This window comes from Saccopteryx bilineata, chromosome 4 (genome assembly GCF_036850765.1).
Source record: "Saccopteryx bilineata isolate mSacBil1 chromosome 4, mSacBil1_pri_phased_curated, whole genome shotgun sequence".
NCBI classification, from domain to species: domain Eukaryota; kingdom Metazoa; phylum Chordata; class Mammalia; order Chiroptera; family Emballonuridae; genus Saccopteryx; species Saccopteryx bilineata.
The window spans coordinates 183,070,144-183,120,782 of NC_089493.1; the positions used below are offsets into that span (position 1 = coordinate 183,070,144).

The 50,639-nt window shown below is 46.0% G+C and overlaps 1 protein-coding gene across 3 annotated transcripts; it reads left to right on the plus strand.

The window, feature by feature from the left end:
* Positions 1–631: 631 nt before the first annotated feature.
* On the plus strand, positions 632–45,262 carry TTC1 (tetratricopeptide repeat domain 1). Of its 3 annotated transcripts, none has more exons than XM_066273181.1 (8): positions 632–724; positions 1,771–2,130; positions 24,152–24,212; positions 26,011–26,123; positions 31,097–31,133; positions 34,596–34,744; positions 36,890–36,944; positions 44,692–45,262. In XM_066273181.1, exons 2-8 carry the CDS (start codon positions 1,801–1,803, stop codon positions 44,823–44,825), a joined length of 879 nt encoding a protein of 292 aa, XP_066129278.1. In that variant the 5' UTR covers positions 632–724; positions 1,771–1,800; the 3' UTR covers positions 44,826–45,262. The 3 variants fall into 3 exon arrangements, with proteins under 3 accessions (XP_066129278.1, XP_066129279.1, XP_066129280.1); XM_066273182.1 differs by having other exon boundaries at positions 633–694; XM_066273183.1 differs by having other exon boundaries at positions 634–720.
* The last annotated feature ends 5,377 nt before the right edge of the window (positions 45,263–50,639 follow it).

Sequence of the window (50,639 nt, forward strand, 5' to 3'; positions counted from 1 at the left end):
ATATACTTATATATATATTAGAATTAATAGAGATTAGAACTTAATTGAGTTAATACTAAAATTTAAGTTAACACTACACTTATTGTATGCTAACATCTTTTATGTTATAAATACATTTTTCAAAACAAAATACTATATGCAGTGAAGAGTGGCACCATTTTCCTTTTTTTTTTTTTTTTTTTTGCTAATCTCTGGCTTAATGGAAGACAGCTGGATTCCCCTAGCTCCGTCTGCATTCGGTGCATTGTTCTTTCACAGGACACGTAGCCCCTGGAAAACTCCACTATCAATGATGAGCTAGCTGAGTATAGAAAAGGCAAATAACCTGCACTATGATGAAAGCTGTTAGGAGCCTTTGAAAGGCTCATCAGAGGAAAGAGTTTATTTTTGGACAAGGTTTACACTTCAGGATTCCTCTATACATTGCCAGCACGAGAAAAGGCACAGTGAAGGAATTAAAGGAACACCGGAGACATACCCTTTCTCTCTCCCTTTTTTTTCTACGCGCTAACGCGGACTGTTGCCGTAACCCAATATGGCAGCCGTCATCTATATTTCTGTCCGCACGTGACGTCACACAGCGACGTTCCATTACATTTCCCAGAATGCTCTGTCAACAGTGACGCTATTGGTCGGCGCCGAAGAAAATGCACTTTCACTGAGCGGAAGGAGAGGATCTCAGAAGCTCGGAAAGGTGAAGAAGAGAGGGTCCGCGAAACTGTGGGTAGGCACCTGGGTCTTTCTAGGTGGTGGTGAGGGAGGCAGGTAGGGGACGAACTGTTGGGAAACGCGGGGTGGTCTCTTTTTAATCCGGGAGCCTTCACTCCTGCGTTCTCCCAGTTCTCCCAGGGGCGCGGGGAGGAACAAAACATTGTGTAAGCGAAGTCTTGCTGTGAAGACCTTGCTGTTTTAAGTTTGCTTGGGACCAGCTGGGGCGAATTCGGGCTCTTGGTGCAATACTGGGGTCGTTGTCGTGGTGTTACTGCGACCAGAGGTGTGAGGCTGTGACGGTCTGACTCAGCTTCTCCGCAGTGGTTCTCAGTTGGCTGCTCATTAGCGTCACCTGGGACGCCTTTTTAAAAACACAGTAGCCCTGCCTAACCCAACGCCAAACTAATACATCAAACTCTGGAGAAGATCTGGGCTTAAGCGTCCCAGGTGTCACGTTGTGCAGGTGGGGTTGAGAACCACTCTTACTTAGTGCCTGGTTTGGATCACCTGCGCCAGGGCTCCCCTTCCGCTGTAACCTGTATGGGCTCCGTCTCACGGATCTGGGTGAAGGTGATGATTACTGGACGCGGATTGCATTTTGAGCTCCACAAGAAACTTATTCTTGACTTTTGTTTGGTGGTGCTGAAAAGTAGGGTGTATTTTCTAATTTGGGACCTGGCTATTCGTTATAAACCCATTCGAATAAAGGTTAGAGTCACTTCTTTTATCTTGCTATTGTTTTTAGCTTCTGCCTATTTTTTTTTCCTATCCCGACAATATGCAAGCAGTGGAAAGTTAAATGCGAGCAGTCACGTTAAAATTGGTCTCTTTTGTCACTTATCGGAAGTTCTGAGGGCTAAAAGGAAGTTCTTTAATGGATATCAGTTAAAATGACATTTGGCATTAATTATGGGCTTATGATGACCTATTTTTCTATAATGAATTCTAATGAAAGGAAGTTAGGGAGTGTTTTGAGCTTTGGTGCAGAAGGTTGTTTAAATGTCATAGGATTGTTTCTAATCTAAGCACCATTACTTAGCATGTTTTCTCTTTTCCCAGAGCCAGCTTCTCCTCCCTCGCTGATTCAGCATGGGGGAGAAGTCAGAAGACTGTAGGGTCCCAGAGGATCTGTTCAATGGCTTGAAAGTCACAGATCCCCAGGAAGCAGAGTGTGCTAGCCCTCCGGTTTCTAATCCCAAAGATCACCAGCCCCCGAGCAAGCTGCCCAGGGATGTTGAATCCCATCCCCAGGAGGACCAGGGAGAAGAGGAGCATTTTCATGACTGTAGTGCCTCCTTTGAGGAGGAACCAGGAGTGGGCAAGGTTGAGAACAAACCTGATGAGGATGTGAATTCCTCTGAACTCGATGAAGAATACCTAATAGAACTAGAAAAAAACATGCCAGATGAAGAGAAACAGGTAAATATTTTATTGTGCATAATCCACTGCATAAACTGCTTTTTAAGGTGGATGAATGTGGCTGACACTATCATAGATTGCTTTGTCTGTGGTTAAGAATAGCTTGCTCTTTGTGTCTTTATTGTTTTAGAAGTGCAGCATAGAGTGTGTCTCCTTAGCAAAAAGATTTCCTTTTTTTTTCTGTGAACTTTGATTTCTTATGTTGATTCTATAACTATTTTCTAACTTGTATATAGACCTTCTAGCTTTTTTGTGACCTTATCTATGCTTGGCTGCTGATATTCATGTAATAAATGGACATTGTCTTGTCAGATATGGAATGCTGCCTGTTATGTTAGTCCCTTGTTGGCAAAAACAATGACTGCTTGATGGTGGTTTGGTTACAGAGGGTAGTGACTGAGGCTTGTGTCATTTACACAGCATTCTCAAGGAACAGAATTGTGTATGATGGTAGCTAGAATCTAAGCACTATAGTGCCAGCCACTAACCTTAAAATATTACTTGTATTTTCACTTAATCTTTACAACACACCTTATGAAGCAAACTTAGCATTCCTTGTAAAAGAACAGAGTATAGAGCAGTCAAATAACTTGCCCAAGATCACACATCTAATAAATGTCAGAACTGATTATCAAACCCAGATCTGTTTGATTACAAAGCCAAAAGAAATATAATGTAGAATTTAATAGCAAAATTAGCTGTTTTCCTACAGAGCCGATAAATTAATAATTAATAAAACGTACGCCTTTCTGCTGCTTGGCCTCGGGGCCCCATTAACTGGGCAAGCTTTCACTTTTGGAGACACAGGTCTTGGTGTCTGTCCTCCACATACTTCTGATCTCATAATCAGGGGTTTGAAGAGTTACTGTAGTACCTGACTTTGTCTGGAAAGAACTTGAGCAAGATTTGTAGTTTAGCCTCTGAGGAGCTCACTCGTTGAACAGGTTGATAGATTGGTGATGGGCTGAGATGATCAATGTGCAGTGACAGTGGGAGCCGGGCAGTAGCCAGAGATGGGAGGAGCATCTTCTCTTGGTCACTTGTCACTGTTAAATCACGTGTCGGCTTTTGTGCTGGTGTGTGCCACCAGAGGAGGAAGGTAGAGGGCCAGAACAAGCCAGGTCGACAAACCACGTCAGTAGAAATGGCTCAGAAAATTAAATCAAGTGCTGTTTGATAACATTAGGGAAATGGTTTTCCAGACTGTGAGTGATTGAGCTTTCATATCACTGGTGCAGGCTTTTTAGAAAAACCTGTGTTAAATGGTAGCAACGCTTTTCTGATGCCTTAATGTATTTTGTCTTGATATTATAGTGAATTTTCTACAGTGTCATCGGTTTGATAGTTCAGTGGTTTGGCTCAAGTATTATACATACCCTGCACTCAGTTGCCAATTTAACAAAAAATTTTTTGTCTCAACCAGAAAATCACATTGTAAGTTCTAGAAATATTTAAAAATATTTGTATTGCCTATTTAAAGTGAATATTCTAAAGAGAATAATATTGTTGAACTTTTAAAAATTGAGATAATTTACATATGGTAAAACTTTATGTTCTAATGTGTACAATTCATTGAGTTTTGACAGCTGTATACACCTATGTAACTCACACCTCTATCAAGAAAACATTTCTGGCCCTGGCCGGTTGGCTCAGCGGTAGAGCGTCAGCCTGGCGTGCGGGGGACCCGGGTTCGATTCCCGGCCAGGGCACATAGGAGAAGCGCCCATTTGCTTCTCCACCCCTCCGCCGCGCTTTCCTCTCTGTCTCTCTCTTCCCCTCCCGCAGCCAAGACTCCATTGGAGCAAAGATGGCCCGGGTGCTGGGGATAGCTCCTTGGCCTCTGCCCCAGGCGCTAGAGTGGCTCTGGTTGTGGCAGAGCGATGCCCCGGAGGGGCAGAGCATCGCCCCTGGTGGGCGTGCCGGGTGGATCCCGGTTGGGCGCATGCGGGAGTCTGTCTGACTGTCTCTCCGTTTCCAGCTTCAGAAAAGAAAAAAAGAAAGAAAGAAAACATTTCTACCTGACCAGGTGGTAGCACAGTGGATAGAGTGTCAGACTGGGAAGCTGAGGACACAGGTTCAAGACCCTGAGGTCTCCAGTTTGAGCTCAGGCTCATCTGGTTTGAGCAAAAGCTCACCAGCTTGGACCCAAGGTCGCTGGCTCGAGCAAGGCATTACTCGGTGTGCTGAAGACCCGCGGTCAAGGCACATATGAGAAAGCAATCAATGAACAACTAAGGTGTCGCAACGAAAAACTGATGATTGATGCTTCTCATCTCTCTCTGTTCCTGTTTGTCCCTGTCTATCCCTCTCTCTCACTCTCTGTCCCTGTAAAAAAAGAAAAAAAAGAAAACATTTCCATCATGCCAGAAGCTCCCTCTGTGTGTCGGACCATTCATTCCTTTTCCCGACCCCACCAGCCCAGGGAACCACTGCTCTGGTTCCTATCCCACGGGTTGGTTTTTCTTGTTCCGGGCTTCCGTATAGACACAGTCACTTTTACAATATGAACGTTTTATATTTTATATATGAAGCCATGTTTTTATAGCTTAGTTTGAAAGTTTGTAACAATATCTCCTGGAAATACTGTGCTGCGCTGATAGCCATTGTTATTTTATAGAAATGTAAATCTAACTCTGCTGTAAGAAAACAACCTATGAGAGTTCAGGCTCCCTTTAGCTAACTGTGGTACCACTCAGTTATTTTTATGCTGTTTTGATAAATATCTTTGTGAAATTATTATTAGTAAACCAGCAAAAACAGTTGAAATGTCTCTTGCAGCACATATGGTTATGCTACAGGGGTGAGACGGGACCTCCATTATTGTCATCTGGAGAGAAAAAATTCAAGAGACAAAATGCAGCAAGTAAAGGACGAATTTATTGGCTGTGCAGGAATAAAGAAAAGGGGACAGGGTCAGGGGTCAGCCCAGGACGAGCGGGCCCCTGGTTCCCTGGTCACAAGTCTCTTGGGGTGCCTTAGAGCATAGGAGAAAGAGGGCGGGGATCTGAGGGAGGTCCCAGGGGAGGGTCTCAATAGAATATTCATCAGCTTTGCCGGTGTGTTCTTTCAGGGCTCTTCGCTGATTGGGCGGTGCCGTGCCAAGGCAAGGGGTCATAAGTCAGTGCAGCTAGTCCTGAGGTCAGCCGTGGCTTTTCTTTGTCTGGTTTTGCTGCTTTTCTGGGCCTGGAGCTGAAACACAACTTGAAGCCTAGATGCTATCTCTGGGGGTTAATACTTAAGTGCTTTCTTTAGCTTTCCTGTTTGTTCCTTCTCTAAGAGGGTCTAAAGCCACACAGCCAGCAATATGCCAGGAGAGGAAGGGTCAGGGGAGAGTCTCAATTCCGTGACCAGGAGTGTGAAATCAGGGTCCAAACCCCGTGAGCAGCTAAGGGAGGAAAGGCCACGCGGGGGGCGAGGTCCTTGTTTTCCCAGGTTTGCCCGTTGCTAGGCACCTGGGGCTTTCCGCCCTCGTGGCCTTCTGTGCCTGGCCTGTGGTCCTCTGCTCATGTCTGTCGAAACCACAGTTAGGTTTTATAGGTTATTGGGAACGGTATCTTTAAACTGGACTCTTAAAATAGAGTTCAGATAATTCAACAACAACAAAAATAAGCTCAACAACAACAAAAATAAGCATAAATGGCCAAAACATGAAAAGACTTAGCCTTCCTAATAATGTAAATGTAAATTAAACATGTCTCATCTATCAGATCAAAACATTGATCTGATGTTGAAAAAGGAGGATGTAGGAAGTCCTATTGGGAATTTACATTGCTGTGTCATTTATGTGGGACACAGGTATTGGATTCTCTATGTACTTTTCTTTAAATCGCAGCTGTCGCCCTGGCCGGTTGGCTCAGTGGTAGAGCGTCGGCCTAGCGTGCGGAGGACCCGGGTTCGATTCCCGGCCAGGGCACACAGGAGAAGCGCCCATTTGCTTCTCCACCCCTCCGCCGCGCTTTCCTCTCTGTCTCTCTCTTCCCCTCCCGCAGCCAAGGCTCCATTGGAGCAAAGATGGCCCGGGCGCTGGGCATGGCTCTGTGGCCTCTGCCTCAGGCGCTAGAGTGGCTCTGGTCGCAATATGGCGACGCCCAGGATGGGTAGAGCATCGCCCCCTGGGGGGCAGAGCACCGCCCCTGGTGGGCGTGCCGGGTGGATCCCGGTCGGGCGCATGCGGGAGTCTGTCTGACTGTCTCTCCCTGTTTCCAGCTTCAGAAAAATGAAGAAAAAAAAATAAAAATAAAAAAAATAAATAAAAATAAATCGCAGCTGTCAGTAGACCCTTCTGCAGTGATGCACGTGTTCTGCATTTACTGCCCAGTCTGGCAGCCGCTGGCCATCCCGTACGACGTTTCAACAGTTACCTGGCTGTCGAGCTCTTGAAATGTGGCAAGTACAGCTGAGAAACGGAATTTTTAAACTTTTTATTTTAGTTAATTTAAGTAGTTACATGTGGCTAGTGAGCACTGCATTGCAGTGTTTTTCAACTGCCAGTCTGTGGACCAGTCCACCAGAAATTTCGTTCCGGTCCACTAAAGAGTTACCCACCCTGGTGTCGTATGAAGATTATAGACCCAGTGATTTTAATTGAATTTGTTTATGCTCGGGGTGATTTCTACCTTGGTGGTCCCTGAAATAATTCTCCAGTTTTCACCGATCCCCAAGTGTAAAAAGGTTGAAAACCACTACTGTATTAGATATTATTGAGTTTATTGGGGTGACATGGACAGCACAGCTTCAAACCTCTGGTTCTTTTAGTCATTTATTTTAAGGAAGTCATTGAAGACATGCACAGATGTGTATAGAAAGGGGTGTTACAGCATCATAATTTTGGAAAACTAGAAATGATGTTAAATGGAAGGCATTACTTTAAATATTTCTGGCATATTTATGCAGTAGTGTAGAGTTGAAGTCATTAAAAAGGAGCTAAGTCTTAGCAATGATGTGGGAAAATTCCTGTAATGTAGTGTTAAGTGAATTAAGCAGGTGTGATAGGATGATTTGTGATAAGAAATATATATTTGGGCCTGACCTGTGGTGGCACGGTGGATAAAGCGTCAACCTGGAATGCTGAGGTTGCCGGTTCGAAACCCTGGGCTTGCCTGCTTCCTGCTTCTCCCCCTTCTCTCTCTCTCTCTTTCCCCCTGCCTCTCTCTTTCTCTTCTCTCTAAAAATGGAATAAATAAAGTCCTTTAAAAAAAAAAAAAGAAACATATATTTGGTGTTTGTCCCGTTCCTGGTACAGAATACCTAAAATCCTTGGAATTTTCTAAGTGATGAGAGAGAAAGGTGTGTTTTATTCATAACAAGCGCCTAAGTTAACAAGGTGACTTCAGGAAAGCCCCTAAGGAGGTCTGGCTGAGAGGTTGGAGCTTTCAGCCCCACCCACACCACCCCCACTTCTAGAGAAGGAAGAGAGACTTAGAGTTGAAGTGGGGGTGGAGTAGGGCCCATCTTGGATGGAGCCCCATATCCTGTGGGATCTGGTGCTATTTCCACGGAGGTGCTGTCAGAATTGAGTTAAAGTGTAGTAGTACACCCCCTGGTGTTCCTCATAGAGTTGGAGCTCCTTGGTCACAGGAAGGGTTTGGTGTGAGGACCAAGAGCAGAGAGACACACAAGAGGGTGTTAGGTTATGGAACAGTCAGTGGTGATTCATTTCCAGTAAAGAACTCTGTGAAAAGAAGTTTATACATAAAAGCTTAGAAGGAGCGACACTAAATTATGAAAAATAGGTAGCGTTGAGGAATCTGATCTTGATGGGATTTTTTTTAATGTAATTTTATAATATTTTTTTACTGTAAGCATGTGTTGCATTAAAATCAACAGCAAGAAAGGCCCTGGCCAAGTGACTCAGCGGTAGAGCGTCAACCCGGCGTGTGGAAGTCCTGGGTTCGACTCCAGGCCAGGGCAAACAGGAGAAGCGCCTATCTGCCTCTCCACCCTCCCCCACTCCTCTGTCTTTCTCTTCCCCTCCCGCAGCCAAGGCTCCATTGGAGCAAAGTTGGCCCAGGCACTGAGGATGGCTCTATGGCCTCTGCCTCAGGCACTAGAATGGCTCCAGTTGCCAGAGCAATGGCCCAGATGGGCAGAGCGCCACCTCCTAGTGGGTGTGCCAGGTGGATCCCAGTCACGCGCATGTGGGAATCTGTCTCTTTGCCTCCCCACTTCTCACTTCAGAAAAATACAAAAAAAATAGTTAAAAATCAACAGCAAGAGTTATTCCATGTTGAGAATATTAATAAAAGTTGATTCTTGACAACCAAGATGGAGTTTTTACCAAAAGCACATAAAGCTGACCTTAGATCAGTGGTCCCCAACCTTTTTTGGGCCACGGACTGGTTTAATGTCAGAAAATATTTTCACGGACCAGCCTTTCGGGTGGGATGGATAAATGTATCACGTGACTGAGACAAGCGTCAAGAGTGAGTCTTAGACGGATGTAACAGAGGGAATCTGGTCATTTTTTAAAAATAAAACATCGTTCAGACTTAAATATAAATAAAACGGAAATAATGTAAGTTAGTTATTCTTTCACTGGTCCGCAGCCCGGGGGTTGGGGACCACTGCCTAGAGGATGTGGGAGAGAAATGCCTTGAGATCGGTGTATTGCTGAATGTCTCTCTCTGGGCAGAATCAAGTATCAGTAGCCAAAGTCTAAGGCAGCGGTTAGCTCAGTGGGTGGACCGTGAGACTCTTAGTAGCCACAGTCTGTTATTCCGGCTCACTTGACTTGCCCTGAAGCTGAGAGGATAATCCAAGCTCAGAGCAGTTCTCAGCAGAACTCATAAACCAAGAGTAATTAAGGAAGAGGAAAGCGTAAGATTTGGTAAAAACAGGCAAAATCTCTTAAGCACTGTGTGTTTGTTTCAGCAACAAATCTTAACTATTTGAAAACCTAAATGTAGATATGACAGCCCAAGAGAATGGGATTTCCACTAACATTTGAGATGTACTATATCTAGAAAACAAGTGATTCTGAAATGCTTGGCTGAGGCGAAGGACAGATCTGGTAGATGAGAATTGTTCCTATAATATTATGACACAAAAATGCTTGTAGTGTTGGGACCTATGGAATGTACTGTATTGTGGTGGTATTGATCCTGCAAGAGAATCACCTTTTATGGGCAACTTGTCACAGTGGAGTTCTTAGGCTTCAGTGGAGTTCCCTGGGCAATTATATGCACACTAAAAGTTTGAGAACCACAGTCATATCCTTGCACATAGCCTTTCTTCATTAAATGTGTAGCTGGTGAGTGAACGGTATAGTTATCATTCCCACGACTGCCAGTAATTGGCGTTACAAGTCAAGAGATTTTATCTCATTCAGTCAAGATAGATACTGCTCACAAAAATTAGGGGATATTTCAAAATGAATATGAAGGCCTGATGCAATAGCTTGGGTAAAATAATAGTATCTTTTTAAATTAAACATTTTCCTTAGATTCTGAAAAAGTAAAGGATTGTTGTTCCTTTAAGGATGTTTTATTTTTAACCAGGAACCATTACTGAAGTGTTGGTTTAAAACAGAGAGGTTTTATATCCATGCTTTACCTCTCTCTCATTTTTCTTAAATCCTTTGTTATTTAATGCTTTTGATTTCCATGTTTCTGCTCCCTCACTATGTTATTTTTATGTTATCCATGTTGTAAGATTGGGCATGCTTGCAGAGAACATTCTCTTGGTTGTTTCAGTAACTTTTCTCCAGTGGCCTTCATATTCTGTTAACCTCATAAGAAAATCTGTCTGATTTATTGTTTCCCTTTTCACTTCTAATGGGCTTCCTTTTGAACTAAGGTTGCCATATTTATTAAGTTCTTAGAGTTTACCAGTATTGGGTTTATAAATGCTGTTGACAAGGGATTAAATGAAATCCTAGAATTTAAAAACTGGAAGAGACCTTAGATTTCTGATCCTGAATTTAAACCAGGGGACATTTGGAAGTTAGTGATATATCTTCAGATCATCTGCTGATGGAAGGATTAGTGTCATTTGGTGTTTTCTGTGTTTATTAAGGAGGATCCCTTTGTGTATCTAAGTCAGGGGTCGGGAACCTTTTTGGCTGAGAGAGCCACATATTTTAAAATTAATTCCGTCAGAGCCGTACAACGACCCATGTACGTTACTACACATTATCCAATAAAAATTTGGTGTTATCCCAGCGGACAGCTGTGATTGGCTCCAGCCACCCGCAACCATGAACATGAGCGGTAGGAAATGAATGGATTGTAATACATGAGAATATTTTATATTTTTAACATTATTATTATTTTTTTAATTTATTGATTTTACCTTTTTTTTTTTTTTTTACAGAAACAGAGAGAGAGTCAGAGAGGGATAGACAAGGACGGAGAGATGAGAGGCATCAATCATTAGTTTTTCGTTGCGCATTGCGACACCTTAATTGTTCATTGATTACTCTCCCATACGTGTCTTGACCTGCGGGCCTTCAGTAGACCGAGTAACCCCTTGCTGGAGCCAGCGACCTTGGGCTCAAGCTGGCGACTTCAGGGTCTCAAACTTGGGTCCTCTGCATCCCAGTCCGATGCTCTATCCACTGCGCCATCACCCGATCAGGCACGTTATTATTTTTTTATTAAAGATTTGTCTGTGAGGCCCTGGCCGGTTGGCTCAGCGGTAGAGCGTCGGCCTGGCGTGTGGGGGACCCGGGTTCGATTCCCAGCCAGGGCACACAGGAGAAGCGCCCATTTGCTTCTCCACCCCCCCCTCCTCTCTGTCTCTCTCTTCCCCTTCCGCAGCCAAGGCTCCATTGGAGCAAAGATGGCCTGGGCGCTGGGGATGGCTCCTTGGCCTCTGCCCCAGGCGCTAGAGTGGCTCTGGTCGCGGCAGAGCGACGCCCCGGAGGGGCAGAGCATCGCCCCCTGGTGGGCAGAGCCTCGCCCTTGGTGGGCGTGCCGGGTGGATCCTGGTCAGGCGCATGCGGGAGTCTGTCTGACTGTCTCTCCCCGTTTCCAGCTTCAGAAAAATACAAAAAAAAAAAAAAAAAGATTTGTCTGTGAGCCAGATGCAGCCATCAAAAGAGCCACATCTGGCTCGCGAGCCATAGGTTCCTGACCCCTGTTCTAAGTGCTTCTCAGACTTCACTGTGCCTATGAATCAGAGCCCACTTTTTAACCATGCCAAGCTCTGAGAAATGTTTGCTACCACAGCCTTGTGAGGTGGCAGCCAGGAACTGGCTTTGGTAACCAGCATCCTCAGGCCATTTTGATATTAGAACTGTGGCCACACTTGGGAGACAGAGAGCCAGACCGACACAGATGACTCAACTTCAAAACAAAGTAATGATCTCACCGTCATATTGACTGCATCTAACATCAGAAGAATTGTTACTAATGGGATGTTTTAACCCTCATCTGTGCTCAAGTCTAAAAAGGACTTACTTATTTGGCAGAATTTAAGCAGTAACAAAATAAAATTTATTTCTGTGAAAATGAGTGTTTGGAAATAGAATTTTCTGACTTAAGAAACAAGGGAGTAGCCCTGGCCGGTTGGCTTAGTGGTAGAGCATTGGCCTGTTGTGCAGGAGTCCCGGGTTCGATTCCGGCCAGGGTACACAGGAGAAGCGCTCATCTGCTTCTCCACCCCTCCCCCTCTCCTTCCTCTCTGTCTCTCTCTTCCCCTCCCGCAGCCAAGGCTCCATTGGAGCAAAGTTGGCCTGGGCGCTGAGGATGCCTCGGTGGCCTCTGCCTCAGGCTCTAGAATGGCTCTGGTTGCAACAGAGCGATGCCCCAGATGGGCAGAGCATCACCCCCTGGTGGGCGTGCCGGGTGGATCCCGGTCGGGCGCATACGGGAGTCTGTCTGACTGTCTCTCCCTGTTTCCAACTTCAGACAAATACAAAAAAGAAAAAGAAAAAGAAACAAGGGAGTATTTCCCAGATTAATTTTTCATAGCTTAGTCCTGTTTCCTCAGAAGAATAAGACTTAATGAGAGTCAGATTCCAACTACAGTTTAAATCCAGAGACCCTCCCTCCCGACTTCTACTGGGCTTCTAAAAGTGATTTGTGGGAAAAACAGACTTGTCCTTTGTGTGGAAGCAAGTGCTGTCTGATTTCAAAGAAAACAGAACTCGAGCTTTCGTTTAGTTTTCAGAATAATGTATTGGACCAGTAGTATCCCTAGTCCTTTCATTGTATAGTTTTCTCATCCCACCTAGATTGGACTAAAGCAGAAAGTTTTGTTGCATGTGTCTCTATTTTCCAGCCCTTTAGCAAGTATGTCCTTTTTTTAACCCTTCTTTTTACCCAGATGTGGTTGATCTCTGGGTGACAATGCTTGATTTAAAAATGTATGCCAGTGGTTCTCAAAGTGTGCGCCAGGGCACACTGGTGTACCCTATGGTATTCCAGAGAAATATGTGCCTGTAGGGGACCAAAAAACCAACAGGGTTTTTGGAGTTTAGATTTAGATTTTGGGGGGACAGAAGTGTGGGGAATTGGCTGTAAGCTGACAGTCTGCCCAACCCCCCACCTCACTTGCCTGATTAGATTGTAAAAGGCTGTTAAGCTGTGGTGCTGGACTTCCCATGTTCCCCGGAAAGACTGGAGGCGAGTTTCTTCTATCCTTGGGTGTAAGGTTAAGATGATATGTATGGTGGGGGTTTCTGCACTCAACACAAGAGTAAAAGGAGAGGAATTCTTCAATGTATTGACGAGGAAATGAGAGTTTGCCTTTCAAATATATACCCAGACATTGAAGGACACATCGGGTTCCTCATTTTGTCGTATTTATTTTGTTTAATTACCATAAAAGCACGCTTGGACTTGATATATTTTTTCTTTAATATTTGACTGAATTATTATAACATATTTCTGAGAAATTTGTATATAGTGTGCCTACAATTATTTGTAGGATTTTAAATGCGCCCCGACTTCAAAAAGTTGGGGAACCTCTGGTTTATGCTTTTTATTCTGTAGCAATTACTTTACAAAGCTGCAAGGGGCAGCAGAGAGCTGCTGATACATTTATAACCTGAAAGTTGTGCATGTGAACCTCTTGGCTTTCTCCCTGTTGTCTATTGGACACATGCTCACTGCAGGATTATTTAAGAGAATACTTTTAAATGTATTCAGTGCAAGCTTTTAGCACTTAATAATGATAGAATGGCCTGACCAGGCAGTGGCGCAGTGGATAGAGTGGAGGACCCAGGTTCGGGACCCCCCGGGCTCATCTGGTTTGAGCAAAGCTCACCAGCTTGGACCCAGGGTCGCTGGTTTGAGCAAGGGGTAACTTGGTCTGCTGTAGTCCCCAGGTCAAGGCGGGGACTTGAGAAAAGCAGTCAGCAAACAACTAAGGTGTCGCAACGAAAAACTAATAATGATTGATACTTCTCATCTCTCTCTGTTCCTTCTGACTCTCTCTCTAGCTCTGTAAAAATAATAATGATAGAAGGCATATATATACATTTGTAAACTACAGATCAACATGAGTGTAGACTGCAAAATACCTTTGGGGGTTTGGAACCTTTAAGATTTTTTTAAAATCTTTTTTGAACACATTTCCCCCCAGGAAGCAGGCATAAGTGAATTCTACACTGTTGTAGAGGAATGCTAATCTGTCAATTATCCATAAATTATCCTTCAACTTAATTTATGAAAAACAAATTGAGTATTTAGCTGGGGCTGTTGGGTAGGGGTTTGAGAGGTGGGGTTTTGAGTTTGGAGGGGGCACATGGGAATCTTCTGAGGTTCTGACAATTTGTTCTCCTTTTCTGAGTAGTAGTTATGTGGATGTATATTTTCAACAATGTGTTAAATTGTACATTTTCTGTTTTATTTCTCCATGTGTTTTCTAATTTTGTCATTTTATGATGGAGTATTGAGATCTCTAACAATGTTGGACTTTCTCTTGAATTCTGCCATATTTTATTTTATAGCTGCTGTTAGTTGCATATACATTTATAACTATTAGGTTTTTCTGATTTATTGAACCTTTTATCATCATGAAATATATTCCTTATTGTCTCTAGTAATGCTTATTGTTATAAAGCTTATTTTGTCTGCTATTACTATAAGCATTACTGTAAACTGAATGTTTTTCGCCCCCCCCCCCCCAAAATTTTTTATGTTAAAAACGAACTCCCTGTGTAATGGTATTAGGAGACAGAGCCTTTGGAAAGTGATTAGATCATGAGGGTGGCGCTCTTGTGTTTGGGGTTGATACCCTACTGAGAGATTGAAGAGAGCTCCCTGGACCGTTCTGCTTACAGTGAGAAGCCCCTTACAGCCCAGGAAGTTGGCCCTCCCCAGACACCGAATCTTCCAGCACTTTGGTTTTGGACTTCCCCGCCTCCAGAACTGGGAGAAATAAATGTTTTCTTGTTGTGTTTCTTGTTGTATCTAGACTTTGGCTTTGGCTTTAAGCCACCCAATCCATGGTAATTTGTGATAGCAGCCTGAATTAAGACAGCCACTCGCCTCTCTTATGGTTACTGTTTGCATGGTATATTTTTTTCTGCCCTTTTACTGTCGGCCTATTTGTTTCTTTGGATCTAAAATGTGTCTTACAGACAGCATGTGCTCGGATCTTCTTTATTTTTTGTTTTTGACTTAGTTTTTTACATTCAATATTATTTTTAGTTTGAGGTATACAGTATGGTTTGGCTTTTCTTAAATCCAATCTGACACTCTCTGGTTTGATTGGGTGCTTTTAGGTCATTCATATTTCATGTGTTTAATAATATGGTTGAATTTACATCGGCCATTTTGTCTTCTACATGTCTGTCTTTTTAATACCTGTTTCTAACTATTATGCCTTCCTTTGTTAGATTTTTTCAGTATGCCATTTTAGTATTTCTAATCTTTAAACTGCTTCTTAGCTAAGTTTTCTCAGTAGTTGCTGTATGCATTATGTTATGCATCTTTGTTACAGCTTAGCTTAATAATTATGTGATTCCAGTAGAAGATAGCACTTTGCTTTAGTATAGCTCCATTTCCTCCCCTCATTTGTGCTATCATCAGATACATTGTATTAACATATATGTTGTAAGCCTAACCATATGGTGTCATACTAACTACTTATATTACTGTTTTGTCTTTTAAAGACATTAAAAGAGAAAAATAATACCTTTATAGAGCCTTTTATGTATTTAGCATTTCTAATGCTCTTCATTTCTTCGTGTTGATTTGAGTATATCTGGTTAGGCAGGGTTGGTAGTAGCAAATACCCTCTCTCTTTACCTGTGAACTTCATTTTAGGTATGGCCTTGCTAAATATCTTCGTCTTGGTTGACAGTTTTTATTATTGCACCATTCTGAATATGTCATCACACTGCCTCTGGCCTCTATTTTTCTGGTGAGAAATCAGCTATAATAGTTCTATTTTTCCTTGTTGTGTTTAGAGTTTGTCTTCATCTTTAAGAGTTTGACTCTTATGTCTCTAGATATGGATGTATGTAACTGGGTTCACTGAGCTTCTTGAATTTTTAGATAACCCATTATTCAAAAAAAATTTAGTCTTTATTTCTTTAAATATTTGTTCTGTCCCTTTATCTCTCCTAGGATTTCCATCACATATATTGTGAGGGCTTTGTTCGTTTATTTATTTATTTTTCATGTTTTCTGTTTTTAGTCCTTCAGATAGGATGTCTGTTGCTCTAACTTTGTTTACTTATTTCTCATGCCAGTTCACATCTGCTGTTGAGCCCCTCTACGAATCTTTCATTGCAGTTATTGACCTTTTCAGCTTTGTTTTTTTTTCTTTTTAAAATAATTTCTATTTGTTTATTATGGTTCTCTATTTTTTTAGTTGTTATCATGCTCTCAATTAAGCCCTTAATTTCCTTTAGTTCTTTGACCATATTTATGTGTACTTTCAAGTCTTAGCTAGGCATAACATCTGTGAATACTCAGATGTTTCTATTGACTGCTTTTTTCCATGGGTTAGACTTTTCTCTCTGTATATCTTACAGTTTTTTGTTGAAATGGACATTTAAGTAATACTATAGTGACTGAATTCTGACACCCTCGGCCTGCCAGTTATTTTTATTGTTGCTCTTTTGTATATGTGTTGGTTTAATAATTTACGTGGACTTAAGCTATATAATCTATTTCCCCTGGGGTATGTGACCCCCTAATGATTGCTCTGCTCGGCTGGGTTTTGTTTTTGTCATTTTCTTGTTTTGTTTTGTTTTAAAGTCTGGCTTTCTTGGGGTCGTGCCTGTTTCTGTGCATCTTAGTGGTCAGCCAGTAACTGGTCATAGATTATGTTCAGACACCTCAAGCCAGCAGGACCTCCACTTGCCGTCACTGGGTCTGTGTGCCCCAGCGGGACCCTCTCTGTCCTCCACAGGCTCCTGAAAGGACGAGGATGTGGGAGGAGCTCCTGCCCTCGCTGTTCTTCCCGAGCGTGCACACCGTCTCCAGTCAGCCGAGGCTATTTGAAGACCTTACTCTGCGCTTCTGCGTCTCCTCTTATATCTTCCTGTTACATTTCTGTCTGGTGCACGCTTCTCTTGTTTGCCCGGCCAGGACTGGGACTGCAGATTAGTGGAACCCATACTTTCCCCATTTGTTTGCCACTCGATGACATTACTGACAACACTACTGGGCATGATTATTCTTCCTCCTACTTGGAATCGAGTCAGCCTCCTCCAGCAGTAAAATTGGTTATTCAGTTATACTACCTTGCTGGTTAGAACCACATGCTGAATGACTGGCGGAAGAAGGGGATCAGCCCCTAGCAGTATGCCTCAGCTTTCCATGGTTATCTCCTGAAGTTCAGTCGTTTTTATGAAAAAGTATTACTCACCGAACCCTGGCCGGTTTGCTCAGTGGTAGAGCATCGGCCTGACGTGCAGGAGTCCTGGGTTTGATTCCCGGCCAGGGCACACAGGAGAAGCGCCCATCTGCTTCTCCACCCCTCCCCCTCTCCTTCCTCTCTGTCTCTCTCTTCCCCTCCCACAGCCAAGGCTCCATTGGAGCAAAGATGGCCCAGGTGCTGAGGATGGCTCTGTGGCCTCTGCCTCAGGCACTAAATGGCTCTGGTTGCAACAGAGCCACGCCCAAATGGGCAGAGCATCGCCCCTTGGTGGGCGTGCCTGTGGATCCCTGTCGGGCGCATGCGGGAGTCTGTCTGACTGCTTCCCTGTTTCCAACTTCAGAAAAATACAAAAAAAAAAAAAGAAAGAAAAAGTATTACTCACTGTTGTAAGACTGATCAATTTCCAGAGCACTCGGTTGTTTTTGATCATTTTATCCAGTTTTATACTTGCATTTGGGTTAGAGAATTTGGCAACCTCCTCTCTTTGCTACATCAAAAGTTCTACCTAGTACTGAGTTTTTAACTGTGCAAGTTACTTACACATTCAAATATTGCATAATTAGGAAGGAAAAAATTAAGCCTTAAAATGGATTACAAACAGAAACAAATTAATGTGACTACACATATATCAAATTGATTGCATATTAACATAAGTATGTTAAATTGATTCCATAGAGGAAATAATTCCCCTAAGTTTAGACACAGTGCTGTGGCTCTATGCCCTTAGTAGGATATATATTCTAAAGAAAAAACTGCAGAGATAATCTTGAACTTTACATAGTAGGTTCATCACTCACATAGTAATTTGGAAACTTTTTTGTTTACTGTAGGGTAGAGCAAATGAGTAAATATATTGCTATTACTGGGAACCAGAGTTTTCACTGTGGAAGAAGGTGAGGAAGAACCCTATTGTGTTCACTCGTAGGACTGAATACATGCAAGATTTTGCTTGTATGCTTTGACTCATGAGATTTTTGTTTTTTCTGTTTAAGATATGCTTTCTGGGTTTCTTCTCTCAAGAGGGCCTACAAACATTGACTTCCTAATAACAATGAATATACCAGCACCCAGATCTTGGCTTCTAAATACCATTTCCCACTAAAAGGATTCAGGACTCTTTGGAGCAGTGGCTAATTCCAGGTCTGGGACAGGCAGAGTACAAAGTATCGCCCCGGGAACATAATGTGCATCTGTAGCAAAGCCCACCTGTAGGGGGACAGACGGAGGCAAAGGCCCATGCAGACCCTGGGAGTGGCTAGGCTGACGTAGGCAGGGATTCCTGGAGAGTTCTGGAAGCCCCCATGGGAGGAAGGGTGTAGTCAGAAGAGGCCTTGACATCCTAAGAACTGTGCAGTGCTTTATAATTCATGAAACCATTTAAGCACTCAGTACCATCCCAAACTTTTTTTAGTGCTTTTATTATTTTATAGTTTTTTAAAAAAATAACCTTTGAGGCCTGACCTGTGGTGGCGCAGTGGATAAGGCGTCAGCCTGGAATGCTGAGGTTGCTAGTTTGAAACCCTGGGCTTGCTCGGTCAAGGCACATATTAAAAGTAACTACTGCGAGTTGATGCTTCCCGCTCTTTCTCTCTCTCCCTCCTCTTATTACAATCAGTAAATAAAATCTAAAATAAAAATAAATAACCTTTGAGGCAGAATTGAATCCCCAGGTTAGAGGCATTGCCTTGAGGGAAGAGCCTGTGGGGGCGGAGGAGAGCAGGGGCGGGGGGGGGGGGGCGAGGGGAGGTGCGGTTTGTGCTAGCCTCCTAAAATAGGGAATTAGGTTGGGACGCTTGGGAGGAAGACACAGAAGAGAAACGGGGGCATTCCTCACATAAGCAAAAGAATGGAGTGAAGACTACAGTGAGTTTTGAAAGTCAAGAGATCAGACGTCTAGAAGAGAGGACTTGTGTTGGGTAGTAACAGGTTGGAATAGAAATTCATGTTGTATGTAAAGATGAGAGCTTGCTGAATCTTGATTTTCTTACATGTGACATGGATAAATACCCTCATGTCCCCCTTGTAGAACTGTCTTGAAAAGCAAATGAGCTAATGCATGTGACAGCAGATTTTAAGCAATGAAATGCTATACTGGTATAGGTTATATTGAACTTTGAATACCAGTCTGAGAAGTTTGTAGTTGTGTTAATAACTGTTGAAACAAACTGCATTGTTCAAGGACATTGTCTGTCTAGGGTTTTCCTTAGCAGTTCCTGTGATGATTTTATAATGCAGAATGATGTCACTAGTTCCCCCGAGCTTTCAGTGATGGGGAGGAGTGAGCCCTGTGAAGCTCTTTGGTTCCCACTGTTACGGAAATAAACTCTAGAGCAGATGCTTCCCTGTGAGGCCTCTCTGGAATGTGTAAGGCATTGCTGAGGCCTGTGAGCCGGCTCCTAACCACATTAGACCGGAGCCCGGCCATGCTGCAGACTGGGAGCCCTCATGTGCGTGGCTGCTCCTGGTGCCTCGCATGGGAAGGAAGACGCATACGCTATAAAATCTGTCCTTGGATTCCAGTAACATTACACAGTGTGCGTGCCATCCTTGGGAGAAAGACTGTGTTCCAGCAGCAGAATAAACCCTACTCCTTGTACTGGGATCAAGTTAGTCTCTTGGCGCAGCTGGGAGACAGTGCAGCTTTCTCTTCAAAGTGCTATTTTTAGCTGTTTCCAAGGAGACGTTCAGCCTGATATTGATAATTGCATTAATCCTCAGTTTACACAATCTGTGGAAGCAGCAGCTCCTTTCCGGTGTTGACTGCTTAATGGGTCACCCCACCAACTTGTGGTTGATCGGCTGGAAAAATAAAGTGCCTTCCTGAGAATAATTGGCCTTAGAAATATGTTCTGGAGCCCTTCTCTTTGCCAGTTCAACTTTTAGTCCTAGTTATGGAGACACTGTGAGCTTTTCTTGGGCCGACTGCTTGGGTCGACCCTTAATCAGTAACTCCTTCTGGGTATACTCTGGATCTAGGCTTTGCCCATTGGGGTCTTAATGGTCTAATTTGCTAAAGAATGATTAAACTCTTAACACACATGCACGCACACAAACTTCACAAAAGCCTGAGGTGGGAGGCTGAGTGATTCATCTGTGGTCATAGAGCATTCCTGATGCGTTGGCACTGGAGAACAGATCTATAATTATAGATCAAAAGTGGCTTGAAGTTTGAGTTCAAGTAGAGGAGATTGAAACTTCTTAACAGATGGACATTAAACTCTATTAACTTGATCAGTTGCCCTTCTCTATAAAGAATTTTTGCTTTTGAAATAACTTTTAAAAAAAATATTAAAGACTTTTAAGACCTGTGATGCATTTATTCGTGAGATCATATAATTTTCTCTTAACTTATTAACAAGTTACCTTGCATGGGTAGATTTTCTAATGTGAAACCATCTATTCATTTCACTATTAGAACTTTATTGGACAGTGATGCGTGGTGAGTGTGTGTGAATTTAAAAGTAATGGAATGCATTCACCAATATTTACAGGGTTTTATTTTTACCTTAATTGAAATGGTTTTGTAATTTTAAAATGTATTGAGATAACTAGCTAATAACATTATATTTATATAAATGTTATATTTCGAATGCACAGCATTGTGAGTCACTGTCTGTGTGCTCTGCCGTGCTTACCACCCAGTCTGGTTCCCTTCCCGGGCCATTCATGTGTTTGACTCCTTTATCCCCTTCGCCTTTGGCCTATTTCCTTCCCCTCTGGTAACCAGCATTCTGTTGTTTTGTTCTGTTTGCTCATTTGTTACTTTTTGTTTCGTATCCCACATATGAGTGAAATCATGCAGTTCTTGTCTTTTTCCATCTGACTTCTTTCACTTGGCTTAATATTCAAGGTTGTTGCAGATGGCAATGTTTCATCTTTTTATGGCTGCGTAGTATTTGTGTGTGTGTGTGTGTGTGTGTGTGATGATTTTTTTAGAGAGAGGGAAAGAGAGAAATGGGAGAGTATCAACTCAGTAGTTGCTTTTCATATGTGCCTTGACCAGGCAAACCGGGGTTTTGAACCAGGTCCACACTTTATCGTTGTGCCACCACAGGTCATACATGTGTGTACACACACACACACAAACACACGTTCCACATCTTTATCCAGTCATCTGTCATTGGACAAATAGGTTTCTATTTCATGGCTTTTGTAAATAATATTGCAGTAAACATAGGGATATATATCTCTTTATGAATAAGTGTTTTCAGTTTTTGGTGTGGACACTCAGAAGTTTGCTGGGTCATGTGGTAGTCCTGTTAACCTCTGAGGAACGTGGTACTGTTCTCCGTAGTGGCCTGGCTGCCCGGTGTAATCCTCAGCAGTGGGAGACGGTTCCCTTTTCTCCACATCTCTCCAAGCACGTGTCCTTTTGATGATAGCCATTCTAACAGATGGGAGATGATACCTCACTGTGGTTTTGGTTTGCATTTTCCTAATAACAATGACACTGAACATCTTTTCATGTATCTGTTGGCCATCTGTGGGTCTTCCTTGGGAAAATGTCTGTTCAGGTCCTCTGCCCATTATTTAGCCCCCCCCCCTTTTTTCGCCTTTAAGTTGTATGAGTTTTTAAAAATATATTTTAGCTATTAACCCCATACCAGATACATGATTTGCAGATATTTTCTCCTATTCAGTAGGTTGCCTTTTCATTTTGTTGTTTTCCTTTGCTGTGCAGAAGCTTTATAGTTTGATGTAGACCCACTTATTTATTTTGGCTTTTGTTGCCTTTCCTTTTGGTGTCAGATTCAGAAAATCAATACCAAGACCTCTGTTTAGGAGCTTACTGCCTCTGTTTTCTTCTGGCAGTTTTATGGGTTTCAGTATAACGTTCAGTCTTCAGTGCATTCTGGGTTCGTGTTTGAGTGTGGTGTAAGGTAGTGGCCCGGTTTCCTCCTTTTCCATGTGGCTGTCCAGTTTTTCCAGCACCGTTTATTGAAGACATTGTCTTTTCCCCATTGCATATTCTTGGTTCCTATGTCATGAATTAATTGACCATTTATGCCTGGGTTTATTTCTGAGCTCTACTATTTCATGAATCTGTATCTGTTTTTATTTCTATATTATACTTTTTTTTTGTTTTTTAAGTGAGAGGAGGAGAGATAGACGGACTCACGCATGCGCCCCAAATGGGATCCACCTGGCAACCTCCGTCTGGGGCCTGATGCTCGAATCAACTGAGCTATCATCCTCAGCGCCTAGGGCGAACGCTTGAATCAGTCAAGCCACTGGCTGCGGGAGGGGAAGAAGGAGAGAAAAGGGGCAGAGGAAGGGAGGAAGAGAAGCAGATGGTCGCTTCTCCTGTGTGCTCTGACTGGAAATCGAACTTGGGATGTCCATACACCAAGCCAAAGCTCGTCCACTGAGCCAAACAGCCAGGGTCTGTATTACACTGTTTTAATTACTATAACTTTGTAATAAAGTTTGAAATCAGGCAGCCTGATGCCTCCAGGATTGTTGTTCTTTTTCAAGGCTGCTTTGGCTATTCCGGGTTAAAATAACTTTTAACTAGATTTATTGTGGGGTTTTCTTGACTTACACATCTAACACTCCCCCTCCCCTTCATGAGTGGAGGAATTTTCCTGTTACAGTCTTGTTGAGTGATTGTACTCCATGTCCCTTGCTCCGTTCTGACAGCCGAGGCATGTGTCCTACACATGGCTCATTGGGTGTTTCTGATCGAGGCTTCGAATCTGGGTGCGCAAAGAAAGAGGGATGATTAGGACTTCCTTGCTACTATTACAAGCCTATATTGGACGGACTCTTCCGCCAGTAGATATTTCATGTTTTCTTGCTTCTTAACGGAGCTTCCTTGAGTACTGCCTGTTTTCTAAGCTTATTATTTTAGGCTTCCCATTGCTGCATCCAAAAATGCTACTCAGCACAATAGAGAACATTAGGATCCAACACCTAACCTCATCCTGGGTAGTACTAGGTAAATGTGGATGCATTCTTATGTTTGGTTCCCACCGTTAGCAAGTATTTTTTTTTTCTCTACTCCCTTAGAATAGACCTTCAGATATGCTGTATCTTAAAGTGCATTAGTCTATCTCCTGTGCTTCCGGCACATAGCAGATACCATAAAAATTAGATTGTTTCTGCCTACCTATTTAGTTGCATTATTGAGATTTGTTAAGTGTTGTGTTTCATCCAGGGCAGAATAATAAGACATTCAGGGAGCACCCAACAGCATATTGACAAATCCTGGAGACATAGTATTTTTACTTTGGTTCCAAATCTTATGAGTACCAGTTGTTGAAGCTCCAGGCCTCCTGTGCATGAAACGCCCTGCTAACTGTAGTTCCTCCCTTTTGAAACTTTTATTTAGTCAGAAACTTCAAGGATGAAAGAGATTCTGCGGTTGTTTTGTCCTGTTCTGTTTTTAAAGACAACTGTCCAGAGGTGGTAGGCAGGAGCCACTCGTGCCGGCCGCACTGCTGAGATGCTCAGGGCTGCAAGCCCAGTGGGCAGCGCCATCCCTGCTCTGCAGGACAGCCCTCAGCTTTCTTTGAGGCCGTCTGTGTGCCTTTCTGAGGTGTTAGAAGAAGCTGAGAAAAGGGAGATTTGTTTTTCTGGGTTTCTTCAGATCCCCTTGTGTTAGCCTGCTCCCAGCATGCTGCCCTGATCCCACAGACACGGCACACCCCCATAATGCACTCTGCCCCCAGACCTGTCTCCTTGATGACACACACCACAATTGTAGCAAAGTACATGTTAAATTACGTACTTAACAGAAGAATCCTAGCTCATATTTATTGAGCCCTTATATTCTCATCACTATTGGGAGCTTTATGTCTGTATCACATTAATCCATAAAAATACCAAAGCCTCATTTTTTAGATGATGGGAAGAATGCTCAGAAAGATCTGGAAGTTGTTGAAGGCCAGGCGATTAATAAGTAGCAGATCCAGAATTTTAATTCAGTGGTTTGTATACCAGTGAGTATGTTTAGTTTCAGTTTGAGGAAAAATTAAATGATACCCGTATTACCATTCCATGCACAAGATATAAACGGGAAACCTAGGTTTTGTGTTTTAAACACAATCAAGAATGTGACTGATGATTAGCCAGACGATTATGTGTTTTTCTCTGTATCTGTTGGAGATTTAGATAAAACTGACCCAGTTCTCGAAAGTCAAGCTGCTGCCTGTTACATAGCCCGATGGGTAAAGAAAACTGACCTTTCCATCCACTCAGAACCATACAGTGATGAATTCTGTGATTCTCTGGTCTTTTGTAGAAAAGAAGAGAAGAGAGCACTGGCCTGAAGGAGGAGGGCAATGAGCAGTTTAGGAAAGGAGGTAAGCAGCCTGTCTCAGCGCTGCCGTTCGGCCAGCTGGGCTCTTCCTTTCGTCGAGTCTGTGGACAAAGCCCAAAGAACATTTGGAAACAACTAGCAAATAAACTGCTCACGATACAGCATCGCCTCCCAGCGCCTTGGAATTTTGTTTTTTACCAAGTTCAGATGGTTCTCAGCTGGCAGTGGCCAGCTCCCATGTGTCTCTTGGCACAGGCGTAGTTCTCTTCTGTAATCCACTGTCTATAAATCCAGAAACTGGGAGGCAAACTCTTCAGCCATTGCTTTGGACAACTTGAACCTGGAATGTTCAATGTTCTCTGCTGCATTCTGTAAAAACAGGGCCCCATTCCTCGCTTTGTAATAATGCTGTAAACACCAGCCGATAGTTCCAGCACTGCCCACGGGAGGCTTTTTGCTGAACCTTTCTCTGAGGATGCTCTTCATACTGTACAGAGTTGCTCCTTTTGTCCTTCCAGGTTTTCTACACATGCTCGGGGATATGTCGGGTTCTTTCTGAGAATTTGGGGGAACCATTTGATCTTATGGTATCCTTCGTCATATCTTAAAGTATAGATGCTTTAAGGATCTAAGCATAGTAGCATTTTCCCCACGTTATTCTCAGGTTTAAATTTTTCTTATATCCTGGTTTAGCATCCATCACTTCTTTTGTGCTACAAATAAATAAATAATGGGTTTTTTGTTTGTTTGTTTTTTGACAGAGAGAGGGATAGACGGGGACAAACAAGAACGGAGAGATGAGGATGAGAAACATCAATCATTAGTTTTTCATTGTGACACCTTAGTTGTTCATTGATTGCTTTCTTATATGTGCCTTGACCGCGGGCCTTCAGCAGACTGAATAACCCCTTGCTCAAGCTGGCGACCTCGGGGTCTCGAACCTGGGTCCTCAGCATCCCAGTCTGACGCTCTATCCACTGCGCCACCGCCTGGTCAGGCTGGTTCTAACTTTGAAAACGTACCTTTCTGTATTTTAGTATTAAATATTTCCAACCTGAAAAAGTGTGAATGGGTGATTTAGAACCCTGACCATCATTCTGTGTGTGGCAGTATATAAATTTATCACCATTTTCTCTTTTAAGGTCTTCAGTCACTGCTGATGTTTGCATTGTTGCTATTAGCTCAAAAAGAATGTTTCTCCAAACATTTCATGGAAGCAATTCTAGCCAGAATAACTATGAAAACACAATATCTTTATTGAAAATATACACATAGGCCTGACCAGGCAGTGGCGCAGTGGATAGAGCGTTGGACTGGGACGCAGAGGACCCAGGTTCGAGACCCTGAGGTTGCCAGCTTGAGCACAGGCTCATCAGGTTTGAGCAAGGCTCACCAGCTTGGACCAAGGTCGCTGGCTCGAGCAAGGGGTTACTCGGTCTGCTGTAGCCCCCCAGTCAAGGCACATATGAGAAAGCAATCAATGAACAACTAGGAGCCGCAACGAAGAATTGATGTTTCTCATCTCTCTCCCTTCCTGTCTGTCCCTATCTGTCCCTCTCTCTCTCTGTCTCTGCCATAAAAAAGAATAAAGAAAGAAAATATGCACATAGGATTTTTGTATGCATTAATCCCAGAATTCGGTCTCTTCCATCTGTCCCGTTTCCAAACCCCCCTTCATAACTCTTCCCGAAATTGAGAAGCTGAATGGAAGCTGAATGTTGAGAGCGTTCTGCTGGGGACCTTTGTCCTGTGAGCAGAGGGCTGTACACTCTCAGATCCTGTGACTTTGATCCTCTCAGGAATAAAATCATAGTGACTTCTCACCTTTTCCTTATCCTCAGAGTACACAGAAGCTGAGAGTTCTTACAGTCGAGCCCTGCAGATGTGCCCATCCTGCTTCCAGAAAGACAGGGCTATTCTGTTTTCAAATAGGGCGGCTGCAAGGATGAAACAGGTATGTAACTTTGACCTTTTCTTTTCTGAGAAGCGTGATCTCACAGTGCTTTCGTAGGATAGCTTCTCTCGAAAAGCTGTCCTAGGGCCTTCACGCTGGTGCCTCCCTTTTCCAACCTGTGTATTTTCCTGACAGAAAGGGCACAGGGAGGATAGAAATGTATTTTGGAAAACTTGAGTCCGATTACTGTTAACAAACCTCACTAGGGTGGCTGAGTGAACACTTCTGTGGAAGGAAGGCTGGCAAAGTCACCACCAGACTAGGCCAGTTAGCGAAGCCTGGGCCTTAGCAGTGTGGCCTAGAACTGCTGCAGGGCTCGCTGCAGGCCTCTGGGTTTCTAGATGGAGACACAAAAACTCGGTGTCAAGATGCCTGTTCCTGAGATGCTGGTTTTTCTGTTGATGGACATGGGGAGAAAGATCCACCAGTTGATGTGAGAGGTTGCTTAACACATTGTTGACCATTCACGAGTTAACTCGTGTGTTGCTCTTGCATTAGCTATTTCAGTTTTTTAAACTCAGGGTAATACAGGATTATTGTGTTTGTAACTCTTCACCCTGAGGGTTGAAGTTCGAAAAACAGCACACTCTTCTATATTCTCATGCGGGCTCCTTTTCTTCCCACTCCTCCCAGCTGAGACCGCAAAATCGAAGGTACGGTAAACAAAGACAGCCAGTGTCCAGCGTCTAAACTTGGACTGTCTCCCAACAGCGCGCAGTTTGTACATATCAAGGGCATTGTAAAATCCTTCTTTGTCGTGTTCAGTTCATTTAAAAAAATGACTTGATATTTAGGTTTCAAAAGGAAAGCGCAGCGAAACCAGATATATTTGCAAAACATGTTGTGTACCATTACACGTAGGTGATTGCTATACAGTATACCACACCAAGAAAAACTACTAAAATATACGATATGTGTAAAATATAATATGTAGCAGATAATGGACGAAGTTTCATTTAAATTCATTATGTATAAATAAAGTATACTGAAGTTTATTTAGATTGTTTCACTTTCATACTCAATTACGAAAAAATAGCCGTGAGATAACTTCTGCGTAAAATTGCTGGTCAACAATGTGTTAAATGCAAAGTAGGTTTCGGGAAGTTCAGGGCATTTGCGTTCCAGGGGCCTGGGGACCTGGAGGCAGGTGACTAGACTAGAGAGCAGTGCAGCTGCGCGTGTTTGGTACCGTGTTTGGTACCGTGTTGGTACCGAAGGTTCGAGTTCTGGCTGATTGGTCTGATTTCCTGTTTAGTCAGCATAGTAAATCTTGCTGGGTTGGAATGACGAGACTTTTGTAAAAACAATACATTTGTTCAACTATGGCTGCTGTGTCCAATGCCCAGGGTAGGTTATTTAACATACCTTTAAGCAACCATGAAGCAAGTCTCCCTAGATTGGGTGAGGTGGTTTTTTGTTTATTTGCTTAGATCAGCTATCTATCACTTTCTTGTTGATGTTGCCCGAAATTCTCTAGGGCAGGGGTTCCCAGACTACGGCCTGCACCGCATGCGGCCCCCTGAGGCCATTTATCCGGCCCCGCCGCACTTCCGGAAGGGGCACCTCTTTCATTGGTGGTCAGTGAGAGGAGCATAGTTCCCATTGAAATACTGGTCAGTTCGTTGATTTAAATTTACTTGTTCTTTATTTTAAATATTGTATTTGTTCCCGTTTTGTTTTTTTACTTTAAAGTAAGATATGTGCAGTGTGCATAGGAATTTGTTCATAGTTTTTTTTATAGTCTGGCCCTCCAACGGTCTGAGGGACAGTGAACTGGCCCCCCATGTAAAAAGTTTGGGGACCCCTGCTTAGGGCCTCTACCAAAGTCTCTTTGGATAACATGGTTTTAAACAAAAGGGCAGGGAGTGAATGGTTGCTGTTTGAAGGCTTGGACAAGCAGAAAGGTGTTTATAAACCTGAACTTGTATATTTTATTATTGGATTACATCTCCAAAGTGGAGTATTTGGGGAGTGATTCATGTGGCATTGGAGAAGTAATAAGTCTACAATATGTAAGCAGATGTCTAGTATTAGAGGAAATAAAACAATTGAGTTTATTTAAAACAGTACTCATTAATACAGTTCACCACCAACCAGAAGTCATACCTAACAGTTTTGACACTTAGCTTGGAAAATTTTCATCTTTTGCTTTTGCATCTCTTGCTTTTGCATCTTGCCATGTCCTCGGCCTGGAAATTGACATTGCTAAGTAGGACCCAGGACACCTTCAATGTCAGAGAAAATGCACCATACCCGTCCGGCCCCTGGGATTTGGGGTTCTTTGTTCCCACAGTTGCCAGTTTACTGATATTACTGGGGCTGGGCTAGCGTGACTGAGTGGTCTGGAGTTGGGGCAGTGTCTCTGGTCTTTGTCGCCTCTGAGGGGGGCGCAAGAGAGAGTTGCTCTAAGATTATTTCCATTACAAAGAGCGGGTTTGATAGTGGGATGAGATGTTTGCTGTTCTTTTAAATTGCATTCTTTTATATATTGAAGAGATTCTAAAATTAGACACTTCAGGATTAATGCATTGTCACAATTTAAGGATTATATTCTGAGTTTATTCATGAAGGTTATGGGTTAACGACTCTAAGAAGAATTTTTGAAAGGCATGCTCAGCATCCCTGGCTGAGCACCCAGCCAGCTTCCCATTTCCCACCTGGAGAGAGAGGGGCAGCCTGGCATGAGGCTGGCACATCAGCTCTGTGCCTACCTGCACTAGAGCAGACAAAACCCTGAAAGAGTGGGCTCTGAGTATTTTCAAAGCTGTCCTAGCCCTGGCTGGTTGGCTCAGCGGTAGAGCGTCGGCCTAGCGTGCGGAGGACCCGGGTTCGATTCCCGGCCAGGGCACACAGGAGAAGCGCCCATTTGCTTCTCCACCCCTCTGCCGCGCCTTCCTGTCTGTCTCTCTCTTCCCCTCCCGCAGCCAAGGCTCCACTGGAGCAAAGATGGCCCGGCGCTGGGGATGGCTCTGTGGCCTCTGCCCCAGGCGCTAGAGTGGCTCTGGTCGCAACATGGCGACGCCCAGGATGGGCAGAGTGTCGCCCCTGGTGGGCGTGCCGGGTGGATCCCAGTCGGGCACATGCGGGAGTCTGTCTGACTGTCTCTCCCTGTTTCCAGCTTCAGAAAAATGAGAAGAAAAAAAAAAAATTAAAAAAAAAAAGCTGTCCTTCCATATTTTGTACATTATTTTATATATGTAAAGAGACTGACATAAGTTATGAAAGGGTGGTAAAGAAGTTCCGGTGGCCCTGGCCGGTGGCTCAGTGGATAGAGTAGTTGGCTCAGTGTATGGACGTTCCAGGTTCTGTCCTTAGGGCACATGTGAGAAGTGACCATCTGCTTCTCTCTCCTACTTTTTCTCTTCCCCTCCCACAACCAGTGGCTTGATTGGTTTGACTGTGGCCCTTGATGCTGAGGATAGTTCAGTTGGTCTGAGCATGTTAGCCTTAGGTACTAAAAATAGCTCTGTTGGTTTGAGCATTGGCTCCAGACTGGGGCTACCGGGTGGTTCACAGTCGGGGCACATGCGGAAGTCTGTCTCTCTCCCCTCCTCTCACTAGAAAAAAAAATAGTTCTGGTGTTTTCCATGTGCCCCACTTTGGAGACCTTCACTCTGAGCAACAGGGAACGCCTGGGTCAACTATGAGCCTGAAACAAAGGGTTCTGCAATCAAGTACTATCATTCCTTTATCTGCAGACACCAGTTGTTCATAGATTCACTGCAGCTTATAAGTTTCTTAAGGGCCCAAAGAGTAGCAGCATTACAGCAGATGGACATAGAAGTTGTGAAGAGTTGCTCCTATTTCAGAAACTTTAAAACATGAAATTGTGAGTCTTAGAGTTACAGAAAGCTAATAAGTTGGGGAAATGCTGACTTATACAGCGCTCCACCAATTTCTTTACTACAGAACTTCTTAGAGATTTTAATATGGGAGTTGCTATGATGAACACTGGACGAGACAGAATAGCTAGTGTTTTCCAGACCACTCTGGAACCTTCTGTGTTTGTTGTGGGTAAATACACGACATAAAGTCGACCGTTTTAACTGTTTTGCAGTACATAATTTAGCACCATTAAATACATTTATAAATGTCGTGCAGCCGTCGCCTCCTGGTTTCAGAGCGTTGTCATGACCCCAGCAGGACCCTGCACCACCCAGCATTCACTGCCCGTCCTGGAACTGTCTCTGATTAAATCCTGAAACTCAGTTTGGGAGACATCGCTCTAAAATATTCTGCAAAATATTTAGTATTTGCTCCCATAGCCATTATAGAAGTATTGAACATTTGTGTGAAGTAACATTTCTGTCCTGTAGAAAACGGATCTGAGGAAAGTGGGCATTTTAGAGCTGGAAGCGTTAGAAGCGGGTTAGTGTCAGCTGGACCCAGAACCCAGTTCTGCTGCCAGCTGTGTTCTCCCCGCTGTGCCGGGCTCCCGGATCAGAACGCGGTATTAGTGACAGGTCTTACTCGGTAGGCCGGTGCGTCTTTTTCTTTCATCAGAGGATCAGTTAGGTGTATAGCTGAGACTGTGACAGGCCCCACTGCGTTACTGCAGAGGTGCCATCTGTGCACTCTGTGAAGACAGCACTTTGGCTCAGCTAGCCAAAGAGGAGGGTTATTAATTCAATTATTCATGCATCGCCATTTACCCCATTTATTGACCACAAAGTTTTCTCAGCGTCAGCGTTCTGACAAAGCATCTTGCAAGTATAATAGATCAATGACAACAGTTTTTAAAGATACTTCAGGAAGAAGCTACTTGAGTATTTAGCTGGCAGAAGACTTTCAAGTCTGAGCTGTCACCCTATTTGCATTTTAGCTTGGGAGTAAGTTGCATGTTTTTATGTGGTTTCTCTGAAGAGAATTCTGCATTTTCATAAGCAATTATTAATGATCAGCTTATGTCATTGAGCCTTTGGGCCATTAAGACAGAACTATAGGGTGACACATATTGTTATATTTCCTTTTAGGACAAGAAAGAGGTGGCCATCAGTGACTGCAGCAAAGGTACCGCTTTTTATTTCTTATATGTTAACATAAAAGAGCATCCCCTCAGCTAGACCGACAGGGAGGCTGTCGGTCAGGGTCAGGTGTGCACCTGGACGTGTGTCCCCTTCGTCTGAGGCCCATATGGGAGACGCTTTCCTGGCCAGATAGCTCAGCTGATTAGAGCGTTGTCCCCATATGCCAAGGTTGCAGGTTCATTCCCCGGACAGGGCACATACTAGAATCGACCAATGAATGCATAGATAAGTGGGACAACAAATCCATGTTTCTCTCTCCCCCTCTCTCTCTTTCCCTCTCCTTTTTTCTCTCCCCTTTTTTCACACTCTCCTTTTTATTCTCTCTTTGTCTCCGTATCTCCCTCCTCTCCCTCCCTCCCTCCCTCCCTCCCTCCTTAGCTCTTTCTAAAATAAGGAAGCTTTATGGCGTAGCCCTCCTTAGAGGCAGTTTGTAGTGCTCATCCCACTGTAAGTGTGCTTTTGAATGGATAGCTCAGTCAGTGTATCCCGTCCTGTAACTATGTGAAGAAAAGCTACCTTGGTAGCAGAATCTGATGAACAGAATTGACCTCCTGTAGTGTCCAAACCACTTTACTTTGACATTGTAATTGCAGATCTTGCTGCTCTTAGCTGTCTGGATCTGCGTGTTTGGGAGTTGGGGGGGGGGGAGGTGCGCTCTTCAGATGTAATAATTCTTCCGAACCTACTTGTCGTCATTTCAGTTACCCTTTGGGCTTCCACACACTGGATCGGGACTTTGCTGTCTGCTGTCTGAGTTCTGTTGAGGCCTCATCCCACCAGCTTACAGACACCAGACCTAGGATCACTGCTGTTTGTTTTGTTTTCTAAAATTTCCTGATAGGCCATACGGCTTCTCTTGCCTTTCTAACCCGCTTGGTATGGAAAACACGTATAACCACCTCCCTTATCATGAGGTTTTCTAGCTAATAATTACTTTATATAAAGTGTGGGGTTGCTTGTTTTCTATTTTTGGGTAGTCATTTCTTTGAGAGACCCGTGGGGTTAGAAAGAGCCTTACTTAGTTATCTAGTCACACTCTTGTGCTAAGCATGAATTCTTCCTCTTCTGTTTTCTCTTTACATTAATCTGTCACCCTCCCTAGTGGCGCTGTCTTTTCTTTGTATTTGGTATTCTTTAAAGTATATGAGTGAAACTACTACTGCATTTGAATCGAGCTCACTGCTGCTGACCCATTACTGTCTGGAGCTGGAACTACTTCTGAATGTACTGTTTCATCTGGAAGAAAGTGTGTAACCTTAATCTGTGTGTGATGTGTGGGTTTGAAAAGTTTGGATCCGTTTTCAGAGTCTTTTTCTCTGTGACTAGATGTTGAGAAAATGCCTTGGAAGCTTGGTGAGCAGGTGTCCCTGGGACAGCAGCCCTCAGTGTGTGAGCTTTGTCAAGGAAATGAGTGGAAGGGGAGCAGAGTGGTTTCCGCATCTGTGTTTGGATCTGAGTAAACCAAATTCGCATGTTCATTCAGTCATTATGGGTACATGCATTGTACCCACACACAGAGTGCCTTGACACCAGTGTGGGTGATTGGTCTTAAGGACACCTCCCCCCCCCCCCCAACACATACACACTCCCACTCAGTTCATTAACCTTCTTGGCAAACGACTTCACATTTTATTTCTGGGGTCATGTTGGACAGTATTTAATGCCCTCACCTTAGGGTTTTCAGCCTTGATGTAAATAAAGGTTAAGTTGATTATATGGATTGGGAAAGAAAATCGCAGAGCGCTATGTTGACTTTAGAGGTTTTTATAAAGTAATTGTGGGAAAAGTTACCTCTCTTTAAAACGTATTTGCATTATTAGAGGCTATTTGCTAGTTGAGAAGGGGGCAGTATGTGGGTTAAAATGTGAAAATTGGACGTTCAGTTTTTGCAAAGGATGTGGTAGTGGTCATTGGACTGTTTTCCTGTGGATGTTACGGTGCTGTGTTGGGGGTATTTTAAAAGGCTGTGATGTACCAGGCTGAGGGAGGGGCAGCTGTGAAGTTCCCCCTTCAGGCGCTGTGCGCTCTCGGGTCCTCACTGAAGGAAGTGTCTGCACCTGCTGCCTCCGCCTTCTCCCCTTCCTGCTCTCCCCATGCCCACTTTAAAGGGCACCAACCACCTCATCTGCTGAATACGCCACTGCTTCTCTTTCCTCGCCCTGCTTGACCTCCGAAAGGCATTTAATATGGTGTATCATTCTGGGGGGGGGCTGTTTCTTGAATATTTATTGTCGTGTGTGTGTGACACACAGTACGGATAGGGACAGACAGGAAGGGAGAGAGATAAGCATCAGTTCTTCGTTGCAGCTCCTTTGTCTCCTTAGGTGTTCATTGATTGCTTTTTCATATGTGCTTTGATGGGGGGGGGCTACAGCAGAGCGAGTGACCCCTTAAGCCAGTGACCCCACGCTCAAGCTGGTGAGCCCATGCTCAGTCTGGCGACCTTGGGGTTTCATACGTGGGTCCTCTGCATGCCAGTTCCATGCTCTATCCACTGCGCCACCACCTGGTCAGGCTATTTCTTACTCTTTTGCTGGCTTCTCAGTCAATCCAACATTTTGGAAGTCCCTAGATTTTAGTCCTCCATAAGGCCCTCTTTATTTTTCCCTCTGTGTTTTCTCCCGACATTTTCTCATCCAGTTTGGAAACTTGAAATACCGTCTGTATGGTACAGTAGGCATTGCATATTTACGGGCCCAGAAGGGACTCTTCTGCCTCCTCAGTCCACACACACACCCTTAAACCAAAACACTGGCAGTGGATTCTTAGAAGGGCAGTGGTTATTGGCTGAAGGAAAGACAGTTCTGCCCCCGTGACCTGGAGGGGCTGGAGCCGGAGTCCGAAGGCTCAGTGGGGGTTTCGCTGACAGCGTCACCTCAGTAGCCGAGGCCCAGAAAGAAGAGGTGACAGCCGAGTCGCCACAGACTGGTTTTCCTCAGCTCCCCTGTGCACCTCCCGTTCTCCCTCCCTCTCTCCCTGGGCGCCCGAGCTCTGTGTTCTGGCTGTTCTGAGCAGAAGGACAGCGGTGAAGACCGGGACTCCTGGTGCGGGCCCAGGCCTGGCGAACCCCAGCCTCAGCCCAGGGCAGCCTGCCTCCTGCTTTTGTAGCCCGTCAGCCAAGAATCATGTTCACATTTTTCAATGGCTGGAAATCAAATCGAAAGAGAGCTAATATTTTGTGACACATGGAAGTTGTGTGAAGTCCAGATCTCAGCGACCATCACTGAGGGTTATGGGAACACGGCCGCCCGTGTTGGTCAGGGCGCCATCAGAGGCTCACGCTGCAGGGGCAGCGCAGAGTGCTGTGACCGAGTGTGGCTGGCCCCAGGTGTCGCCCATGACAGATGACTTCCTTTTAGGCCCTGGCGGGCAGTTAATAAACTCGGTACAGCTGCGTGTGTCCAGACCCTTTTCTCGTGGTCAGTGACCCCCTCTCCTTTTCCAGCCATTCAGCTGAACCCCGGCTACGTCAGGGCCCTGCTGCGGAGAGCGGAGCTGTACGAGAGCACTGACAAGCTGGACGAAGCGCTGGAGGACTACAAGGCCGTGCTGGAGAGAGACCCCTCGGTGCCCCAGGCCAGAGAAGCCTGTGCGGTGAGCCCGGCGAGCTGCTTCTCCTCGTGCTGTCCTCATGTAACACTCCTTTCGGACGCTGCTCTCCATTTCTGTACTTTTGAGGAGCGCATCAAAACAGGGCGCCGGGACCGGGAAGTGGTGGCCACCAACCCACTGTGACCATGTGCCATTTAAACTTCATTCTCAGAGTGGGATCTGTGTGAACCGGTCATCTCTAGGCTTCACAGGAATTGTATGTCCTTGTTAGACTAGGAAACTCACGTCCACTGTAGTTGTACAGTGCAGACCCAAGTGAGTCTTAGTGTTACAGGCAACCAGTTTCTGGTTTTCTGTCCATTCTTTCTCTTATTCCGTCCCCTGGTTTGTTTATTGTCCTGTGCCCAACACATTTACAATGGAGTACACCCTAAACTAATCTTATCTTAGTGACTTCTTACCCCTGACACTGCAAATCCTTTTGCTTCTAAATGTTATAATGTGTCTATGTCGTTCGTAAATTAGCTAAATGTTACTGCTTATTCCCCCTTTCAGAATAACCACAGGTTTGTACTTGGCCCTGAGCGCCATTCTGCGGTCGCCCCTGCCGCGCAGAGCGGCACGGACAGGGGGTGCCGCTGAGCTGGGCGGTGCCTGCTACTGCCCCGGGATAAAAAAGTAAAGGATGCTCAGATGAGTCAGAGAAGCTCGGGCTTTAACCACACAGCTTTCTTCACTGCCCGACTCTCAGAGAGCCGTGAGGGTGGAGAGGTCCGGCGTGCAGCAGAGAGGGCGCAGGCAGGCAGGCAGGAAGGGGCAAGCTACACGTTTTACTTAAGCCAGTTTTGTTTGTGTTTTAATGAGGCCACTTGCCAACTAGGTTAAATGGGAAGATTTTACTAGCTAAGTATCAAAGCAGACTCCTCTTGAAAATAAAAGGGAAGGGGATCCTTGGGGACACGCACAGTGGCATCTGGCCAGAGCACTCCTGTCCCTCTGCCAGCTGGCCACGCCGCCCAGTGGCCTCCACCGGTTCCTCCGTTGTTCCTGTCTGGCCTGCTCCACGGGGCTCCCCACGCACTCATGGGACGACTGTTCCCCCCAGCAGACCTGAGGAGTGTTCGCTGATCTTTCTGCATTAATATCCTAGGTGGTTTGAGTTTTGTTTTGCTGTTTTTATACATACTTGAGGTGAATTCCTTCTATAGTAACAGATCTTTTTATTTATCTAGAAATGGAGTACATAATGGGAGACAGACTGGTTTGGATAATGAAACAAACCATTTGAAACCAGTTTTAATCCTGTATTTGACTTTTAACGTATCGCTGAGTGCTGATAAGATTAACTGAACTTGACATGAAGAAAGGGAATGAATACTTAAAATCTTGGCCAAATTCTCGGTAACCCTTATCCTTTTCATACTAGTTTTAAGCCTTCTGTGAAAGGAATCCTTTATGCTAGTTGTTATATTCATAAAGAATTTATTTTGAATTATAACTGAGTTATTGCTGGAATCCCAGAGTACTTTGGACCAATTACGAGCTAAAAGTGGCCGTAGGAGATTCTGTCTAGACCAGTGGTTCTCAGCAGAGTGGTTTGGTGCGGGGACAGTGGCAGTGTCTGGAGGCATTGTCACAACCGGGAGAGTATTTGGCATCTAAGTGGGGAGAGGCCAGAGGTGCCCTCGCGTCCCGCAGTGCACGCAACGGCCCACAGCCCAGACCTGCCTGGTCCCAGTGCCTGTCGCGCCCAGACTTAAACACGGAGCTCGGGGAGCACTAGCACTGAGGGAACTCTTTCTCAGTAAATTTGATTATAGAAAGAAAGGGCTTCAAGTTAGAAAATATAAGTGAGCAAAAAACTTTAAAATACAAATGTCGCCCATAATCCCACCACCACTGTAAACTTCTGGTATGTGTCCTTTCACACTTTTTTGTGTACATATTTATTCACCAAATTTTTATTGAGGTTTTCCTCAGGCCACTGTGGCCAGGAGCGGGGGGGCCTAGAGCAGTGAACCCAGCAAAACCCTTCGGTGGCTCACCCACAGATGCCTGGTTTTTTCTTGCCTGTCAGCTCTCTGTAGTTAGCCTTATCTCACTTTCTCATTCGTTTTTATTGTTCCGCAAATTCAAAATCAAGCTGAGAGATGTTCTTACCGACCCTGTCTCCTCTTTGTCCCTCAGAGGTTACCGAAGCAGATTGAGGAGCGGAATGCGAGACTGAAGGAGGAGATGCTGGGTGAGTCGCTCCCTCCCTTTCTCTGACCGGCCCGGTCCTGGACTCCCTTGACTCGGAGGGAAGCGGCAGTTAGAAAGGGCTACTGGCCCACCCTTTGTTGTGGGTGCAGTTCCACGGGCCAGTGGGTGCTCAGCTGTTTCTACTCCACAGGAGCCCTGTGGTTTAGGGAGGATGTCAGCTTTTCACAACCAAACTGCTTGTGTATTTTTCTTGGAAAATTTCCCTCCCTTCAGGAATATAAACACAGTTCAGTTTCCAACCTTGGATACCGTCAACCTGAATTTCAGATCATTAATGTCATAAAAACAATCGAGCTTCTTTACTGAGAAAACAGTGTGAGGTTTTAAGTTCGTTAGGATGCAGTCACTGCAAGCCAGCACCACGTCAGAACCCAGGGGGGTTGTTTGGACAGCAGAGAGTCTGGGACGACATGAGAGGGCAGAAAGTGGGGTGACAGTGGGGCCAGGAGGCGGTGGTGGAGGGGGAGCAGAGGGTTATTGGACCCACGCTTTCACTCCTTTTCATTGGACCCACACTTTCATTCCTTCTCCTATTTGCCAAAGCAGTGTGCAGTAGGGATCAGGCCTGCCATGGACAGTGTGCTTGACTGAGGGGAGTACAGGCTCCTGGCCAGAGGCCTGTCCCTCCCGCATGCTCTGCTCACAGCCTGTCTCCTTCCCCACTCACGGTCGGCTCTGTGTCTTCCTCATGAATATCTTCTGACGCCGCCATGTGTGTTACATTTCCTACATTGCAGTCACCTGGGCTAGAGGGAAGATCGTGTACGGTAAATGAGCCTGGCCGTTTATGACCTCGAGGCATGGGTGCGCATACACCGCGAGCACATTTCGCGCGGCCCGGTTGGATAGCAGCCCTGAGACGGGCAGTTAGCCTCGACCGTCCACAGTCCTCTGGCTTTGTGGCTGGGCTCAGACTCCGACCCCAGGGAGAGCTGCTTCAGACGCGGGCAGTTCCGTGAGCCTCCCCAGTTTTTCCCAACAAGGCTCTTTCCTTTTATTTTACACCGTGTTTGAGCAGAAAAATTATTTTGGAGGTATTCTTTCACCAAAGAAGAGTGAAAAAGCAATTTCTTCATTTTAAAAATGCTTTATTTTTTAAAATTTACCAATTTTGAGAGAGAGAGAAGCAGTATCTACTTGTAGTAGTTGCCTCCCCGTATGTGCCTTGACCGGGCAAGCCCAGGGTTTCGAACCAGCATTCCAAGTTGGCGCTCTATCCACCGCCACCACAGGCCAGGATGCTTAATTTAGAAAAAAATTTTTTTATTTAGCTGACCTGGACTTCCTGCTGAAAGAGACGACCTTCAAGTGGCCGTAGCGGAGGTGTGGGAGACACGTGGGCATCGGTCTGCAGGCACTGTCTCTTCTGAGTCAGTAGGAGCCCATGAGGGGCTGGGTGCGACTGTCTCTCACTGCGACGGCAGTTCCCGCCGGAGTCAGAACTCCCACCTGTCCCTGTCACTGGGAGCACTTATGAGCCAAAGCTTCCTGTCTCCTCCGTGGCTTTGGGTTTTCTTTCTCCTGTCCCCTCATGCGGAATGTTCGGGTTGAATTCATTCCTTCAGTTGCTTTGGTAATGAACTCTCCCATCAGACTTGAACAGCTAAAGGTGCATGGTCAATAATACGTTGGTTTGTTGTTTCACATTAATAGTATGAATAGGTCGACTCTTGATTTCTTTCATTTATTTATTTTTTTACAGAGACAGAGAGAGAGTCAGAGAGAGGGATAGACAGGGACAGACAGACAGGAATGGAGAGAGATGAGAAGCATCAATCATTAGTTTTTCATTGTGCGTTGTGACACCTTAGTTGTTCATTGATTGCTTTCTCATATGTGCCTTGACCACGGGCCTTCAGCAGACCGAGTAACCCCTTGCTGGAGCCAGCAACCTTGAGTTCAAGCTGGTGGGCTTTTGCTCAAGTCAGATGATCCCACGCTCAAGCTGGCGACCTCGGGGTCTCGAACCTGAGTCCTCCGCTTCCCAGTCCGACACTCTATCCACTGCGCCACCGCCTGGTCAGGTGACTCTTGATTTCTAACTGATATAAGGATCGTGAATAAAATCCTGCTTCTAGGTATCACCTGCCATGGGAGAGCCTGGAGGGAGAGGTCCCTGTGCGTGGCCTCGGCCCATAGGAGCTTGCTGGTGGTCTTCCCTTCCTGTCACGGGTGGTGGGGCTGGGAGGTCCTTGGAAGGTAGCGTCTGAGTGTGAAGTGACGTCCCACCTTAGAAGTTGAGCAAGCTCTTTGCAGTGGGTGCAGGATTTTTAGTGCTGGTTTCTGTGGGAGTGGTGGCTTCTGTTGGAAAACTGGCAGTTATAGATTTAAAAACTGCTTGATGTTTGTCATTGGTATTTCCAGAGTTAATGTGATTATTTAACAAAATGAGCTTTTATTTAGGTTTTTGTTCTATAACCTTTGACTTGCTTTTTCTTTTCTCTCTGTAACTTCCATTTTGTTAGAAAGACCTGAATGGAATTCTGAATGAGTAGGACGTGCCCCCGCCAGCCTGTTGTTTTAGAGATCATCAGAACAGGTGGAGACACAGGTGGCCGTTGGCACAGTGCCACAGCCCTTGCTGAGCACAGGACGGTCATTTTGGTGTCAGGTTTGGGGAGAGCCGACAGCAGCTGCCGGGTCCGCTTTTGTCCTTTTCTCTGGGACAGTTCGCCGGTGGCCACGAAAGCCAGGGCATCTGAGATTTAGAAGACCCTAAGGGGTGTGTTGGCGATGTGATACGGTGGGAGCAGGGGTCCCGGACTGGGCGCCCCAAGAGACTCAGGGAGCCGTTTTTGAGTGATGGTGGTGGTACTGGTGACCGATGTCGTGTTACTTGGCTTCGCTCTAACGTAGTGATTTTCGCATTTCTAAAAATAATAGTAGAAACTCTATTTAAAAAAATTGTGTGTGAAGCTACTCACAAAAATTAGGGAATATTTCAAAATTAATATGAAACGATAAAATATTCCCTAATTTTTGTGAGCAGTATATTTTATTTGTATAAATTGAAATGTCATTTTAATCAGAATAAGCAAGCATGAGGAACAAAATTTGAAATCCAGGGTGTGTGTGGCCTAGCAGTGATGCTCTGAGGAGTGGCGTATGGGTATCTATAGCCTAATTTATTTCTTTTGTTTCTTTTTCACCGTATTTTTGCCCACATAAATAGGTAAATAGTAAAAAAAAAAAGTTTTCAAGGGCAAACTGATGAGACATTTTTCAGGATCCCTGAAGCACCTGCTCACCTATAGGATTCTGAGAACAGGTGCTAAGCGTGTCACTGTGCCTTCGGGGGCGCCTTAGGAGTGGGGCCGTGGGCCTGGGGGAGCAGGGCACCTTCCGGGGGGACTCTGTGCACGGAGGCCTGGGGATGTAGCGTAGGTCTCCGAACAGGTTTTCATCAGAAATAGAAGAGATGGTGGGATAGAGACTTTCGTCATCATCGGTGGCAAATTGTTTTATCCTGTATCCCAACCCGGCCATGAAACCTCACAAGTGGAATTACTGGGCCTCGATGTTTCCTCCTGAGTCTCTTGCCATCTCTGTGCTGAACTGTGAGGTAGAAGATGGAGCTGTCTGCCTTCTCCAGAAGGTAGTGAGGGCCGCCATCGTCTGAGAGGGCCGCTCCTCCCAGGCAGCCTGTCCCGCTGATCACTGTAAAGGCAGCCTGTCCCTCTGATCACTGTAAACGGGTGTTTTCAGTTAGCTTTTACTACCAGGCGTCTGATCGAGGCTCCACTCACCAGCTGCAAAAGCAAGTTATCTTTTGAAGTTGGTTCTCAAAATACAGTGTCCAGACCAGCCTCACTTGAGAACTTATCCAAAATATGTTTCAGCCCAGCCCCAGGCCTGCTGAACCAGAAAGCGGGGGTGGGCCTGCACCCTGCATTTTAACCCCTCTGGGTATTTCTGGTGCACACTGGAGTTTATCCCTGCTGCTGGAGGTGTGAGTGGTGAGTGAGGAGCAGGGGGAAGGCCACCAGGGACAGGAACCACGGGCAGAGTGGGGCGTGGCCAGTTCCGCAGGATGCCTGATGCCCGGAGGAGTGGCCCTGGAGGAAGAGGAGTGGGGGCCAGCAGCTCTGCCTGGAGGCCTCCCTGCTGGGCAGGAGCAGGCATGCCCCTGGGTTTCATCTTTCCCTTGTGCTACAGCTGCAGTAGGAGAAAAAATAGTAAGTAGACACTTCAGAACATGAGCTCCCCGATTCACTGTCCTGAAATCTCTACAAGCTCCCTATGGCCAGCTGTCCCTTGCCAGGTTTCATTTCTGTATTAGACAGGCACCCTGGAGAAAGCCCGTGAGCTCACTAAGTTGTCACCGTTTACTGAGGGGGTAGGCACACCACCCAGGTCTTGGGGTGGGGGTGTCCCAATAGCATGGATGCTTGTGGTCCAGCCATTCCACAAGCTGCTGCTCTCCACCGAGCTACCAGGTGCCCGTCCTGATCTGGAGAGCCTGGAGCTGTGCCGTGAAACTCACTTGTTCCCGCAGCAGAAGCAGAGACCTGGGCATGGCACTGCCCAGCAACCCCCTTCCTCCCACTGCGCCCAGGCACAGACGTAGGCCTCTTCGCCTCCAACCCAAGTCTCCATTCGTAGCATCACCTCCGTCCACCTTGCAGCATGTTCCCGGTCTCCTCAGGGGTCCACGCCTGTTCACTAGCCCCTAAGGCATGCTCGGCTGTGAACTGAACTGAGACCACCATCTTGTGTGGGCCACATGCAGGCGCTGCACACGGAGTTATAAGTCACTTGTCTGTTGTTGTTGCAAGGATTCAACACATCCTGCTGGGTTTCCCTATGCGTTACCTGCTTCTCTGGTCTGCGTGGAGTAGAAGGAGGTCCTAGAAACAGCTCCCTTTTGGAGCAGTCACAAGACTTAAAATTGTTCCCGTTAAAATTGCTGAAGCCGAACGTGTGGGTGTGGAAATCCAGTCTCTCATCTTTCTCCACGCTCCCTGGCAGACACTCTACAGACTGCCTGCAGGTTCTGCTCCGGCCAGGTCCTCGCGCTGTCACTCTGGTAGGAAACCCGCGTGTGGACTTTCAGTGCCTGCTTTGGTCCCGGTCCGGTCCAGTCCAGTTCCCGTTCCCTGCCGCTGTGCTCCTGCAGCTCCTCAGCGGGGCCTCTCTTACTCTCCATGATCCTTGGCAGGGATTGTTCCTGCCTCTGCCTTCACCCAAGAGCTCCCGTGAGCATTTGAATCGGCTGTGAGTTTTATGCTCTTGATTCTGTGCGGCCACTTGATTTGCCTTTTGCTCAGAGGGAAGGAGGAGTTGGCTGTGTGGCTTAGCCTCCGGCCTCATGAGAGGAGATGCCCTCTCAGGATTGCTGTAGGCAGTGTTTCTCCTAAGAAAAAAGTCCCGGAGGACCTAGCCCATTGCTCCCCAACCCCAGTGACTTAATAAAGTTCACTGGGGGACATTAGTTCACGCCGTGTAGCTTTGCAGTGCAGCGTCTGTGTGCTTGCTGCGCAGTCTCCCCGCACCATTCACTCAGGAGGCTTTCATGTCTCCAGTTATGTTTTTGGCTCCTTTGTCAAAAATCAGTTGCCCATATACGTGTCGGTTTATTTCTAGGCTTTTAATTATGTTCCATTGGTCTGTGTAATTTTTGGCCAGTACCATGCTGTTTTGATTCTTAGAGCTTTGTAGTCTAGTTCAGAGTCAGAGATTGTGATGCTTCCAGTTTTGTTCTTTTTTCTCTGGGTTGCGTTGACTATTCAGGGTCATCTTTGGTCCCACAGAAATTTGAGGATTTTAGGGGTCTGTTTCTGTGAAAAGTGCCATTGGGATTTTGATGGGGATTGCATTAAATCTGTATCTTTCCATTCTTTGTCTTCTTCACTGGAAGTTGTCCCGTGGGGAGGAGCCCGCCGTAAACCCGCCACCCCGGGTGGCCCTCACACAGCCTCCTCTAGCGGAGCTGCCCTTCTGGGGACTCTCGAGATGAAGGTCCATTCCCTGCGTGTCCGAGGGCCAGCACTGACATTTCATTGGGCTTCTTTAAATGTCCTTTTCCTCCCTGTCCTGTCCTCAACCCCAAGACAGACTTCCTGAGTTCTGGGTGACACCTTCCTGAGGGTGCCCCGTCTTCCCTGCTGGCTGTGTTCCCCTGCCCCTGCCCCCGTCTGCGCAGGGCCACGCATGGGGCCCTCTGCTGCCCGCTGCGTGCGAGGCGCGGTCTGCCAGGGACTCCCCGTGAGGAGAAGCGCTGAGCACGTGTGCTCCAGCTTGAAGTTTGGGAAGCCTGCCTGGACAGCGGCCCCTGAGTTTCTGGAGCTTTCTCAGAATGTGGTGAGCTTCTGTGGGATAAATCTTAAACCGAGACCAGCAGTTCTTCCCACCAGTCACTGCTCCCGGCCTGCGCGGTACAGACCACGTGTCTTTAAGGACCACCTGGGCTTCACTTCAGATGGGGCCTCAGAGGGACAAAGCTGCCAACAAGAGTGAGGTCAGAGGGCCCTGCACCTGTTAGTTGGGGGTTCTTTTCCTTTCACCCCCATTCTCAGCCTCACTGGAAGCAGACTGGGAAGAACAATTAGAACAGTTTAAAAAGGGTTGAGCCTGACCAGGAGGTGGCGCAGTGGATAGAGCATCGGACTGGGATGAGGAAGGACCCAGGTTCGAAACCCCGAGGTCGCCAGCTTGAGTGCAGACTCATCTGGTTTGAGCAAAGCTCACAAGCTTGGACCCAAGGTCGCTGGCTCAAGCAAGGGGTTACTCGGACTGCTGAAGGCCCACGGTCAAGGCACATATGAGAAAGCAGTCAATGAACAACTAAGGTGTTGCAACGTGCAATGAAAAACTAATGATGATGCTTCTCATCTCTCTCCATTCCTGTCTGTCTGTCCCTGTCTATCCCTCTCTCTGACTCACTCTCTGTCTCTGTAAAAAATAAATAAAAAAAATAAATAAAATAAAATAAAAAGGGTTGAAACTGTTTACTTATCAATCCTAGCCAGTGTTTTCCAAAACATTCCTGGTTTCAAGTAGTCCCTCCATTTGCCCCATAAATCCCCATAAACCTTCTCAAGTATCCTTAGAAACTCCAGCTTTTGACATAGAAACTCCGTAACTCTGTATCTGGGATCTGCATAAAAACCCGTGGTTACACTGTGTCTCTTTTCTGGTGTCGGGGAGTGAACTCACCCAGTGGTTCAGCACAGCCTGAAGCCAGGAGAGGAGACGACTGTGCGGGTGATGGGCCTGTGCAGACAAACAGGATCTCCCGTTGCCCAAATGATGAGCTTGCTCCGGAGTTGAGGCTTTACTCAGAAAAGCAGGGGGCTCTTGAGTTTGAGTCCAGGTCCAGTAAAACTCAGCTAAGTGGAATAGACTCAGGAAGTGGCTGCCGCTGCCATTTCATAGAGAACAGACTTGGAGGACCTGTGTCCTCACCACCAGGCATCTGGGGCTTGGCAGGGTGCCTTCGCGCCCCCTGGAGCCGCAGGTGATAGGACCAGCACCGATCCCAAAGCCTGTGTCTTGTGGTGGCCCTGGCCAGTTTGGACAGGAGGCCTTGTTCTCCAGAAGCCGCGGGGCTCCCTCTGTTCATCTGTGGGAGCACAGGCTCCAGGTGGGTGGGTGGCCCTGGAGTGACTGCACTCTTGTGGGCGGCGGGAGTCTCGGGAACGACCAGGAGGTACTCTGTAAGCGTGGCTGTGGTCTTCCTGCTTCTGCTCATTCCCATATTTATTTCAGTTTTTGCTTTTATATTGCAGGTAAACTAAAAGATCTTGGGAACTTGGTTCTCCGACCTTTTGGACTCTCCACAGAAAATTTCCAGATCAAACAGGATTCCTCTACTGGCTCCTACTCCATCAATTTTGTTCAAAATCCAAATAACAACAGATAACAAAGATAACAGCTTTCAAAGCTGGCTAGTAAGTTGTGTGCTGCCTGCTGTTAGCAAGGGGAAGGCGCTGTGTTTAACTTCTAAAAGCCCTTTCTCTCAAAGGTGGGCTGTCCAGTAGAGCCCGCTGCTCCCTTTCCCCTCGTGTTTTATGATGAGGGTCAATGCACTTCCTGATGGAACGAGCCTGGTGTGATTTCCACGTGAGCTGGTGTCTCTGCAGCAGTTGTCCCTGGTTCTGGCTGGCTTACCTCCCTGAGCCATACAGACACAGCCCAGACACGATCTCTCGTGGATCGAGTAAACATGCCGGCCGAAGGCTGCCCCAACTTGATTGATGGGGTTCTGCCTGCTGTCCCCTCCCCGATTACACACGCTGCCCTGGCTCCGTGCGTGGGCTCCTGGTTTCCTCTCTGGTAATAAAAACGCTTTCTGTGACAGTCTGAGCTGGGTTGTGGTTCTGTCCCCTAACAGCTGAAGGGAGGGCTTCTCTGGCTCCAGGCGCAGTGCTGGGCTCAGGCAGCATCACTGGGTCCCACAGATCTGCCCGGGGCTTAGCTGCCACACTAAAGGTGATCTTGAAGAGGGGCATCTTCTACCCTGTACTAAGATTCAGGAACCACAAGCTTCTGGCCTCTCCAGGTTTGCACAGACACTTAATGAAACCATGTTTGTTTTGACCAAGCATCTCTTGTAGCTTAATAATTTCAACTTAAAATAGCTTCATTCAGGAGTGGTGAATATGTGAATCTCAGAACAAAGCCATATTCTTTAGACTACACGAACCCAGAGGTTTCAAAGGTAGGTTTTTGTTTATTTTTGTATTCATTAGGTGATGCTGGTGAAAAGCTTTCAGTTCTGGTTTGAGTGTCAAAGGCAGTGACATGCACGTTTCGTCTGAGAAATGAAGTACGTGTACAATTCTGTAAGTGACATGCACTGGACCTGCTCGCCAAGTTAAGGATTGTGCTGGTTCTTTGATCCCTTGCCCCTTTGACTTGTGATTGTTTGTAGATAGCACAGTGGTGTATAGAATTGACTCCATGGTTTGCTAAGCTGCTTTCCCAGAATGAAGTGAAATTCTCCATAGAATTTACTAGGGGAGAGGGGAAAAATACATGGTTAATGTTGGTTTGCTACCTTTATGGTAAATCTGGCATCTAATTTTTCCAAAAAGGTGTGTAAGAAAGCCTGTGTGTTGTGCAGAAGCCCTGGGTGAGAGCCGTGGGGTCCAGCTGTCGGGGACGAGCACTTCCTGGGCAGCCGTGTCAGGCCAGAGTCTGACCTTTGATCTCAGGACCCGTTCCCACTCAGAAAAATCTAAAAAGCATTTTGGCTCATGTGGATTATATCTTTTGGAATTTACCACATTAGAGATTAAAACTGAGAAATTTATTAAATATTAATTTCTTTAAAAATACACTTCATGCTAATATAGTTTTAGAAACATATCTCCCAAAACAAAAGCACATTTCAATAAGAGTGACATGATTTTACATTTTTGTAAATCTAATGTGAGGCTAAGAGTCTCATATTGGCATCTGTACTGTTTGTCACAATATTATGTTTTGTGGCCGGGGAAATTATGTGTACTCACGACAGGATGACAGTGAATAATCCCTTAGTGTTACTATGAAAAGATTACGAAGTAGACACTTTTATTTTGAGAACCATTGGTCAGATTATGCCTTCAGCTCCAAGGAATAGGAAATAGACTTTTTCCCTCGAAACAGCCTTCCTGAAGACACTGCAATAATTCCTGCAGGGCATAGAGGTGTTTTCTTAGGTCTCCCTGCTTCTCCCCTCGTTTCACTCCTCTCTCCCCACCACCCTCCTGGACCCTTACAGGCTGCCAAACAAGGCCCACATCAGATGCTGCTACCGAGCAGGCCAAGCAACACATCTAGAAAGAGGGAATCTAAGTAGGTGTGGGTTTGCTTAAGCCAAGAAGTTTATATCTACCCCTTATTTCTCTGCTTCTGAAATCTGAAGAAAAGGTGGATTCAAACCTTTTGAAAACATCCTACAATAGAAAAATGGGGCCCTGGCCGGTTGGCTCAGTGGTAGACCGTCGGCCTGGCGTGCAGGAGTCCCGGGTTTGATTCCCGGCCAGGGCACACAGGAGAAGCGCCTATCTGCTTCTCTACCCCTCCCCCTCTCCTTCCTCTCTGTCTCTCTCTTCCCCTCCTGCAGCCAAGGCTCCACTGGAGCAAAATTTGCCCAGGCGCTGGGGATGGCTCTGTGGCCTCTGCCTCAGGTGCTAGAATGGCTCTGGTTGCAACCGAGCAACGCCCCAGATGGGCAGAGCATCGCCCCCTGGTGGGCATGCCAGGTGGATCCCTGTCAGGCACATGCAGGAGTCTGTCTGACTGCCTCCCCGTTTCCAACTTCAGAAAAATACAAAAAAGAAAAAAGAAAAATAGCTGTTGGTGTCAGGGAAGGTGGCCTGTATGTGCCTACTGTTGCTAAGATGTATGACTGCAAGTTCTGTGATGCCTTCCTCCAACCAAAAAAAGAAAGTATGCCAAAACTTACTTTTACGGTAATCACACTGTGACACCGCGTCTGCTCTTACTCCAGCAATACTGCAGTGGAACGAAGTAATTTTGGATCTTCTAGGATATTTTTGAAGATTCAGACATGTATTTTTTTTAATACTGTGCAGTATTCGCTGTCTGCCTCTGTGGGTAGACCAAGAGCTCCTAGAAGGGCCGTGTTTATATTCAGACTAGCCCCAGCACCTGCTGCCCCACTGTGCACTTAGTGAGTTGGTATAAAAGGCCATTCCTCAAGAGCTGGTCCCCATGTGAACATCTCTGACTGTCCACGTCTTCAGATTCGGTGCTCTTTATTTAGTACCTGTGTTTAGAGATGTCTCCTTTGCTACTAACCACTGTCCCTTCTCTAGGAACTGGCAGAAACTATCTTCCTCAAAAGCGCAAGTGACTGAAACGTCAGCTTTGAAGGTTTAGGTGCTGTTTTGCACTTTCCAAAGAATGGTGGAGGGTAGTGAGAGGCAGTACTGTTGTCTTCACCCTGTCAGGCCCGTGGTGGGACTGGGACTTCATGCCCTGCCCAGAATGGCCTGATCACCTACCTGGTCTGCTGTCCCAGCTAGCTTTCCGCAGCAGTGTTCTCTGGAGAGCTGGCAGTTATGGTCACTTTGGAGAGCTCAGCTAGGGTTTCTCAATAGTAAATCCAGTAACTGTAGCTTAAAAAGACAGTTTGTAAATAGTCACTTAAAGCCACGCCAGCCCATCTTCTGGAGCTGTGTAGTGAGCCTTCAGCCTGGCTTGTAAGCATGTCTTCTGATCTTTACATTTTCACTTTCATGCCTTACAAAGATTTGTCTCAAGACTTTCAAAAACCCCCAACTTGTCCTCTAGTTTCAGCTTCCCCACTTCCTCCCAGATCCCATTTCCAGTGACTGGTGTTCTCTGCGTCTCCACTGTCTCACCACCTTTCCCACACGAGGCTGACCCAGGCAGCTGGGACTGTCGAATCAGCTGGTGGTTTTTCTGTGCAGATGCACTGTGGATCGATGCCTTGTCCTCGCATCATGGATCAGAGCTATGGTTAAAATCTGTTCTTAAAATCTACCCTTTTTCGCCTGACCAGGCGGTGGCGCAATGGATAGAGCGTTGGACTGGGAGGTGGAAGGACCCAGGTTCGAGACCCCAAGGTCGCCAGCTTGAGTGTGGGCTCATCTGGCTTGAGCAAAAGCTCACCAGCTTGAACCCAGGGTCGCTGGCTCCAGCAAGGGGTTACTCAGTCTGCTGAAGGCCCGCAGTCAAGGCACATATGAGAAAGCAATCAATGAACAACTAAGAAGTCGCAACGCGCAATGAAAAAACTAATCATTGATGCTTCTCATCTGTTTCCATTCCTGTCTGTCTGTCCCTGTCTATCCCTCTGACTCCTTCTCTGTCTCTGTAAAAAAAATAAAAAAAATCTACCCTTTTTCTAATAACTCACACTTCCCACGTGTTCCTGTCAGAAATACTGCAGAGCTAGGTTTTTCTGTCACCTTGCTCCGTGACCCACCCCCACCCCTGGCCTGCAAATATCCCATCGCTTTACAGAGTCACTGCTTATACGAAGAGACTGGGACACCAGGCGGAGATGTGGAGGCTGGGGAGTGGCCATACCTACTAGCTAATGACGTGAACGTCACAGCCCTGGGCCTCCATCTGAACTTCAGTAAAATGACAACATCTCACACTTTGGACCTTCAGAGTTGCTCAGGTATAGTCAAAGGCACAAATGTTTGTTTAATCCATAAATGACCAGCGTATTTCTGACGGTATTTTGTACAGCTGGAGGTAGGGAACCACTTTGGGAAATGTTGCTACGCCTAATGAGTCTGTTCCTCAGTTCTGAGCTGGCCTCGGGGCCACTGCGGACGAACACGCGCACCTCTCGGGCTATCCCGGACCTTTTCTGGTCGCGCAGGCACGGGGCTGTGGGGATGCATTTTACTGTCTGAATAGACTCCTGCAGCAGGTGTGAAACATAAACCTGATCTAAGCTGTGGTCACAAGGGTTGTCCGATCCCTAGAGCTAAGCATGCTGGCAAATCTTGGCTTTTACAAACTGGTTAGCAAAATGTGGAATGTGAAAAGGAAGGCTCCAATTGGAGACCAGGGAAAAGGGAAACAGCCGTGAAAGGTAATGGTTGTTTAAAGAGAAGAGTCCCGTACTCCTCCAAGGCTGAGTGCAAATCTGAGACGCTACACAGAAGTCGGACTTAAGCTTGCCCTTGAAATGGAGAGCGCAGGGCTGCAGACAGAGCTGCAGGAGCCCGTCTGGGTGCAGGCCAGGGGCAGCCGGCCGGCGCTGCTGTGCTCACTTCCCTTTCCAGCCTGCCCCTCTGCCTGCAATAGTACAGGCTTACTCCTTTCATCACCTGGACATTCTTTATAAAGGACATTTACGGAGTGGCTGGGAAACCCGTTCCTTCAAGGAACTGCACGATTAAAAGCTCTACCTGGAAGGAGCTGATCATGTCACTTCCTGTCGTGTGAGAGCTGCCCTGAGCCCACACTGGACCGAGGATGTAACTGGATCACTTGCCGCCAGCTGGCCCAGGCCTGGCTGAAATAACTAGAGCATCAGAGCAACTGCTTACAGTCAAGGAGCAATCAAACTGATGATAAAATGAATGAAAACTAGTGAGGCTGCCTCCAGGCATCAGCCAGTCAGTCTTCCCAGCTGTAAGTCATTGTTGAAGCTAGGGATGCGTACACAGGGCTTGTTCTACTGAGTGTACTTTACAGATGTTAGAAGTACTCTACAGTAAGAATAGTTTTCTTCTCATTTTCCAAACCTCTGACAGTCGGGCACGGAATTGTCAGCCAGAACTGCCGGCCCTTTTACTTTCGCCCGAAGGGAAGCTAGACGCTGGGGCCCCCTTTGCTGAAGCAGGCCAGCAGCTTGTTTCTGACTGCTGCAGAGGCGCTGCTGGGAACTCCCGTCGGGACCATGACAGATGTGAAGGGAAACTCCTGAGGGCTGACCAGGAAACCTAACTCCAGCCATGAGGGGACGCCGTCCCCCCTGGGGGGCCTGTGCCAGACTGATGTCGACATCAGACACCCACCTGGACTCAGCAGGCACCTGCCTAGGCACACAGGCGCCCTCCAGGCCTCCGACAGAACCCACAAGTGGAAAACCCTCGGGGAGGCGAGGGGATGGAGTGAGTGGGGGAACTACTGGAAAGGATGTGTGGGCCTTGGGCTAGCCGTGGTCCGTGGTCTCGAGCGCACAGAAGGCTGTGTGGGGACGGTCTGGTGGCTCTGGGACAGAGGATGCCGTCTG

Coding starts and splice junctions, on each gene's coding strand:
- TTC1 (XM_066273181.1), top strand. CDS start 1,801: ATGGGGGAGAAGTCAGAAGACTGTAGGGTCCCAGAGGATCTGTTCAAT. Junction 2,131..24,151: donor TGCCAGATGAAGAGAAACAG/GTAAATATTTTA, acceptor GGTCTTTTGTAG/AAAAGAAGAGAAGAGAGCAC. Junction 24,213..26,010: donor TGAGCAGTTTAGGAAAGGAG/GTAAGCAGCCTG, acceptor CCTTATCCTCAG/AGTACACAGAAGCTGAGAGT.